This window comes from Opisthocomus hoazin, chromosome 1 (assembly GCF_030867145.1).
Source record: "Opisthocomus hoazin isolate bOpiHoa1 chromosome 1, bOpiHoa1.hap1, whole genome shotgun sequence".
Lineage (NCBI taxonomy): Eukaryota > Metazoa > Chordata > Aves > Opisthocomiformes > Opisthocomidae > Opisthocomus > Opisthocomus hoazin.
The window spans coordinates 116595874-116667153 of record NC_134414.1 but is presented as its reverse complement, the minus strand read 5'-3'; the positions used below and the strand labels follow the sequence as shown (position 1 = coordinate 116667153).

The window sequence follows — 71280 nt, the reverse complement described above, 5'->3', positions numbered from 1 at the left end:
CAGGTTCTCCAGTTCACCAACAAGGAGCAAAACACAAATAATTTTTTTATTAGGTGAGGCTTTCATATTCCATCACCCTGTGCATCTTCTCTTCTGTCTACTGAAAAGCAAGGGCATGCCACACTTTCTTGTTCAGCCTTAACAAGGCCTTCTTTTTTATCACTTGTGTTCTTGTTTTGGTTTAAAAAAACAAAGGTGGCTGGGCTAAATATCTCTGACACATTCACCTTCCCCATTAATTGAGTTTGAACTGACTGACAGGTTCAAACCTGCTTTTGGGGAGAACTGACACCTGGACACACACAAGTTAGGAAATCTTTCTGGTTTTATGAGTGAGCAGGAGTGATTTATCTCAGAGAGAAGAAGAAGGGCTTGAAAATTATACGTACCTTTTACCACTCCCACATTCACTCACCATCTGTGTGAATAATGGACCAGCCCTGCAGACAATTGTCAATGATATTCCCCAGACTCCCACTGTCTGCTGTTAACCCAGATCCGGGGAGACTGAGGTTCCTATTGTCTTTTATCCCTGCACCTGTGCCCTGGTTTTTACCTACTACTTTGTTATAAGAATAATTTAAATATTTTTAATGTCGTTTCTAGTTGACTATCCTGTATTCAAGTAATTGTTGTAATTATATGTAACTAAACAAGGTAAATATAGGTAGTTATAATTACAATGAGCAATTATGTAATTATACCAACCAATAGTGTTGTAACATCTGCATTTAAATTACCTTGACATGCTGATTCAATACACTATTTTCCATTGCTATCTAAAAGTATCCAATATGTCGATATGGCTGCCATCTGATGAGGTTCCATACAAAGGACTTCGGTGATTCTTATATTAAAGCAAATCAAATGCATTTTACTTTAAAACTAACAAGAGTCAGAATAACAGGAATGAAAACTGAAACCCAGTAAGGGCTGTTCACTGAAAATTTTTCTTATTTGCTAGATTATTATTTGAAAAATTCCTGAATGCTGATAGGCTTGCGTGAAATGTATCTTCTGATTTATTATCATTGGGTTGAGAAAAAAAATTGCATTATGGTTTAAAGCTTTGACTATCTCTCATCAACAAGTGCTTTTCAATAAAATCATGACAGTTCACCTGAGAGCTTGAGACTTATGGACTGCAACAAGTTAATAAAGTCTAATGTATGTACATTACACACAGTACATTCTGGGGTACTATTTTGATTACTGAGTGTTCTGTTTCTGCCTAAGTCTCTCCCACCCATCTCCTCCTCTTTCCCAATAAATACAAAATAGCAGATCAGGTTAACAAAATATACTCACTTAAGACTTACTCTTATTGTAATATTATTCCCACTCATTACTTATTTGATAACAATTATTAGGTTTTATTTTACATTCTGACTTTGTTGAATCTGCCATTCAAATCAAGCAAATAAACGTAACAACTCTAATAAAGTACTCTTGCTACTCCTGGATATTTCTTACCAATTCAATGTAATACATTATATTTCACAAGACGCAGATGTAAAATTTAATTGCTAGAGCTATCGTACAAGTAATCTGGAGATCTAAAAAATGAACATGTGGCAATACTGATGAAGTATTTTAAACCAGAAATAATTAATAAACATTAGCAATGACACTTAATTATCAAAAAATACAGATGATTCCCTTTTAAGTGTGGGCAAGCATAGACGGTGTTTTGGTCTTGGAAGGTCTTTACCTTAAGCAACAAGACCAAAAGCCTATTCCAGTCACCCAAGTCTGTGAATGCTCCATTTCACATCTGAGTGTGAAAAGCTGTGTATGGACACATGATTAAAATTAGAAAAGTGCTTAACAAAATTTATCTTCAGGAAAAGAACTTAACCATGCAGGTGTAAGTCAGGTTGGTCTACATAAGTGGTCCTTGAAAACCCACCTGTAACCAGGCAGCAGCAGCGGCCTGCCGTAACAAGCATCATGCGTGACAGCTACATGTACAAGGATGCTGTGCACTAAATGTTTATGTACAGAGCAGCTCTTCCACATGACAAATTTGATCCCAGGTAGGATGAGAAGGATATTCATGCATTTAGGAATATGTGATTGAAAAAAAAGACAGAGGGAAATACACATTTGTGAGGAAACATCCTGAGCAGTTTAGTTGATATACAACTTTGATACATGACACTTACCTTTCTGGGTTATTAAGAGATTTCAGCCTCATCTGGAGAATCCTAAGCTTGTGTTTTGGGCCTATTAAAGTCTTCGTGGAAAAGGTCATGGAAATTTTTGATATTTCATCAAGGTCTCGGTAAAATCCAGTTAGTATTTTGACTCTTTTATATTGCTGAAATGTTGAAGCTTCACTAAAGAAAAATATTATTTCTAGTCAGGGTTTTGTTAGCTGAGTAATATTCATCATTGCTAAGCATTATTATTAAGATCAGAAATCTTGTAAGACATATTGACTTTGTGTGTTCAGAACAAGGATACCTAGAACTGAATGCAAACCAGTACCATGCAAGGACCTGGGCTAGTCATAAATGGAGAGAGGATCACTTCAGTCTGAGGAGCGCTGTCTCTAACACTGAGCTGCACACAGGAAACAGAGCCGTGGCCAAGCCTGAACAACCTCACGATACTTTTTTGACTTACAAGTTAGAAGATTTAGGAAACTCAGACAATTAGTCCTATAAGGTGATAAAAAAAATTTAGAGACAAAGCACAACATACCCATTCATCTCTGATTCTACTGTGGTTCCAGTACTATCTGTTATTTTAACTTTAATGAAACCTCTCCTAATGCTTTTATTCCAGGTAGTAATATCCAGTACGTAGTTATACACTGCAAAAATAAATGGGAAATAATAAGATTCAAAGAATGACCTCAACAGGATACAGTTGTTATTATCTCCCTGTTAAAAGTATTCACTGGTTGATGATAGGAACAGTGACTCTTTGCTTCTAAGTTACCAGCTCAAAGCAGAATAAGAAGGCAATTGACAAAAAAAATAGCTTCTACCAAATGGCTACTTGGAGTTCTGTGTAACTAGCAAATCATTTCCTCCAGACCTTACATGGAAAGGATTTGGATCTGAAAGCCACCATCCGAATCGGCATGAAGAGTTTGACCTGCCCAAGGAAAAAGAAACTCAAAATCAAACCCTAAGCAGCACCTTCAGGTTTTGGCAAGCTCTGCAAAAAGGGATATTAGAGCTATTTGTGTAGCAACACTATCACATTACCCACAGAAGTGACATGTCCAGAAAACAGCTGAGGTATATTGGCAGGGAGAGGGGAGGAACAGCATTGGCACAAGCTTTATGTATAGGCAAAGTGGGCAATTAGTTAGGTGAGCTGATGATAAGGTGGTAAAAGCTGCAGAGAGACATTATTCCCATGCCTTGCTTGCCCAGCCTGAGCAGGTGCACCAGTGCAGGTCCTCCAAGCACCCTTCGCTCAGAGAAGTCAACCTGCCAAAACCTCTGTGTGGATGCTAGAAATACTGCATGGTGGAGACTGAGTAAGATGAGAGGGGTCTGATTGCTTTCCCATGCTCCAGCCCCTTCTCCCCCTCCCCTGGAGGGCCCACAGCCTCAGGAGAACAGGCTGGTTACCTAGGCTGGCACCCGACGTGCGCTAGCACCGAGCTGACCTGCTCTGCTGCGCCCTCAAAAACCCTGACCTGGCCTTCCACCGCACTTCTGTAGCCATCACCGATATTGTAACCCTGCTATGGCTACACAGCGGAAACACAACTTTACTACTCCCAAAGTCGGGAAGCCAATTCAAACTTTTTTTTTTTTTTTGAATGTTGCTTTTTAACATTCTCTTCTAAAAGACGAAGCCTCACCTCACATGAAAAACTTGTCCTGCGCAGTTTTACAGTTTCACTTAGTTCTAAGTCCTCTTGTTTATTTCCATTTCCTCATGTTTTCAAATATCTAAGAATTAAAATAAGGCTTTAGTTAAGAAGTAACCTATTTTTCAGACTGGTTTAGTACACTCATTTTGCTTCTTGACTTTGCGTGTTTTCCCTTAAATTTATGCTGTCATTACAATGTTTCTTACTGCTCTCCATACACCTCCTCCTCTGTTTGGAAATATTTCTCCCCCTCTTTTCTCTCTTCTACCACCTCTGTCCCAGAATACTATACAAAATCTTTTCCTTCTGCAATGTACTCTTTCCATCATCAGGATTCTGCCTGGTTGGATTTTCTATGAATGCCCAGATTTTAATATGTGTGAGAGTGAAAGAAAAGCCATATTTTACTAATGGAAGAGTGAATGAGGAGTCAGACCTAGTGGCCTATGCAGCCTTGAGAGCATGGGGGAGCAAAGCCAAAGCAGACAGGAGCAGGGGAGAACAGTGGAAGCAGGTTTGCATTGAGCTGAAAGACCACTGAGAATAGGAGTTATTGTATGTAAAATCCATCACATCTTTGCTAACCTCTCCTTGGCCTTTTGGAAGAAACAGTGATGTAAGTAAGCATGATTACCACTGTAAAAAGAGATATTCAGTCCCTGGTCATAAAATTTGCCAAGATGATGGAAAAAACTAGTGGGAAAACTCAGTTTCACTTGAATTGCCTGTAAGCTTATCCCCATACCCCAAATCAAAGAACCTTAAACATAAACAATTAGAAGAGTGTACCAACATTTGCTTATGGTGGTAAAGTCTGTCAATAAAAACAGATATTGGATAAGAATCTAAACTGGACCTCTGCATGGACAGGTAGATATCTAAACTCTTGCAGCTAAAGGTTATGCCAAGAGAATACATTTCCACAGAGTATAACCCTGAAACAGTCAGCTAAGTTTTCCCTCCACTGTTTTACTTCTAGGGAGACATGGACTTTTAAAAGCTGGAGTAGCTTTAGTTGACTGTGGGGTTCTCTCCTCCTGGGTTGGAACATAGAAGTGTCTCATTTTTGTCCTGCTCAGCAGGGGGGAAGCAATCGTGCTTCCCATTTTTGCTCTCTGAAAATGGCAGCAATGATCCCATCTAAGCAGGTTCTCTCATTCCAGCTTTTTCCCTGTCACTTGATTCTCATTTTCTGGCTTCCTTCTTCCTCTTGGCAGTCCAGCCCATTACGTTCAAAGTCACATTTCTTTCTCAGTTCCCATACTGCTTACTCTTCTGCCACAATCCTTCCTCCTCCAGCCTGTGAACTGACACTTAGATCACGGTTTAATTACACCATTTTAGACAGAGGCTAACAATAACTTTCTACTTTTAACATGCTTTCACTCCAGATCAGCTAACAAATAACAGCCACAATATTTCACAAAGAGTTTGATGTATATGTATTCAGTCACTCACTGCAGAATGGCTCTCGGTCCGAGGTATCAAAATAAGCTTTCGTTGATGAACTCTTTGGGATTAAAAGTTTTTTCCATCTATCAGCATAATAACCTGAAATCCAAAGTTTAAATATTTCATTTCAGACATTGACCAAAGGCATGATACACATATAATTACACAAAAGAAACTCATCCAAAGTGGCAGACTTGGCTTTGATTTCCTTAATTATTCTCTGAGAAAGTAAATGGACTTGGAAAATGCAGGAATCCCCTGAGTCTATCAGAATGTAGTATGCAAGTATTTCACTCTTCGAATTTATTAATATCACTAAAATTGTCATGATGTAGTAGTTGGAATCTATTTAGTCTAGAGTACTAACTCCAGAAAATTAGTGCTTATAAACTCCTGCAGAGGTAATAAAAACAAACCCATAAAAGTAGCCTGCATATTCACAGAGAACATTTGCAGAACAGCTTCACCTTCGATAACATTTCTTCCATTCTTTTTTGAACCATTATTTTTTAAACCCTTTAGTCTATAACTGTGGATATTATTTAATAGAATGTTAGATATTAAACCTCCTAAGCTTATGGATGTAATGTAGAAATAACTTCTAGTTTATACAATTCTATGCTCATTGTCTTTGGGCTAGATAACAGTCCTCGTTTCTACAACAGCTGATCATATTCCCTCTCTTGATTTCTTTACCTAGACTGGACAACGAGGGCTAGTTCCAGGCTGCAGAGCTGCCACTGCAAGGCAGCAAGCAGGAAAGCTCAAAGGAGAAGGACGCTGCTTCTCCTCAATTCCCAGATTCAGCTGCCTGCCATTTCCTCATAGGTTTTATGGTTATTAAAAAAAAAAAAAAAAAGGTGGCAGCTGAATGGTCAAATATTTCTCCATCTCTGTCTCAGGCATTCTGTGTAAGCACATCAGGCATGTCTAATAGCCATGCTGGGGAAGTCCTGGAGTCTTTCTGCCCTACTATAAGTCCCTCTATGGTTGGGTTTTATTATAAAAATAGCATACAGATTTGCTTATCTATGGTTTTTCTTCAAACTTGACCTATATGTACATCCTAATATAGCAATGTAAAAAAGACCAGGTACAAATTGAAAGTTAACTTCTCATTAAATATTTTTAAAGTTTCATTCTTAAGAAAACCCTGCCAACTAGGAAATGCTTACACTAGTGTAGGTCTTTTCAAACTGTCCCCAGATCCTCTCTGCAAGCAATAAACCCTCAAACAGCTAAAAACCCCTCCAAATAAAAGCTTGATTCCAAAAGAAGAGATAGAGAAACCATGAAGTTACTATAAACGTTATTATTCTTAAATAAAAACCACAGGTACTCTAGAGATGATAGCACACTGTGAAAGCCTAAAGTGACAAACTAAGTAGAAGCAGTTTCTCTGTAGAAAGGAAATACTCTGTGAATCCATTTCATAGAAAAAAATGCATTTTGGAAATGCATTATGCATTATGCATTATGGAAAGCATAATGATCAAAGATAAGGCACATTCAGCATCTGTGTCTGAGAGAGGTAACTATTACGCAGACAAAGCCACAAAATTTAAACTACTTTAAACTGTATGCAGCTCTGCACACAGTCAGTCTCTACAGATCCCTTAGCATGATGCTACAGATCTCTGGAGTAGCCCCAGAAAGAGCTAGTCTGGATTTCCCAGAAAATCTCACTCAGCTCAGAGCAGATTTTGTAATGCTTACCCAGTACTGGACAGGACATTGGCTGGAAAGCTTCACAATCAACACATTTTCCTCTCTTGAAATCCAAGTAAGAGTCACAAGGATATGTTATTATGTTGCACACTCTTTTCAAAGATGATAAGAAGAGGAAGACAGATCTTTGATGGTCACATTTAAAATACTGAAATCCTTCAGGAAAGAAAAAGTGAAATATACAAAGAATATGTAATCATTTTTCTTCATGAAAGAAAAGGTGTTATCAAAGTAATCCCATTTACCTGAGTCATTCTTAGTTAGCCATGCTTTTATCCTCTGGTTAGTCAACAACCAAAAGTAAAAAACAGATGCACACATACAAGAAGAAATTGAAGACTATTTTGAATATTTCAGGTACAGAGAAAAGGTTACAGGTTTTATATGTAAGATATAATCTAGTAAGTCTTATCAAATTTACAGAATTTTTTGCTATAAAGCATGAGTATGTGTTAAAAATTGCCTTGTTGCGTCCAGTGCAGAACGTTTCGGCAGAAAAATATACCGTGAGGAATGCTTCAGAGATTCTTCTCTCTAGTTTTTTGGGGTAACAAATTCCTTCCTCTCCTAGCAAAATAAACTATGAGAATTGTACAGATGAAGATGATCCTGAGTCTTAAGGGATTCTCCTGTACTCACAGACACACGAGTGGAAGCCCTATGCTTTTGCAGCAGCTCTAATTCGTAGCAGCAGTGTGCAGATAAGTAACAGAAACATAGACAGACATACACACATCCAAAAGAGTAAACAAAAACTACAGGAAACCACCTTGTCTAAGATTTGTAGAGGTTGAAATAAGGAAAATTTTGCAGCAAAACATCACGTTGTAAAACTGTTTTCATCCTAGAGTCTAAAAGACCTGACCAAAACCTAGTTCATCATTGCCAGACAGAAGGAACCTAAGACACGGTGAAGACTTGAAAGCCTTGCCTTCCATGTCATCTGTAAGTGATCCTGTCCAAACCACTTGGACACAAACAACTTTCCCCAGGCCCAGCCGTATATAATAATAATAATAATGATGACTGTATGCAGATAGTATATATAATAATTCCATCATACCAATAATAATGATATGGTGGAATGTGTATGCTCATAGGAAGATCTTTATTAAAAAAAAAAGACATCAAATGTGTTTTTTATTTCTCATTTGCTGAGTGGGGATGGAAAAGAAAGAATATAATGTGCTCAGCTCCCATGTTACTGAATATGTGCAGTGTCCACTGAATTCAGTTTAAACTTTTTTGATTTGATCTCTACCTGTTTTCTCATTAATTGGATACATTTTTATTTACCGCTGAATACTGTTTGTGGACAACCAGGCTGATCCATTCCTCCATTAGGATAGAAATCAATGGTTCCTAAAGGTTGCTTGAAACCTAGTGCTAAAGTAAAAAAATTAATCAAAAAAACATAAATAAAATTATGCGGTCATTCATTTATCATTACATTAATTACTAAATAACATGTAGGTCTTCAAGAAAATTTTTGCAATTACACTGTTCTTTTGTTCTATAAATGAAAGTCGTATTATGAGTTAAGATCCGTGGATGTTTTCAAGAAAATCATACACCTGTAAAATGCTGTACACAAACGTATACGTATTTGTGTAAGGCTCCTAAAGCCACAAAAGAAAAAGGAAAGAACAGAAGCAACTATTCAATGCTGTAGCTGAGACCTTCTTTGCGCAAAGAAATCTATGAAATTCATGTTCTCTCCAGCAACCCAAATTCTTTCCCACTGTAATTTTCATTAGAGAAGATTTTCCATTTCTCACATGACATTGGATTCTGAGCTACATAATTGGAACATTACAAAAACTGGTATTTTACAGCTTCACATATGAATTTGTATAGTAAAATGCTTAATTTTTAATATTATTAAAGAAACTGACATGAAACTACACAAATAATGGGACAAGTGTGGTAGGCTTCAAAGGTTTACTTACGGTTTTGAGACGAAAATGAAACCAGAATATAGCATGGATGAAGCAGACTTTACAATGTTCTTAATTTTAAGCTTACAGTAACATGATTTAGAATTTGAAGTGGTGGATCTGTAGTGTCCTAACACAAACCAGCTGAGACTGCCTGTCTCAGAAGGGACTAATTCCGTGATAATCACGTGCTTACAACCTCTTTAAACACTAGCACAGTAAAACAATGTTAATGCTAGACTATTTTGGAAATAGTAGTATCATAAATTAAGGCAATAGGCACGCTTTCTTCAACGTGCAGACCTGGGGTTTTTTTTTTATTCAGAAGGAATATACTATAACAAACAAGACATAAATGACTGTGGTGTAATCGCTACTTTTGCATGACATTAAATGGACTCATGACTATATGGTTAGCTACATATGCCTTCAGTTAGCTATTGGACATAAAAGTTATTTCAATATTTTCAGGTTTAGTCATGAAACTTCACTCTCTCAATAACATGGCTACTCATGTCAGAAGTGAACAAAGCAGCCCATCATTGCCTAAGTCATTAGCAAAGTGGAGTTTCAATTTCTTGATGAACAGTCATAATAACATACAGTATGATTTCAAAAGTATAGGCATTGTTAGAAAGCAACAGCACAGGAATCCACCTGATAACACAAAATACACTTCTGATGTTACTGAAACAGCTTATCCCTTCTCTTTTGCCTTTCCTGCCTTTCCTCAAGCTAAAATAGTAAAGTTAAGACTATGTAATTACCATCAGTATCTGAATGGATTACATCAACAAATTGTGCATCAGTACGATCCAGTCTCCCCTCTGGTGGTTCTCGAGTAAATGAAGGGCCTGCTGGATCAAGACCTAAATGAAAATAACACTAGCATTACAAATCCTGGGGTCTGTTTCTATAGATAAATACAAGACCAACATTTGAGTATTATTCATTAATGACACTTCATTTTCCTGGCATAATAATAAAAATGAAACCCAGTACGTTTCTTCTCAAGTTTCCGTTCTTCAACTTGCTAAGCAAAGTAAGGGTTCCTACCACAAGACTAATCAACCCTTATCTTTTAATTTCTCTCTCTCCCTAATTAGCTGTGCTCATCTCCTAGTTCTCCAGGTGAATTACAAGCCAACAGCATTAGGGATCAAATCAGGAGAATTAATTTTGTCATTTTCCCCAGAAAATACCATACCTATCATGTACTGCATAAAAATGAAATGTACCTTATAACCACTCTCACCACCAGAACACAAGATGAAGACACTTTACATAGAGACAATTTCAAACATGCCTCAATCATTTTGTCAGTTGATGTTGAAATTACTTATAGAAAAACAATTGTTATGTACAACTAAGAGAAATACTAGTTTTCAACCACATTTTCATCTGAAGGAGGTTTGGAAATCTTATACTCAAATCAAAACTCAGCTATGACAAAGAGATTCCAACTGAGATCCACAAAAAGCACTTTATATCAAGGAGGAGGTGATTTGGGTGGCAAAGTATGTGAAGTATAAACACTGCATATTCTCATTCATTTTAGGGATAGGGAATCACGTTGTGCAGCACTGAAGCCTGATAATTTTTCAGGATGGTATTTTCTGTCATTCACAGAAAAGTGAACTTGTTAGCTGAGGTTTGCTCTGCTCCTATTTTCTTGACAACAAAAGCACAGACAAAGAGGGGAATTGAAAAAGCAGCAAGGATGGAAAATACAACTGTCAAGGCAAAACGTGTTCCTACACTTAACTGACTTCTAATTGCATTGTCATTGATTGACAGAGATGTAGCATGATCTTAGCTTATTCAAATTTGTATTATGATTTAACTGGTAGATGTTGTTTAAGAACTAGTCTAGAAAGGTTCTCTCTCAAGATCAAGATAACCAAGACCCAAACTACCCCAGGGGATCATGGAATGCCAGCAATCCACAATTCATAGTACTTCAGGTAACAAAGATTACCATTTTAGTCCACTAATTAGTTTTATATTTCAGAAACCTCCAAACAGCGAAGAAAAAAATACTTTTTTTTTTTGTTTAATCTCATTTTTCCAACATCGGTTTGGGCCATCGGCTCAACTTGTTTGAAGGAAAGAGTATCAAAACAGTCACTTGAGAGGTTATGAGCCTTGTGTGTCTGGACCACTCAATCTTTGCCTTTATTCATCCATATCTTTAATTATAAGAAGGTGATTGAAAAATTATATAGTTTTGTTTACTTTCAAGCATCTGAGCTCAGAAATGACCTGGATCTCCTAGCTCTCAATTGTACAGAGAGGACACAGACCTGCTAGTCTAGCATTGCAATCAAGACTGTCCCCAACCAGTGACACCACCAGACTCTAAGGAATTGTGTAAAGTGGAAATGAGTATCTTTAACCAAAGGAATATAGCTGGAGCCTATCACACTCTCAGAAAATGTCCTGACTTTCAGATTACTGTACTAAAAAGTGAGGAGCATCTAATTCCCTTTCTCAAGGCTGGCTACTGTCTCCTCTTACATTTGGGGAAAAAAATTACCTCAGTACTCTGCAGAGAGTGTTTGGAGCTAAGAATCTCAAGGAGAGGTAACTGCCTCCTTTCAGCCTGAAATCAGCTGCTCTCTTAAGTCCAAAACACTATCAGGATCCAACAGACCCTTCTCCCCTTAGCACCTTAGCTTAGTGAGCTTCCTTCTCAACACACTAGCTGCGGCGAGTTTTGCTCTTTCACCACAAGAAGCATCCGGAGCCTGTGCACCCAAATTGGCACTGCGGATTCTGCCCTAGGAACCAGCATCTCGGAGTTAATCCTAAACTTTGTGCAACCCTGGTCCTGAAAGGCACACCCACATGAGGGCACGCCAGTTTTCACTGTATGCACCACTTCCTGCAGATGACAATGCTGACAATGTAACAGGCAAGAGGTAAGATTTGCAGTATCCATACCCAGGCTGGACACCTGATTTAAGCTCAGCGTAGCAGATAGCTCAACATACTAAAGCCTGCACCGTCTTCAAATACTTCAAACAGAAACTAAATCCTTGTGCCTGAACCCTGTGGTCTGATCAAGAGCTTTTGAACTTCCCTGCAGAGCGACCCGACTGTCTCCATCAACTAGACAGTCACTCAGGTAGTATGTCCTTTAACTTCAGTGGCGTTTGGATGTAGCACTGAATTTTCATTTGAGAGACTGGAGGTAAATAGGCTGGAAAATTTCAGCTGTAACTTACGTCCTGAAGGCAGAATTTCACAGTTTTCTGAACTTCTATCAGGGATACATTTTTCCTTGTGTATGTTACTAAAAAATCAGTTGTCATTTGGCGATGCTTCAGTGCTAGCATCTATGGGATTCGCAGCTGTGACAACAATACAAGGTACATTAGAACACGCGTATCACGATCAAAAGACTTACCTGTAATTCTGCCAATTTTCCCATGATACTTCTTGCCAACAAAACCAGCTATATGAGCCCCAAGACTAACACCAATCAGATACATAGTGTCAAGAGAAGCTCCATCTACCTATCGGGGAAAAAAAAAATAAACAATCCACAACTACACATGTGGTTAACTGAACAGACATCAGTAGACTGATTTAGTTTTCACTTTTTGTCAGTACTAGAAGTTATATTTTTAAGTCTCTAACTTTAAAAACATATGGGAATTACAAAGTTATTTTCAGTATGACATTCTGTACTAGTTAAACAGGGTAGTAATTATAAAATTCTTTGACTAGAAAAATGTAAAAAGGAAGCTTGAGTCACACTTCTCCCGAACTGCCACATTAGTTAGAAGGGGAGCACAGGGAGGGAAGAGGAAGACATTTACCAGATACAAGAAAAAAGAACCAAAACTATGAAATAGGAAAAAACCCACAATCTATCTCCTCCCACCTTATCCTTCCAATAAAATTAAAACATAATACCATTGACCCCTTAATACCTTATGCCACAGATGTGCTGAATAATGGTGCCAAATGCACACCCGCAGGAAAAACTTTAGATGTCCATTCTACAAAGCAGGCAGTATTTAAAAAAAAACCAAAACAACAACCTACTGAAGAACTCAGAAACAGCATCAGCAGACCAGTTAGAATCTCTGCAAAGTGATGGGATAATATGTGGGATCTGAAATACTAATACATCTCAAAATGAATTAACAAAGGCCTCATGACAGCTTGCAAGTATGAAACTGGTAGCTGTGGGACACAACACGCCCCACCACCATCACTCTGATGACTCACACAACAAGATCCGCCCAGCCATGCCCTGTGGTCATTGCTTTGCCAGGTAGATCTCTAACCAGCAATTAACCAAAAGTCTGCATCACAATATTTGCAAAATATACCTTTTAAACCCACTCTGGATTGGAGACCGTTCTTACAGTCCTATTTTATTTTTCAGTTCCATAACAATAAATTTACTGTCATAATTACGAATTGTTGTCATTATATCTAGTCCCAGAGGGCAGATTCTGATACAGTCTCTTTTCTTTCACCTCATCCTTTCTCAAAATGCCAGTTTTTTTTACTCAAATTCCACATGAACATTTTCTTACTGCAAAGCATTCAAAATTTCTTAGAATGGCTGGGAAAAATAAGAGGTGAGAATAGAAGGAAAATCAAGTGATAAATCTAACAATGCCATACATGAGATGATAACGTGTTTTGTTCATTTGACTAGGTAATAAATCTAAAGCCAAGCTAGACCACTGGCATCAACAATTGTTTCAGCAACTCTCTCTAGAACAAAGAAGTTTATATCATTTTGGAACAAATATTTGTATCTCTGTCAGTGATTTGTTTTCCATCTAAAATCTTTAATTACATTAGTTTAGTAGTGAAAAGAGTAGTGCAATGTTTTTGTAACATTTTAATGCTGCATACTATTTGAACACCTCTCATTTCACCTTCCCACTGGTGCATTCACTCTTTCCTGAAGACCTAAAACTTCCAGCTGGCTAAAGAAATCAGATGCACTCTCAGACACACTTCAGTGAAAGGGAAATAAGAACTCAGGTGGAGTTAAAGATATGCAGTAATAACCACATGCACAATTAGTAAATACTTTAGTAAAGAAATACCGTTTGATATTGTTCATTGGGCTTCACTTTAGACACATTTTAAATATCCATTTACACCCAAACTATGCTATTTAAACTTATTCAGAACAGATGCAACTCTCTGCCTTACCAGCATCTGGTCAACATAGTTCTTCAGTATTTCTGCAACTTTTCTGCAGTTTTCAACAGCAGTTATGTAATTCACAGTTGTAGCACCACGATTCCAATCAACTATAATGAGATTCATATCATCTGAAGACAGCAAAAGCTCCTTTATATCACCTAGCCATGCTGGTGGAGATCCCGTTGGTCTGAAGCCATGGATAACAAAGACAGTTTTCTTGGAGCTATTAAGGTACTCAGATGAAGTAACATTATGTTCAATGAGTCTCTCAGAACAATCTGGATTTTCCCTTGTGTATAGCAGTAGCTGGACTTGGAGTTCTGTTCCAGACAAAGCATTGCCTATATTAAGATCTGTAAATTCAGGACATTTTTCCTCCTTATCTGAAAAAGACAAAAATGTTAGATAGTCATTTGATCAGTTAGACCACCTGAAATACCACCTTTTCACTTTTCTTTCCATATTTTTCCAGAAAAAGTGAAAAACTTCCATTTTATTCACTCCAGATCTTTGGAATGAGGTGCCAGAATGTGCACTGAACAACAAGGAGACACAGTTTAACTAACGCCTCTGCAGGTACCACTATGCTCCTCTGAACACTGCAAATACAAATTCACCTTTCTAATTGTTCCTGAACAATATATTATCTCCATAACAAATATAAATTAGTAGCTGGTGTTGATAAGATCCTTTGCTTAACCATCAAATTTAGGTTCCCACATTTTTTTCACAACTAGTGTGTGTTGTATAAATAGGAAGACCACTGCGGTTGTTTCTTCCTCTTTTGGCCAGAGTGTCAAAGTTGCCAATCTTTAGGTCTTTTTCTTTGATCTAGCAATAAGAAACAGTCGCCTGACAGTATGGGACAGACTGTACAACAGTATGATGCAGAAGATGTTCCTAGTTTTGGATCACCACAAGGACACCATTACCAAGAAACAAAGAAAGAAGAAACAAAGGATCCTGTTCTGAGATTGAAAAAATAAGAATCTGTAAGGTCAATGTACATAATGGCACAAGAAAAACTGTAATATTTAGCATTTCTGTACTCTGTCATTTACGGTATAAATGCTTAAGCTGTAGGTCAGTCAGGATCAACAAGAGGATGGAGATATGCAAAAGAGTCTAAAAAGAGTTAATTTTTCCCCTGTGTGCTCATCAACGTCAAAAATTAATGCTTTAAGTAGTATCCTTTCGCTGCTGAGGTCACATTGTGCGGATAAGCCACTTCAGGATTCTGGGCACAACGCTGACGCCTGTCACAGTTCTTCTGTAAGGCCTCTTCACCTTTGCTATGGTGTTAGCTGGCTTACGGCCAAAGAAATCTGGGCCAATCTCTTGACTTCTAGTGGGCTATGCTACTTTACACAAGGCTTTTGTCTGATATTTGATGGCCCCTTTCTCAATTTTCCTGTCATTAAAAACTGTGTAAGACAAGAGCCAGTCAACCTCTAGAAACCAAAAGTAGGAAGAGGAATAGCACCTACTCAGTTCCTTAAAAAGTATTTTTAAAAGTAACCTGAATTTCTCATAATTTTTCAGTTACAGGAGAAGCAGTTCTAGCTCTTCTCCTTTTCCCAGCAAGCAGCTAGCAGGCAGAACCGAATCCAAAACATTTGCACATCTGAGACGGACAGAGAGCCCTCACCAGTTATAAAGCCATGAAGGGCAAGTGCCGGAGGGTTATAAGGTGTCTGAGAAATGTATTTGATACTATAGTGCAGATCTAAACAAAGCTAAACAATGTGGAGTACAGCACTTAATATGGTAGACACTAATTCACTTAGGGAACTAGACCAATCACCTCTAGGCTAAACCATGTATCTGCAATGACCAGACCAGTCATCTCTGGACTGGGCATCACAAAAAATAATGGATATTTCCAAAGTGGAGCAAGGTTGGAGTTGCACAGTGCTAGAAATGGCCTGGAAGTTCCTATCTCAAATCGTCCCGACAAAAGTTCCATGCCTATCATCACTTCATGACAATAGCTACAATTATTACATCTGGGAAAAGTTAGAATTACCTAGATTTCAAAATAAATATCACCATTCTCCTCATTTAGACACTGAATAATTTAACTAATTTTTGCTGAGATTGCTGGAAAGGTTATTAACTAACTACTATTACAGGAAGGCATCTCAGTTTCATTGTTGAGAGTTATCCTAGAAGAAGTTCTGAAATTAAGAGCTGTTCAGCTGCAGTTGCCTTGAATTTAATCAAAACGATATTCAAGAACCTGGTAAAATGTCATACATGTGACATGATACTGAGATGTTAAAAGAATGTGTCACATCTAATCTCTAGTTTTGACGTAATGATATGTGACAATAAAAATAGAACAGAAATTATATTACACAAAAGTCATATACACAGCTAAACGATAATAAACAGCCACTTGATTACATTTTTGCCATTCAGATTCAAAGCTACCACATGAAACCCTTTCATTTTTACCTCATGTTCTTAAATCCAAGTATAATCACTGATCCTTATAATTCAGTCCCATATGTCTAACATATAAAATATTCATGCTAAGGTATTGTTGAAGTGTTCCTCCATATCTATTTAAATGTTTTGATTTCTTATCATTTGATTGGTAGAAATAAGAATTAATTCTTCTAAAGCCAGAGGAGTGACAGTGATAGAAAACAGAGACACAGTCTCATCCATGGAAGTGAGAAATCTATCACACGGAAATTATTTTAACTGGTACAACCTATTTACTAGCTGGCAAATGTCAAAGAGATACAACTCATTTACCTATGTCTGTGAAATGACACCAGCTATTCTTCCAAAAGTAAATAAAGAAAAAAAGAAACAATGATGTCTTTACTGTGGAATTAGTTAAGTACTGTAGAGAGATTTATAGATTTAATACCTTGAATTGTTTAGCGAGGAGTCATTGAGGGGAAGTTTTTCAAACTGCTATTTCTGATTGATTACTGGTAGGAATGCCCAGCTGCCCTTTGTGCACACTTGTGGGAGTACTCACATACACACACTTCTCTGTACAGTCAGAACATACAGGTAAGTGTTGGGCAGTTACATATGCAGTTTACATCAGTTAGTATACATTTTTAACTTCCCTGTGTACGTTTGTAAGCATTGTAACTATCTTCTGCGGTTGAAAAGGGGAAAATCTTAAGTGCACACTGACTTTTCTGTAACTAAATTCTGCTATTTAAAGCATAGTCCAAATTTTGAAAACCTGTCAATCCATCAAATCAGCAATAAACAATAAATGTATGTTAATATGCTAAAACTATTTCACAATTACCTCTTTACTTTGTACAAAGTGCACATACCTGAGTGTGTCTCTGTGCAAAGTACAGCCAGAGATAAAGTATCAGGCTTTGTTCTATTTACTTTCAAATGAAAACCTATGCCTCAGTTTCATGTCATGTCCAAATTCTCTTTACTAATCGTCTGCTCCATTAGGCATAATTCACAAGGTTTAAACTTTTGGACAATTTAAATGAAGGAATATTCATTTTTTATGCTTGAATAAAGCCAAGAGACTACATCATAAAGAATAAGCTAATGGTTCTTACCTGATTTCACCCAGTATATCAAACAGATGAAGAAACACAATTTCAGCATGTGGAAATGGAGAAAAGCAATACGTAATATCCACAGACAAGTGGCTAGTGTTTCCTTAGAGTACGTTAGATTTCTAACCAAACTGAATGCCACTAATGAAGTAAGTGATATGTGGAGTAGGAAGCAGAAAGCAAAGCTGTATTCAAGCTTCTGCAGTTCATGACTCCTCCTATTGAATGACTTCAGTAGGTAGGGTGGTTTCTGGTCTTTAAGGGTTGGGACTGTTTTTTAATCTGTTTCCCTCTCTCCTTCATTATCAGCAGATTTACACATAAGCAACCAGTGTAATATATTACCAACAACTCTGTTACATGTGTGGAATTCAGGAAGCAGAGTAATTAGAGGTACATCACAGTAGAGATCCACCATATGTCTTTTTTAAAATGTGTCAGTCAACTGCAATAAGAGGGACTGTGATGGGCAAAATCATCTCAGAACAAAAAGTCATTCTGGTGACAGAGGATTTTTCCGTAAGAACTTGAAAATCATTCTGAGAACTGTATCTCCATGGATTATTTTTGCACAAAATTATCTTCTGAGCTTTTTCCGAGGAGTCATTCTCTAATCTAGATCCAGAGGAGGTCTGTGAAACCACTTATATGGGAGAGAGCTGGAACTTAGAGCCCCATAAATCTCACCCAGACACTGACCTGATGGGTGTTCTGGGTATGTAACTTAACTTCATTCCCTCTGTGTCCCCAGCTACAAAACAGATGAAGAAACATTTATTTTTGCGAAGCTCATGTACTTACAAAGCATTTCACTGGGTAAATACAGGAGGACAAACTTCAGTTTCTTGGAGTTCAGAGTGAGGCAAAGAGGCAGATAAACTCTGCATGATTCAAGTGAGACATCTGGATGCTCCGTTTGCTTATATCTGGCTCCCAATTATTTCCATCCTAGGAGAAAGAAAAACAAACCATAATCACTCAAATATGAGAGAGACACGGGCCAGAAATGTTTTTTTTGCACAGCATATCCTTCATGGTGCTTCTAAATGTAAGGTCTAGTTCTCCTTTTCCATCCACAACAGTTAAGGGGGGGTGTGTGTGTGTGTGTGTTTCATTATTTACTTTTAAGTGATCAGTCTCTTCAGCTGGCTTTATGATTCTGAGCAGCTCAACAAAGCCGTGCTACACAAGCTCCTGCAGCAGATAGCCTTTAGGAAATCACTCCAAAGTCTTATCCCCTTCGAATGCAGCCATGAGGAGAAGATGCAGCCTGTCCACTCGTATGCAAAATGACTCAGCTTAACCAGTGACCTTTTACTACTTTTTCGCTTCCATTTCTTAAATTTATCACTCTATTCTCAGTAAAGTTTACTAAGGCAACTCTTGTTATTCCTTTGCATTCCCTCTTCATCTCAAATCTTTGACTTTGTCCAACTGTGATTATAAAAGCACAGCCCTACTGACATTACAGATTACTTAGAACAAGTAATAGCACAGTGTCAGTTTGGCTCTTTCCCTTCTCTACTTTATAATACAGATTATTGTTACCACAAAAACTTGGTGCACCCAAGCAACCACCAGTTAGGCAGCCTCGGCACGCACTCAGTACACAGCACACACTCATAAACAAGTTCAAGCATAGAGAGCTCAACACCACTGAAAGTAAACTGGTAATAGTCCTAGTAAAATACCTGCTGCACTTAGCCAAGAGCTGGTAATAGCCCTAGTAAAGTATCTGCTGAGCTTACCCAAGAGCCCGTCATCTGATCTTAGAAGAAAATCTTACATATGTACCTTTACAGATACCTAATGCCACTAGCTGTGAATAAATAAACACTTGTTCTTTTACACATAAATGGGGAGAAGAAAGGAAAGTTTAAGCTCCCTCTTGGACTGAAAAGCAGTAAGACCAGCTCACGTGTAAGAAAGTGCTGTGCTACCCATGTCGATAAAACGACCCATGAAACAGTTTTAAAGCACTCTGAAATAAGTCTCGGGAAAGGACTCCTTCACTAAATCAACACCCAGAAACTTTCGTGGTATTAATCAGGATGTTGAACTAGTGCTTGTTGGACTCACCTCTCTGATGTATGACAAGGGGACTTTGTTCACCAACAGTGGTACTTTTGCCACTTGGAAATTCATAAATCTTAACTACTGTTTACACTGTAGTTTCTACTGACATCCCACTGTCAGGTAAACCCTTCAAGGTGACACTGAGTTGCAGGTACACAAGACCCTCGAAGTTCAGGCACTGCCCATCCCGCCTCGCTGCATATTGTAATGTCCACTGGCCTCAGCACAGGGAACACACGGACGTGTTGGAGCAGGTCCAGAGGAGGGCCACAGAAATGTTCAGAGGGCTGGAACACTTCTTCTGTGAGGAAAGGCTGAGAGAGTTGGGGCTGTTCAGCCTGGAGAAGAGAAGGCTGTGGGGAGACCTTATAGCAGCCTTCTAGTACCTGAAGGGGGCCTGCAAGAGAGTCGGAGAGGAGCTTTTCACAAAGGCCTGTAGTGACAGGACAAGGGGTAATGGCTTTAAACTGAAAGAGGGCAGATTTAGATTAGATATGAGGAAGAAATTCTTTTCTATGAGGGTGGTGAGGCACTGGAACAAGTTGCCCAGAGAAGCTGTGGCTGCCCCCTCCCTGGAACTGTTCAAGGTCAGGTCGGATGGGGCTTTGAGCAACCTGGTCTGGTGGAAGGTGTCCCTGCTCATGGCAGGGGGCTTGGAACTGGATATATAAGGTCCCTCCCAAGCCGAACCATTCTCTGCTTCTGTGATTCTCGCACCGAATTTCAGAGTTACCTGCTCCAAAAGTGCCTTTATGCAAACCAGTAGAGGATGCTGGCACTGTCTCTGCAGTGCTCTGACTGCGTCCCACAGTGGTCAGGACCGTGGGAGCTGGACCTCCTGAACAAACCCTGGTGACTTCAGGAGATCCCACAGTCTGTTAAGAAACCCCTCAAGACTGGCCAGGTATTCAAGTTGAACCAAACATAGAAAAACTTTATTTTATTACAGCGCAACATTACTATGATTTACAGGTAACAGAATGGCACTTTTACACTTTGGTTTACCCCAAAAGTTCCTGATAAAATAACAGCTAAAGACATTACAGCATGGTTTTCAAGACGCAGATCAAATTCTTACGCAAGCCTCGATATCCTGATCTGTGGTCACACATCAATATATTTCCTCTTCTAATCCTCTCTCTACCCCCAAGATTTCGTAACCTTGGGCAATTCCATTCTCACAACAATTCTCATTTCCCTGACGAATCCAGCCACTTCTCCAGCAAAATGCCTCCCTAACCGCCGGCTTAAGAGCGCCGCTCCCTTTCGGGAAAGATGGAATCACACCTGGCTTTTGCAACGCAATGTTCAACTACGGAAAAAAAAAAAAAAAAGCCGTCTAAAGATTACAAGGGGAAAAACCCTGACGGGCTGGAAGGAACTTAGGACTCGTGAGGTGCCCTGCACCGAGGCCTGTGTTCCCTGTGAACTGTTAACCCCTTCCTGAGCACGCCCGGCAAGCCAGGGACTAAGGCTCCGCTAGAAAGCAAGAGGCACTGAGGCAAAGCACACACCAACGCTTTGGGGGCAAATGTTTAATAAATATTTTTCAGATTGCAGTCATCAGGATGACTAACGAACGCGCGCCCCTCTGTAGAGTGACCCCTCAGCAGCACACAGCGAGCGGTGCAGGGCTGCGTGCGCGCCTCAGCGCTGCGCGGGCTACCGGCGGGCGTCACTCCGGCCCTGGGGACGCCGCGCCGCGCCCCGGCTCTTCTCCCTACACCGAGAAACGCCCGCGGCACGCCCGTTCCACCAGCAACCGCCGCAACGCCCCGCAGAACGCTAAAACACCTTGGAGCATTGCATCGCATCGCATCGCATCGCATCGCATCGCATCCCTTCCCTTCCCTTCCCGCCGCCCGCCACACCGAGGCGCCGGGCGCGCTCCCGCCGCCAGCCGCCGCCGCCGCCTTTCCCTGCGGTGGGCAGCCTCGCTCCCGCGTTGCTAGGAGACCGAGCGCGCTCCCCAGCAACGCGTCGCGTCGCGCTTTGTGGTAGCGGGGCCGCTCTTCCCCTCGGCGGGACCCGGCGGTGGCGGCGGCGGCGTCGCCATGTCCCGGCCGGGCCGGTGCGAGGAGGCGGACCGGACGCTCTTCGTGGGGAACCTGGAGAGCCGCGTGCGGGAGGAGATCCTCTACGAGCTCTTCCTGCAGGTGGCGGGCGGGCCCCCGGGGGCGGGACGGGGCGCAGCCGGGCGGAGGTCTCGGCGGGTCTCAGCCGGGGCGCGGCGGGCCGCAGGCGCCGGGCGGGCCGCGGGGGCGGGAGCCTTGCTCGCGTTTCGTCCGTTGGCGGCCGCCGCTGCGGCCCGGTGGGCCTCGGGGCCGGGGGAGCGGCCCCGCCGGCCCTGCCGCGGCTGTGTGCCCTCCCGGGTGGGCCCCGGCTTGGTGAGGGCGTTGAGTAGCTTAAAGACGTTTTTAAAATCCCCGAGGAAAAATCGGGTTTACACTTTTTTTTTTTCATCTTAGTATGTTCCGAGCGAGAAGATTTTGATCAACAATTTGATTAAGAAAAATTAGTGTAGAACCTGGGAATGTGTTGGGCGAGGCTGAAAGCATGAGCAGAGTGTGAGAGGCGATAGGGGTGATCTGCAGGTGGGGCTCTGGGATTCCAGCTGTAAATGACCTTTATATCAAAACATTTTAACGCTTGAGAAGATATTAGAAATTCCATCGGTGGGATTTTCAGGGAGGTGGTGGGAAAATACTGAGTAGCTGGACCTCTTTCACACCTGAGCTTAGTTCTTTGGAAATAAGTTATGCCAAGGAGGAACGAAAACAGCAAAGACAAAATGTCAAGACGCTGACTTGGCTTCAGTTTTGATCTCACATTGACAGCATCTCTGGGTAAGCCAGGCTTATTGACTGGAAAGCAGTAAGGAAAAGAGGGGGGCGGGTTATATCACTAATGGAAGCATCAGATTTCAAGGAGGATTGACAGTGGTTGCTGATTGGGGGCTTTTCCTGAATTTGTTTATGGTGTGTTTGCTTTGTGGTTTAGTTTTTTTCCTTCCTGGTGGGATCCAGTCAGGCTCTGTCAAGGTAAAAGATGCCAAACTCTGACTGGACAGTTCAGGTGACAGCACGGTGATAAACTTGCTTCTACCAGTCCACTAATTGCCCCCGGTCTCAGAATGAACCTTGCTCCCTTCTGGTGAGTTTGCAAAATAAGGAGTGCAAAAAAAAAAAAAAAAAAAAAAGTGGCCAGAATCATCTGTTCTGTTGCTGTTTCCTTTGCTAATCAGAACTATTTCTGCTCACCAGTTTTATTCCACTGACTAATCTGGTATTTGTCTCGTTAACTAGGCAAGACCTCAGCGTGCTGCCCCATTGGCATTGAGAGGCCTTTTTGTTTGGTATATTCTAGCCCTCTGGGTTTTTAGCTGTTCTCATCTTTTCCTAGCTTTCAGTTTTTAACTTTTCCCTAAAATTAGCTAAGAAACAGTTGCTGCTTCTCCCTTCCCCCCCCCCATTTTCTGTGCAGTATTCCTACTGTTTTCCAATACTAAACAATAGTCTGCTGTTTGACTGTAAATGTTAGGTTAAGAAAGCTAACCTTACCAGAGGATGTAAGTAATACCATACAAATTCTGGTACAAAAGTGATAAAAATAAGTGGATGCTCTCAGAATGCAGTTTTGCATGACTCTCTTGCATAATCTGCAGCAGTCATCCAACTGCTGACTTTTATCTGGGTCTTTAGGTCATTCCAATAACACCTACATATCTTTTTCCTTCTGTTCGTCTTGTTCTTACTCAGGTTTCTCTGTCTTTTGCTGCAACAGCATATGCTTCTCATTTGCAGTATTGTCCTTTCTTGGAAAATATACAGTTCAGTATTCCTGCTATGGCATAATCCTAAGGATGTACTCCTGATCTGTACCTTTTCCCCCATCAAATTATGAGCAAGTATCTATTATTACTTCTAAACTATATTAATATTTTTATTTATGAACAGGAAGACTACATATTTAAAAGACTGATCTGCAAAGGACTTGAGTTTGTTGCTTCTAGTTCTTAAAGAACCAGATCATCCTCGTTAGGCAAATAATAATCAGAAGACTGGATATATGTAATTTTTTTTAAAGCTGCAGTGTAGTGTAGAACAACAACAAAAATGCCTTAAGGAGCCAACTCAAGCAAAAATAAACATGTTCATAATCTTACTGAAATCACTCCTTTAAAAACAGAACAAACAAAAACCCACAATGAAACAAAAAGAAAAAAACAAAACAAAACAACAAAAAACCCCAGCAAACTTCAGGATCCTTGGAAAGATGAGATCAACATTTTGAAGATTCCCTGCTTTTCCCCCATCAAATTATGAGCAAGTATCTATTATTACTTCTAAACTATATTAATATTTTTATTTATGAACAGGAAGACTACGTATTTAAAAGACTGATCTGCAAAGGACTTGAGTTTGTTGCTTCTAGTTCTTAAAGAACCAGATCATCCTCGTTAGGCAAATAATAATCAGAAGACTGGATATATGTAATTTTTTTTAAAGCTGCAGTGTAGTGCAGAACAACAACAAAAATGCCTTAAGGAGCCAACTCAAGCAAAAATAAACATGTTCATAATCTTACTGAAATCACTCCTTTAAAAACAAAACAAACAAAAACCCACAATGAAACAAAAAGAAAAAAAAAACAAACAAAACAACAAAAAACCCCAGCAAACTTCAGGATCCTTGGAAAGATGAGATCAACATTTTGAAGACAGGACAACCTAGGTGGTATCCAATGCTGTGTAGCCTGATCACCCTCTGCATCAATAGTAAAAAATGGTACATTGTTTTTAATCCTTTGTGTTTGGCTGTATGACTTCCCTACTTTCACCAGGGTTGGGGGGGGTGGGGTTATTTCATTTTTCAGCAAAAACATCTTGCTTAGTTGAGGATTAGTTTCTACTCAGCTGGCAAAAGCATACAGCAATCAGACATTGTTATCACAGATGACAGTCCTTAATATCTTCAGTCTGACAGCATGGAGGGTATAATAAGGGAGATGACTCCACATCATCACTGTAAATGCAGCAGACAAAATGCAGATTTTTTGTTTTGACAGTAATCGTTGAAAATGCAGAATAATGAAGTAGATTACTTTCTGTGGCATATTTTCTTCATCTGAGCATATGCTGTGTGTCTATTTTGAACGTGTAACTGTTACGCAGTTTAATTGCTGTAAAGCTGTTATGAGTGAAATTGTTTTCTGAAGCTATAGATAACTTCTGAGCGACTTTTACTGAAAAGTACATATTGTATCAGTAGTAGTAGTGGAAGCCACTTCCACTGATGAGTGCTATTTTTTTGATTCAGAACACTGAATTATCCATCTACTACAGTAATTTAGACATTCAGTAACTTTTTTTTTTACGGATGGATTTTTTTGTGACTTACGTTCACTTCGTTGCTCATGCGGATATTATATCCTTGTAAAGTTAAGTTGTTGCATCCTTAACACTCCTGAGCTGTGGCAGGGGACTGCTATGGGCCACTTTGTTTCACTATGCTAAGTCAGCTCTACAGATGCAAAGTTTGTTTTGAGAAACTGTTAATTTGGTGACTAATACACTGATTCCATCAGAAAATAAATCATCTGTGATATCTATTATGAAAATGACAGTTTCTTTGAAAATGGAGCCAGTATTTATGGAATATCACTGCTTTAATTTGGTTCTAGAAGTACTATGCAGTGATTAAAGCGGTACATGTAGGCAGAGGTGGAACTTGTTTTCAGTGAAGATAGTTTAGCCAAAGGGTGTGGTTTGGGGTTTTGTTTTGTTGGTGTGGACTAAGGTGGTTGTTTTTTTTTTTCAGGTGGGGCACAAAGAGTATGTTTTCTCTGATGAGATGATAGGGTCTCTTGATTCCGTGCCATGCAGTTGTGATGAGGGTTAGGCAGTAAACGGTTTTGTGGTGGTTCCACAAGCACTACTCTCTGTTCAGGTTTGCTTTCCCACAGTGTTGATGCTGCCCGTTTTAGGAATTTAAGCAAGAGTAAAATAGAAGCATATTAATGGAGTAGGTCGATTTTACATAGCTGATATTATCAATTTGCTTAGTTACATTAGCTGTGCAAAGACCTTCTGTAATAATTGTACTAGCAGCTGTACACGCATAGTATAACTTTGCTGTGAGTTAGTAAATTAGTCTTCCCTCTTGCAGCAGCTATCATCATTGTACTTTAAAAATAAACAAAAAATCTGATTATTAAAGACTAAACATCACCCATGGACTGATGCTTGGTGCCCTTTTAACGTTTGTGGAGCTGATTTTTGTTTGTGGAAGGCTCAGAATCTGAGCTTCGGGAATGTGGAGAGACATTTTCAAAATTAAGTAGAGATTGTTATACTGAGAAACTTAAAATGTTTCTGACTATAGCAAAACATACATCGTTATGAAATATTCAAAACAAAATGAAGTGTAAATCTCTGTTATATTCTGTGAGAAAATAATACAGATTTCTTTCAGGCTGGACCATTAACCAAAGTGACGATTTGTAAGGACAAAGAAGGAAAACCTAAGTCTTTTGGATTTGTCTGCTTTAAGCACAAAGAATCCGTGCCTTATGCAATAGCTTTGCTGAATGGAATCCGTTTGTATGGCAGACCAATTAAAGTGCAGTATCGGTTTGGTACGTTTAGTAGCCTCAATGAATAAGTTTTTGTAAATTTTTTTTTTAATGATTGTTTTTGAATCCTACAGTCTTTTATAGTTGGAACAAATTACAGTCCTTTTTTTTTTTTTTAAGAAACAGAAACTTCTTGTGGCTTTTGCATAGGGAAGGATTCAGTCTTCATATTTTTCGTTTACTGAAAGAATATAGTAGGTTGGTTCAGAACAGCATAACTTGCAAGCCAGCTCAGACCACACTGTATGGAAAACATAGCAATGCAAGTTTTCATGCCAAATTACATTTAGAAATCAGGATGTGACTTGAACTTGCAGTCTGGCTTGAAAAGTTGATTCAGTAAGTGCAGCAACTATCAAGCTGTATGCTAGTTCTTATACTAAAGCCACAGATTCATCAGAGCTGCTGCTTTAAGTGGAAGGGATTGTAGTTCGAAGAATGTAGTCAAATCAGCATTGCATTCTTCATTTTATGTTTATAAAAATAAATATTCTAGAAAGCTAATGATTAGGCACTGTTTGCAACCCAAACATTAAGGACTCATGTTCCCACTATGCGCTGAGCCACTCCTTACCTCAAAGGCTGTACAGAGCAGTTGCTGGGTTTAAGTAGAATGGCTGAGGTTCCTAAAATCATAAGCATCTCCCGTGTCTGTAACTGACTGTGAATCATTCTGTGCTTCATTACTTCAGCAGCCCTGATCTGTAAGTGAATACATGATAAGTGAATGTTTTCAAGCAGTAAAATAAAGCTATAGATTATCTGCCATAAATTGGCACCTTACCTGTATATACTACCTTAGATCTACTAGCATGCTACAGATGACACAGAACACTTTCTGTGATTTTAACTTAATTGAATAGACGTAACTGAATAGTCATTATGCTCTTGTCTTGTTTACAGGGAGTTCTCACTCATCAGAACTAAACAGCCCTACACATGGTTTTGAGAACTATGTTGACTTACATTCACCTTCATATAGGTAACAAAGATCACCTGTGAATGAACTGTATCGTTATAATGCTAAAAAACATTATTAATAAAATCTGTTGATGTGGTAGAGCAATCTTCAGGCTTTTTGTTAAAATAGCTGTTGCACGCTTCAATTGCATCCTTACTGATGACTGGAAACGGGCTGTAGTTAATGTTTGGTTGTTTAGCTTGCCAGAGGTTCAGCTTGCCAGAGGTTCAGTTAGCTTGAATTTTCTGCTCTTTATTTGTTTGTGCAAGATGCAGGACCATGAGAAAATACTGAAATTGGTCTTTGTACGAATAATGTTTGCAGTTGTTAGGGGGGGGGGGGAAATGGAGATAATCTTCTTAAACTCCACTGAGTTTAGAACTATTTTTTGTGTGTATATGTACAAGCAGCTGTCACGCATATATGAATGCACAGGTATAAACCTGTTATAATGGAAGACTGAACACCCCAGATTCAGTATTTTTCAATGTTTCAACATATTTATTTACAAATGTGACAGAACACTCTCTGGAAGCTAAACTCCTGTGGTGAAATCCAGAACTCTTCTGCGTCTGTACTGAAGTACATGTGAGGATTACTCATTAATTGAGCCTTTGGGTGTCTCTTCCTTGTTTTATCATTTTTTTTCATGGAAGTCTCGTTATTAATGTCTCAGTTCTCCTCATGGATATTCTCATTATACCCCAGGAGTTAAGTCTCAGCACTCTGGTAAGCAGTATGTGGTGGATGTCTAGTCTTTGGATGCTTACTTGTTTTTCCTAGGTATCAAAAGCCTTATGGAAATCCTCCATTTCCTGTTACTCCTTTTCCAATGAACAATAGTTTACCTCATAAATACTCAGGCTTTCAAAAGATGGTGAGTTTGTGTTAAAAATTAAAAATTTGGGAGCTTTTTAATGAAGTTGAATATTTTCTGCATTTCTGCAAACAATGGTGCTTATTTAGTATCTTGAAATCTCTGCTAACTTTGATGGTACAAATGTTTATAAAATACATAGATGAAGAAATTAAAGGAATGCCGTGTTTGATTACCTTATGCAAGGACTAACTGGCAGTTTAACCTTAAATCAGATTATGTCTGTGTTCTAACTTTGCCATGGAAAAATTGTCTACTTTTTCCAATGATACTAGTTGATATAATAAAATATATAAGCTTTATTTTCAAATGTTTCGTGTTACGTATTTTATAATTTATTAGTATTTTCATTGTGTAAGCTGTAATGAATACAAAATTAAACTCTTCAGAACTTCCTATTTATATTGTTAACAACTCAAGTTTCTGTTTCTTTAGATGAACCATTTTTTAGCACCGCAGTGCGCAGTACAGAGTCCAGTGGGTCAACAGTTTCCTAACTATCAGATGACTCTGCCACCGTCTTCAGATTTATCCTTTTCTCCATATCAGGATCAAGCTGCAAATTTTAAGTCTGCACAGAGTTCTTCTGAATTGGCCCTGCCACATTCAAGTGACTGTGAAGTGCATCGGGTGGATGAAAGCACCTCTAAAAGAAAGAGAAAACAGCAAAGTTGTGACAGTGACACTAGTATTGAGGATGACAAAATGAGACGAAGAAAGCATGTCCAAAAATACAAGAAGCGCAAAGCCAAGAAGAAGGTGCATTAGTACTGTGTTAACTGGATTCATCTTTTTATTTTTTATTATATTTGCTATTTTTATTTGAGAGAAATTTAATCTTTCATCTTTGCGCTGTATTAATAAAGGAATGTACAGGATTCATACTATTTTTGAAATGTGTTATGCATAAAGTATACAGATACTTTATTTAATCTCAACCTATTTAAAGATGAAAGTACTATTTAAAGCATAGGAAACCTTTAAAAAGATAAAGTTTTCCTAATAAAGGAAAAAAACCTAGTTGGTTCCTCCACACTCCCAAGAATCATGGAAGGCTATTGTTTCACCAATACAGAAACTTTATGAAAATGCATCATTTCAGCCACTCATGAATCATATGTATCACTGCCCTCACTTATGGAATGTATTTTTGTGAACGGTATAAGAATTTTCTGGGGCCACTGAAGGAGTGAGTGGACTAGAAATTCTAAGTGTCACATCAGAGATGTGCTCGTCGCTGAAGTATCAACACCTATAACTTTTTCTCTTTTCTGATTTAGCTCTGTTGTTACTTTCGGTTTGCACCACCTTGTATGGTTAATTGGAACTTTTTTTCCCAAGTAGTAAATATAAGGTAAAATATCTGCATTTGCACTAACAACAAGACTTACATATGTATCAATACTCGAATGAATGTGTGTACTTTATGGCAGCAGTTATGTACTGACTGGAACTAGATGCATATATATGCATCTTTCTATAAAGTTACTCTCTAGTGTTTTATGGGCTTCTTCGAGAATCTAAATGTTCATTGTAACAAATGCATGAAAGATTTAAGGATTTAAGGAGTATCTCATCTAATTGATAACACAAAAGCATGAGTCAGTGGAGTTAGTACTGCCTCTTAGGAAGAAGAGTTTTCCCCTTTTTTAGTGGAGGAAGAAATAAACTCATAATCTCATATCGTGATGAATCAGAGTAGTCAAATGACCTATTTTCTGTCTTTCACAACTGCCAGCAACAACCTATAGACAGATACAGAGGTATTGCCTTATACAATACCAAGTACAGGTGAAACACTTTCAAGATCCTATTATACGAGAAAGCAAAACACTTCATTTTCAGCTATTTAGTATTGCTTAAAGTTAAGTCTTCTGTTCAGACTAGATGCAGGCTTCAAATTGAACCTGACAGTAAAAAAGGAATTTGGTTTTATTAAACTCAGTTTTCTTGGTTATAATTTTGGGTTGCTTCGAAAGAATATTTTTTCATCCTTACACTGGTATTGAGAAAGAATATCCATGTTTACTGGTTTAAAGGTGATGTGTTTTACAAGCCCAAAAGAGTTTCAGAAATGGAAGTACATTTAGCTTCCAACTACCCTCTTTTGGCTGATAAGATAAATCACAACTGATAACATCACCTTCTCAAGGCACTGCTTTTCACCTCCCAAAGGGATTACTTCTTTAGCCTAAGAGACAGTCCTCTAACGCCACTGTATGGCACCCTGCAAATGGTATTAGCAATGGAATTCAACTTTCTCTAGAGAGAACTTGTGTAACAAAGGTTTGTGCCTTAAGTAAGATTTATGCCTTATGTTTTAAGAAACTTGCAAGTCTGCCCGGTCCCTTTCCCTTTATCCCGCTACCCTTCCACACAAACACCCTTTTATATTTTATTTTTTTTTTTCCCTCGCCAGTAACTTTAGGACTAAGCTGTGTAGATGTAATCTGACTTCTTTTGGAAGGTACTGCTGATGTGACACCGGTAAGTCACTGATCAAAAAAGCTGCCACAATGATGGAGAAAGTTAACAAGTAAAATATACTGGATTTCTTTAAACCTGTTCCCTATGTTAAAGAAATTTAAATATAATAAAGTAGAGGAAGAATATGTTAACATTAGCTTAATTTAGAAGTGAAGTTCATCAGAGAAAAGAGAAAATGGATGGAAGCCCAAGCCAGAGCTGGCCTACAGAAAGGTGAGCTTAGTCAGGTGTGTGCTCGTGTGTCCTTATTGGACTTCCCCAGTGGATATGTAAGTTCTGTGCAATTATACTCTACAAAAGGAGCGTCAAGGAGGATCATATTGCATATGGCTGATAAAATATCAATACAGGTCTTCCAAAGAAATTTTTTTTCTTACCCTCTTTCTTCCCAGTCTTCTTTTTGTCCTGAGGGAGGTACGGATTTTAACCTCTCAATATCCACTTACCTAAAACTCGTCAGTGTGTTAAAAGAAGAAAAGCTGGCCATTTGGGAATGTCCAACAATGACTTTAGCCACAACTATGTTTCTTTTGTACATCTGTTATCTTAAGACATCACTTCAGTCAGGGCCCAGTTGATATTTTAATTACATTGTCATCATGTTTAGGAAATAAAATACTGGAAACAAAAAAAAAACACTGAAGTTTGACCTTGACCAAATATTTCTTCAACCCCTTATCTGTTTCAGCCACTGTTTAAAATTCTGTATGAATATGAATGTTTTCTATGTTAGTTCTGATTCTAAATTGTTGTTATTTTGTCCTGGTCTTTCACTTCACATGCTACTGGCTGGCCACAAGACTTTGTTTTCCCTGCTGTTACGTATGACTTTCATTTAGACTTGTTTCTCTGTATTTTATTACATGGAATGCAGTTGTGCATAGTTATTTCACAGAATGGTAGGGGTTGGAAGGGACCTCTGGGGTTCATCTAGTCCAACCCCCCTGCCGAAACAGGGTCACCTACAGCAGGTTTCCATTACAGTCTCCCAAACTTTGGACAAACAGGTATCACTGCAGCCAGGGATGCATTGTCATTTAAGGTGGCAATGTGCCAGGTCAACAAAAGGCAAAGGGGAGGTGCCATATTAACCATAGACGAAAATCAAGATACTCATTTATATTAACTTTTGGAAAAAATTCGTGTTCAGGAAAAAAACACAGCAATGGAAATTGGTATTACATCTTCCTTCCTACCTGCCTACCTTTGTATTCAAATACTAGTGAGCAGGCTGTATGAAGCCTCCAGAAAGCAAAACTAGAAGGCGTTGACAAGTAACAGCGGTGGAAACCCACTGATGGGGTGTGCGCGCTGCCGGGCGTTCTCTCGACAGGGAGCACGTGCTTTCTGATTTTTATCCAAGAGCGGTTTAACCTGGGTCCGCTCAGCAGCGCCGGCCCTGCAGGGCTCCGAGGGGGGGACACAGCAGGCCCTGCGGGCCCGACGCCAAGACAAAAGCACGGCTGTCGTCTGTCGTCGTCTGACGCACTCGTAAACTGCTGGTAGCGCACATCCAGCTAAGAGCTAGCAAAATAAAATTAAAAAAAAAAGGGGGCTTTTATGCATTTTTTTTATACACGCGGGCGTCGCCGCATGCCAGGCGCGAGGAAGGCTGAGGCGGGGGCAGCACCGCCCTCCCCCGCCTGCTCCTCCGGCGGCCGCCGCGCCGCCTCGCCTCTTCCTGCGGCCTCCCGGCGGCCCTGCGGAGCGTCCGCCTCGGGCGGGGAGCCGCGGCCGCCTTCCGCGGGAGGCACAGCGGCTGCTGCCGGCGAGAAGGTGACACCGCGATGGGGCCCTGCCGGCGGGGCTGAGGGCGGGGGGGTCTCCCCGTCAGGGCCTCCCTCCCGGGGCAGCCGCGGTCTGTCTGCCTGCCTTCAGCCGGAGGGGGTTTCATGGCGGGTTCGCGCTAGGCCTGTGCCAGACGCCACGCGGCGAGTGACAGCCGGCGCGTCCTGGGGCGCGTCCTTTGGATCGCTGAGGAGGGAGGGATGTCTCAGCCGGGGCTTCGGCCGATATGTCACCTCGCGGAGAGGAGTAGGAGCAGGGCTTGAGCAGGGAGCGTTCGTGCCTGAGGCTTCTGCCGTGCTCCGCAGTGGCAGGAGGACCGTGGAGGGCGAGTGGACGCACAAGGAGATGTGTTTGCGGCAGGAGTTGGTTGCGTCCCTGTTTGTTGCGCGTTTGTTTCTCGGGTTCTCATTTAATCGTTTGGCTTTTCGCCGGAAGTGCAAGAAACATTCCTTTTTGGAAAATGCACTGGGTCTCAGAGCACCTGCCGGGGATGTGTGCGGTCGGTGGGTTTTTTACTCCACCTGCCGAAAGGAGCTGTAGCTGCATCTGTTGTTAGAAATGGTTGTAAGCCGGTGATTGCTGAGGGACAGAACGCGCTCCCTCGGTGTGCAGAAGTCGTTCCTGGGCACGGATACGCCTTTCTCAGGCGGTGGGGAGGGCTGGCATTGGTTTGCCTCTAGTATGCTCATCTCCAGGGACTTACGGAATTGGCAGCAGCGCACAGGCCTCGCGTTCTTCTCTTTTGTGTGTACGGCAGAAGTGAGTAGTACTTCATCTCTTCAAGTCTGAAAGGAGCGTGCTGTTCTTTAAGCATTAGCAGTTGGTAACTTACAATGGCTAGGTTTTCAAATTTGGGGAAAAAAAAACCCACAGGATTTTAGTTGTTAAAGATTTAAGGAAGGTTTGCTTGTGTTTGGCATAGATTCGTAGAGTATCTCAGATTGGAAGGAACCCATAAGGATCATTGATTCCAACTCCTATGCTTTGCTGTTGGTGTGGTCACACTCTAGGGTATGTGTAAATAGTGTAAAATCAAGCTAAGGTGGTGGTTAATACTGTCTTAACAGCACGGTGACTTGTTCTAGCAAGTCACGAGACTCTAGATTTCTCTCACTCTTCGTGCCTGGTGTTAGTGTATTGGTGGGAGGAGGTAACAGGCAAAGAAGTGTAACCTTATTATAGCTCAGAATTAAATAGCTCCTAAGAACTCCAGGTTTGGTAAAAGAAAAAATCCCAACTTTTTCTTTGGTCTTTCAAGTAACATTGCTACTTTTCCTTTTTTCTTTTTTTTTAAACAGAAACTCAGCCCCGAATAACATGTGTTTTTCTTCAGTAAATTTAACGTATTCCTGGTTTAGCAGGTGAGAATTTGATGACCTGCTTGTTGATGTTCATTAATGCTCAAAGAATTACAGAGCATACACTTACATTCCACACCATCATTCTAGCTTGACCCAAAGTTTGAGCCTGAGATTGCTGTTAGCTTCTCGTACAAAAGTCAAAGTTTACAACTTCTGGAGATTACATTCAGATATTTTGTGGAGTATTGTTTATGTATAGTGACAATATTTTACATGTTGTCTAATGGCATTATTGAAAACATGAATGTTTTGATAACTGAGCACAAAGTTCTTGTCACAATAGACAATATTTTTAGACAGCAGGATATAAAAAGCCAAATTAGGCTATCCTTTCTTATTTATTATCTGTCTGTGTAAAGTTTGGTAATAGGCAAAAATTAAAATAAGATCTCCTTTGTACTCCATATAGTGATACAACAATTCACTAGATTTCCAAGAACAAATATAAAGTACATTTGAGATATTTTTCAAGTAGCCAATTTCATGCTTGTTTTCTTCCCTCTTTTGGGGCAGGCCATGTGTTATTACTGTAGATCACCTCATAAAAACCAATAAAGTCCCTCTGCTTCTTGGGAAATTTTCCTCTCAAAAATAGGAACTGAAAGCTCAACTATGTCAAGTCATGCAACTTCCTGTCACTTAATATTTTGAATGGTATTTAAAATATTTTCATGTGTTATGTCTTGTGACCATTACTCATTTTTAACATTTTTCTTTTTTCTTCTTTAGAAGTCAGACATGCACACCTCAAAAATCTAAAAGTGAGAAAAAACATTTTAAGAGTATTATAACTATTTCTTGCTTTTTTCAATATTATTAATTTTAAGGAAGAACTGAAAATGGTATTTGCTGTTAATAACCTGAGACAAAACAATCAGATTGTTTCAAGGATTCAGAGTGTTTGATTAAACTCTGGCCCTGCTGAAGTTAGGAGCTCATCATCAGTTTTAGAATAGCTGTGGTTTTTATCGGTGCTTACATTCGACACCAGAAATACAAATTCTCAGTTTTTCTAGAAAGTTAGGCAGTATATTGAGTACAGTGCTTCTGTATGACATTTATTTGTTCATGATATCACAGTGTTCACCCAAATGTTCAGGCTAGGCTATCCTTTGTATTTTCTAACCAATTCCACAATGTTTAACAAAAGAATAGGGGGGAAAAAAAGGGGGATTTCAGTTCTACTCAGTGAGAGCTTTTTTAGCTGTCTTGGAATAACTAACTGGATGCGATTAAACTAATATGCTGAACATGAGGTATGTTCCCTCTTTCCAGTCACAAGCAAGCACAGTAAATTATGGCTAATACATACTTGCTTTAAGTGCTTGCTATCTGAATGAGGAAGTCTCGAATTAATTGTTATATGATAAACCCATAATGCAATATTATGTTTCTTTGGAATTCAGGCCATCTGGAGATTACACTGTGAAGGGCATTTGGTAAATTTATTTATCCTTGGGCAGCAGTGAGTTTTAGCACTGAGATGAGTTATGCAGATTTCTTAAACAACAGTTCCTGCTCAGGTGCCAGTTGGTCTGCTTTCCTCCCCTATGTCAGACTGGCGCTCTGAGTGAGAAGCTGTGTTATTTTTGCCTTAACTTATCAAGCATAAGGCAAATTCACTTTATATTAATGTTACCACTTCAGCAGATGTTTGTGTGATGCCTGCGGATAGTGAGGTCCACCGCCACCAGCATTTTATAGCCTCCAAAAAAGTGTTTCTGAGTCTTCTGTTCCATCCTGCGATGAGCAGAGCGGCACACACGTTAGCCCCGAGCCCAGCGCTGGCACTGACGGGCACAGGAGTGGTGTGCTGGAGAAGACAGACGCTGCGCTTGCGTTGCAGCTCTCAGGGAGGGACTTCCCCACCAGCCTGAAAGCATCGGAGATGCTGCTGACAGGACACACGCACCAATGGCTACCCATGTGTCTCTGGTTCGTTCCTAGATGTTTGGGGTAAGTTAGAGAATATTGTCACATTGTCACCATTAATCCTTTTGTGTTTCCCCTGCCTCAGAAATGGTATGGCACGGTTTGCTTTGAGTTGTCATAAATCTGAGATGCTCATCCAAAATTCCAAATCATCTATTGCTTTTTTCAAACAGAGTTCCTGTAGGTTCGGTGTATTCATCAGCCCTGTTTCACCATTTTAAGACCAATTTCAGTTTTGTTGATGCTTAAGAGGATAAAATCACTTTGTTAAAACAGAATTTTAACAGCTCAAGGTCTACTGTAAGGAAACTTCTGTTGTACTTCTGCTGAAACCCAATAGTTTAAGGTTGTTACCTTGGTTAAAGATGAATTGCAACGTAATGCAGTCCTGTGATAAAAGAGGTTTTGCATTCCAGATCACAAGAGTAAGTGGATAATAATGCCACATGCATTTGTTTATGAAATAGTGCATTTTCCTATAAAGAAGTATGGAATCAGAAACAGAGAGAGATTCTGAGGTACAAAAGTTCCTCAGAATTTGCTGTTCAGATATGACAGTCTGCTGGGGCTCTTCTTACTTCAGGTGAATTTCAGTGTATTCAAGGTGACTGTAAGTAATGTTCCACTATTTAGTCTGTAGCCTTTATAGGATTACATACATTATTTTAATTATAGAGCTTATTTATGTACACTAAATTATATCATTAACTTTTCGAGTTAGTAGTGGTGCTTGTTTTGGCAGCTGTATTTCATGCTGTCTAAATTCATTGCTTGCTTTTAGATTAATATCTGTAGGCTATAAGGAGCCACCGGAGAGGGATGACCTGTTTGAACTGAATGAAAGTGATTCACCATACTGTGTGTGTCCTAACTTTGAACAGCAGTGGAGAAAAGAAGTCCAGAAGACTACCACAGGATTAGCAGTAGTTAAAATTCTGACAGTAGGCAATATCCTGTTCTAAATTTGAGGAATCTAGAAGCTGGAGATGATTTCTAAAATCTTGTTGTTTATTGAACAGCCTACATTTTATAGATCGCAGAGGGCCGCTCAGTGTTGTGATCAGTGGTCTCTAGTGTGACTGCGGGATTTTTCTAAATCATTTAGGTTCAAACTTACTGCTTAGAAAGATATCCAGTTACATTTTAACACTACAAGTGATATGGAATCTACCGTGCCTTTTACTTCTGTGACCAATTACTGTCTTTGTCAGAACTGTCCAACTAATTTCTCTCTGAACTTGTCTGTTTCCCAGTGTCTTGTCTTTGCATCTGTATTGCAGGTGGCTAGAGAAGTCTATTATCAGCTTGCTTATCAGTAGACGCTCAGGTTCACAGAACACAGAAAACAGTCTTCAGTTTTCTTTGATTTTAACGGTAATGAGTTTTACAAATATTTGTGGGTTTTTTTCCTGTGTGATTTTCATGTAAATACTTACCAGTTTCAACCACAGTTATTATTTAGTGGTAGTTAAAAGTGCACTAGGAGCTCTGTAATGTTAGGAAGTTCACAGGACAGAGGACCTAACCTGTAAGTCCAGTAAGAGCATAGCTTTTTTTTTTAATGACTTACTGAGAAGAGGGCTACTCCGGAGTCTGACCTTACTGCATCTCTTCAGTATTTTTCTTATCTATTTGTAGATTTGCCCTTTCTTCCGCTAATAATATACATACCAAAGCCCTTTCTACCAAAACATTAAAAAATATTTTTCAAGAAGGATAATTTTTAATTCAGATACTGTTTTTATTTTTCAAGTAGTCTGTAAAAAATATCCTGTCATTCATCACTGTGACAATTAAGAAAGGCTCTTTTTTTTGAGCCTGTGTAAGAATATTTGAAATCGTTTGGGCTAAACTCAAACTGAAAAAATAGTTACTTAACAACAGAAAATATTCTGAAAAAAATAAAAGGGTTATTCAATCTTAAATATAAAGTTGCTGTAAGCCTGCTATAAATAATATTGCATTTATGTTGAAGCTTACATCTGTTTTTCTGATTTCTCTCTGGTTTTTGACCTGCAAGAGTCATTTAAGGATTACATTACTTTCCAATTATATTTGCGGATGATTGGGGCAACCCTAGAAATTGTATTTATCCTTTCCTGAAAGATTGCTAGCCAGACTAAATAAAACCAGACTTCATTTCTTACCCCAAAGCTTTTCTTCTAACTGTAGGAAATGCGCTTTTTCAGATCATAAGTACAGTGATGGCTTTAGATGGACACTCCAATATTACATATTTTATATTTGTAAATGTGGGCGAAGTTCAAAAATATTTTTTAGTCTTAATTATGTACATACTTTTGTAATCTTTCAGGCTTCTTACGTCAGAAGAGTGCTGTTTAAGAAAACAAGTTTCCATAAACCAGCTTTGATTTTGTCATTATGGGAAACATTTAAACTTTTATTGATTAAAGTTGCATTTCTGAAAGTTGCAGCTGACATTCTGGCTTTCATGAGTCCACAAATAATGAATTAAGTTATTAATGTTCTTATCTTCAGAGAGTAACAGTGATAGTAAAACTAAAGCAACAGCTTAGATGTGTAAAGATTTGATTCCCCTGCCCCTTGGCCCAATGATTATCTGAAAATGATGTAATAAGGGAAAGCTCAAAGAGATCAGGAATTTCTTAGCCAGAAGACTGAGACAAAACCAGCAGAAGTTCAATTCCACAATATGGTATTTAAGTATTTAATGTACTTAAATATAAAATCAAATGTTAAGAAGAATGGAGTACCAAGATATTTAACTTCCCTGCTTTTCTGTCTATATTTTTCGATCTCTATTTTTAAAAAAACCACTTAAAGCTAAAGCTGTAGATATTGTTACATATTTTAGTGGAAAACTGCAATGACTGTTGTTACCATGTTGTTGGTACCATCAGGTTAATGGAAGTGGTTTTTAGAAATTGTGCTTACCACAGAGGTGTTACAAATTGGTCTAATACCTGTGTATTTATAAAGGAAAGAGTTAATGAACAGAATTATTGTTAACGTCCAAACTATACCCTAAAAAAGTGTAATCCTAAAAGAAATTATTAACCATAAAATCTGTTTGAAGACATCACAGTTACTGCCATTTAAGATAACCTTTCCCTGACACAAAAATAATAATTTTCCTCTAGATTTTTTTCTAGATAAAACATGGTTGGTAGTTGCAACCTTTTTAAGTATAAATATCTAATTCTTATTTTTTCTTTTTTTTTCTTTTATGTCATTCTTTACTTGTACTCCATTGTCAGTGAAATCAGCAATAGCACATTCATGTGTAGAATAGTATTTGAGAATTCTTTCTAAGCTAACAAATTGGAAAACACAGATAAGATGTGCCTTTTTTTAACATCATATATCTTTGTGAACTTCCACTATATCTGGATCCAAAATGGACTTAATTAAACAAGTATGTCGGTTTATTGAACTTCTTACTGTTGGTTGTTGACTTAATGCACAGAATTTTAAATTTACTTTCCTTCATTTTTCAGGGCAATGGTAATGGTCAGTGAAACTCATCCTAGTTCATACAAGACTGGATATGGCTATGCTATTGCCTTGTTTTTTGTAGTTCTCTCACAGACTCTTCTCCGTCAGTTATATCAGCGTAACAACATGCTTACTGCAGTCAGAATCAAGACTGCGGTTGTTGGCCTGATGTACAAAAAGGTGAAAATATTTTCTTCTACTTTTCTTTCAAAACAAAAACTAAAATAAACACTCAGTGTTAAAAGATAATATGCTTACCAGCATGATCAAAACCCAGGATGTTGTACACTAGTGACAGGCTAACAGATTGACTTTATGTTTTGATGGTTGTTTATTTATAATAATTTGAAATTTCAGCAGCATTTCCATTATAAGGCTCTAATCCTGAAATTACATACTCTTGTCAACCACCTGTACAGGCATAGTATTGAATATTTATGTATAAACTGAACTCTTTCTATTCTGATTGTGGGTTGATTTACCAAATTTACCGAATGAACTGGGAAAACTTCTTTTAGGTTAGATGTCTGGGAAAAAGTAAGGCTACATGTAATTGCTGTTTTTACTGGATAGTAGTAGTGGATATGAAAAGCTGAAGTTTGCCACGTTGTCTCCTTTGGAGGTTGAAATTTCCCCACTGATTTTAGTGAAATTGATTTTCTGTGGAGTTGAATACCCAGTAGGTTTGTTGTTTTTCAGATGTTTAGAAGACAGCTAACTGCTGTGGAAATCTATCTATGACTTATCCCAGCTTTAGTAAGATATGCTGAGGTGGCAGCATTATTAGCTACAGGAGATGCAGGTGCTTATAATGTGAAAGTAAAAGTAGCTGTCTGGCCTGCAAAACGTAAAAGTGTTTACTATACTGTTAATATGTAGCATATGAGATGAAGCTAGTTTCTCAGTGCTTCACCTGTAGTTTACTTTTTTATGAACATGCCACATTGGTATTTTTACTGCAGTATTTAAGCACAAGTTAAGGAAGGCAAAAAAATAATCCAAATCTGAAATAAATTACTGTCTTTGTTAATTTGAAATACAGTCTCTTTTCTCAGCAGAGACAAACCGATGTTTTGACGTAGACTTCTCAGGTGTTTTCTGAACCAGTACGCAAAAATTTACTTATAAACTGCAAGTCAGTTAAATAAAGGGATTTATTCGTTCCCGTCACGTATCCAAGTGTGTCAGTACATCAGGTCATGAACAGGGGAACAGAGGCTCCAGCCGGGGTGGGCATGTCTTCTGGTACGTCTCCACAGCTCCAAGGTGGAGATACAGCTTCTTCCTCTCTCTGAGTAGAGCCGGTTGGTGAATGCCAGCTCAGGTTGTGCTTTGCACGGGGGACGGGCTGTGGAATGAGCTGCTGCAGCGCTGTCTTCTTACGTGCAGGAGCTGCAGGTGACACAGTGGAATGATGTGAGTGTGTGGGTGTGTGTCTGGGTGTCAGTCCCAGTTGTACGTGTGCTGGCTGTGAAGACTCCTGTTGCTGGTTCTAGCACTGGGAGGTTCTAAGCCTGCCCAGAGCTGAGGCCTTTGGAGCCCTCTTTGTGCCATGTTATCCTGTTTATTTACGATAAAGAGTTGCTAGTCTCTGTCACTGAGTTCAGCTTTGCTCTAATGATTGTCCTTTTAGCTTCTCCTCAAAATTGTTGATTTTTGTGACCTCTGTGTTTTCTGGTTGCAGGCCTTAACTTTAGCAAATTCTTCGTGACGAAACTATACAACTGGGGAAATCATTAACCTGATGTCAGCAGATGCTCAGCAACTCATAGAGCTAACTGTAAACATCAACCTGTTGTGGTCAGCACCTTTTCAGATCATCATGGCTGTTGTCTTTCTCTGGAAAGAACTTGGCCCCTCAGTCCTCGCAGGTGTTGCAGTGCTTCTTTTTGTTATACATGTAAATGCACTCATTGCAGCCAAAGTAAAAAGGCTTAAGGTGAGATATTTAAATAATCATAGTAAGGAGAGGTTAAGTTGTCATAATATAGGAGCGAAGGTGGAGGGTATAAATTATACATGTATGAAGAATACTATTGGTACATCTAAATTAAACGCAAAACAAATAAGTAACACCAAGCCACAGCTGTTTTTCATTGAGGAGGGAAGCATAACTGCAGTAAGACAGCGATATGTTTGATGGCTACACTAGTACTTGGGTTGGATACCTATATTTTCGTTACACTGAAAGAATACTTTCGTATTAGTAAAAATTACCGTATGACTCAATTTAGGAAATAGCTCTGGTTTTGCATATTACATGAGTTAATGCCATTAAATAAGGGGTTTTGTAGGATTATGGCCCTCTTCCACGTTTATTATTCAGGCTAAGCTGCTCACTCAAATTTAGCACATTCTCCTGAGATTATGGGAATTCCCATAGAGGTAGTGCATGTGTTCTGACTTCTTTTCTGCTTCTCTAATGTTACGGTTCTCTTGGCACTGTATTGCCTGTTACTATGACAATTTCTGTGACCTCTACTGAAAAAAAAACAAACTATGACCCTAAGTTTTGCATTGCTGTCAAGACAATTATTTGTCTCTGTCTTACTCTGCCTTGGATGGTACAACATGCAGTGCAGACTCTGGGTCTCCACTGGTTCTTTTGTAAGGCTGTGATGGATTAGAGACATTAAAAAAAAACCCCAAAACCCTCTCACCTCTTTTGCAGGTGAGGTGCAGCAGCTACATACGTGCTTAGACCCCAACTGTGATATGAGAGATAGAGAAGAAATACAAAGGACAATAAAATAATTCTGTCTAAAAGTTTGCAACTTGTTGTATTTGAATAAGACTTAAAACATTAAAGAGGCTATTGAGTAGTATTTTAGAAATGTGAGATGCAGAAGAGCCTGAGTATACTGTAGGAGTGAGAAGGATTTTTGGGTTTCTTTGATTCTTTCAATAACAATGTGTTGATCAGTAGCAGAGGAAACTTTCATCCTAACTCCTGTATATATATATATATATATATGTAGACACATACATATGTACAAAGTGGTTTATATCTGTATAGTGTTATGTATATATTCATGTATATGTGTATATAGTGTTATACCATATTGTTACTGAGTCTGTGTGCTTAGTGATTTTGAAGATTAAAACCATATTATCATTCCTGAACACTCTGGGAACTGCAAACTTGTTAAGATTTTAATTCAATGTGAAGAAAAATGAAAGTGACAAAAATTGAAATGCAGTCTTTAAGGCATTTTAGGGAAAAAATGTTTTTTTAATTTATTTAATCCTGTATCCTGTCTAATGAATTTATTTTACTACATATATATCTGAAAATGGTGTAACTGCAGTGCTAGTATGTTCTTCACCAAGATAAAAATAGCATGAAAGGTATTATTGCCTACAGTACACTGCATATTTTACCTTCCAAATTTTTTGCTCATTGAAAAATGAAAACAGTGCTGTCTTTTAACCAGAAAAGCCAAATGAGGTATTCAGATCCACGAGTCAAGCTACTGAGTGAAATGTTGCATGGAATAAAGGTAATGCCACAACTAATAAGGGTTTTGAGTTTTTTGTTAGGTTGTAAAGATAGAAAGTAAGTTTTTGAAAAAACTAAGGGTTTATGAGTAATATGTCAGCAGAAATGATAGAAGTTTAAAGAGAAGGCATTTTAACATAATGGGCTTAAAGTGGTTTTGGAAAATATTTACTAGTTTGATTTGAAAAGCTTACTATGCATGATGCATGAATTTTACTACCACATTTTTAATGAGGTTATAGAATATGTTAGTAGTTGTCTGAAAACCTTTAGCAGAGTGCAATTTTAGCATAGAAGAAAAGCGCTTTTAGAAGTTGTCTCATTTTTGTTATTTGTCCTGTTTTGAAATAAAGGAGCTCGTCATTTATCTGAAGAATTAGGAGTGACTAGAGTAAATCTTCCATATGAACAACCTAATTTTGAGTTATCTGAGGCCTTGCTTTGATTTGTAGAACATTCAAATTTTTGTAGTTTGGCATTGCTGAATATCTGAAAATGACGTTTTGAGCTTAAGCTTATTGTCTGAAGCATGGTCACTGCTTTTTTGTTTTATTAAAATCTTTTTTGTTTTATTAAAATATGTTTGTTTGATTATCTAGATCCTGAAACTTTACTCATGGGAGCCTGCATATCAAAGAAAGGTCATGAGCATTAGAGAATGTGAAGTGGATGCTTTGAAGTCATCTGGGTATCTGGCGACTTACTCCATGCTGACATTGACATGTATTCCTTTTATGGTTTGTTTTATAAAAATATTAATTCATGCAGGACTGTTTCTTATGTTCCCTATTGCTTTAGTAGCTCAATGGCTCACGAATGCTGCCCTGCAGTATCTCAAAACATGAAATGTATCAACACAATGCATTTGAATTCTCAGGTTCTGATAGTATGTGTATGACTGGAGAAGAACGAGAAATTATGAATTGACCAAGCTTTTGAAGACCTGTGTTAGAAGGTCAGAAACCAAATCCAAAGCTCCTGAATCTCATTTCACTGTTTTAATCATAGTGCTTCTATTGCCTAGAAATCAACTACCTTCTTTATACTACTCCTTTTTTAAGTTTGAAGGCAAGGCATTTTCAATCTGTAATTTTTAGCTATGCCTTCTCAAACACTAAACCTCTAAATACATGATGAGGAAAAAAAAAAAAAAATGAACCAAATTCATCCTAGCCTTGTTTCAGTGGAATTCTGTCAGGAATGCATTCAGATCTTTGGATCTTTAAATCCCTCCTGTCAAACTGCATTGGAAACTACATGGAGACTTCACAGCCTTGGGATGACTGCTTAAGGGATCAGGAGCACAAGTAGTTTTCTCCTGTATCCTTCATGTTGCAGGGAATGATGAAGGGAGAAACAGGAAGAGCCAGCAGATCAATACCTGGCCCGAGCCTGGTATCACTGGCAGAGTTTTGTGGGTTTTGGTCATGGGTCGGTCTACAAGACACCAGGCCTGCTGCCAACAGACGGGGTACACCTGTCTCAAAGGCAGAAAAGGGTCTTTGCACGGGAGTTAGCAGGGCTCATTGAAACAGCTTTAAACTAGATTTGAAGGGGGAAAGGGATAAAACCAGGCTCACTAGAGATAAGCCTGGGGGTGGCATGCAGATGTTTGAGGGATGGTGTGCTAGCGAGGTCCTTCGGTCTGCCATCTCATTGGAGATAAGGGATGGAGATCCATGCAGCAGCAGAGATGCAAGGGTTATTGATGTGTTGGAAAGCACGGAAGCGCCTGAGGACAGTCACATTGGAATTAGGTGTTCTCCCTGGGTGGTGGGATCAGTAGCCCAAGTGGAGTGCGTCTGCACCAATGCACGCAGCACAGGGGACAGAGAGGAAGAGTTGGAAGCCATTGTGCAGCTGGAAAAGTATGATACAGTTGCAATCACAGAAACATGAGGAGATGACTTGCACAACTGGAGTGCTGCAATGGATGGCTATAAACTCTTCTGAAGGGATAGGCAAGGAAGGAGAGGTGGTGGGGTAGCCCTGTAAGTTAGGGAGCATTTTGACTGTCTAGAGCTTGATGATCGCGATGAAAGGGTTGAGTGTTTATGGCTAAGAATCAGGGAAAGGCCAACAAGGCAGATATTGTGGTGGGAGTCTGTTATAGACCACCCAACCAGGATGAAGAGACACATGAAATATTCTATAAGCAGCTGCAAGAATTCTCACGATCGCTAGCCCTTGTTCTCATGGTCTCACCAGATGTCTGCTGGAAATACAATACAGCGGAGAGGAAACAGTCTAGGAGGTTTCTGGAGTGTGTGGAAGATAACTTCCTGACAGTAAGTGAGCCATCTAGGGAAGGCACCCCACTGGACCTGTTGTTTGTGAACAGAAAAGGACTTGGTGATGTGTTAGTTGGGGGCCGTTGTGGGCACAGCCGTCATGAAATGATAGAGCTTGCAATTGTCGGAGAAGTAAGGAGGGGGGTCAGCAGAACTGCTACCTTGGACTTCCGCGGGGCAGGCTTTGGTCTCTGTGGGGGCATGGTGGACAGAGTCCCTTGGGAGACAGTCCTGAAGGGCATAGCAGTCCAGGAAGGCTGCACATTCTTCAAGGAGGAAATGTTAAAGGCATGGGAGTGGGCTGTCCCTAGATGCCGAAAGACATGTTGGTAGGAAAGAAGACCAGCCTGGCTGAACAGAGAGCTTTGGCTGGAAGTCCCGAAAAAAAAAAAAAGAGAGTTTGTGGCCATTGCAAGAAGTGGCAGGCAACTCAGGAGGATTACAACGATGTCATGAGGTTATTCAAGGAGAAAATTAGAAGGACCAAAGCCCAACTACAATTTAATCTGGCTGCTTCCATAAAAGACAGTAAAAAATGTTTCTATAAATACATTAGCAACAAAAGAACGGCTAAGGAGAATCTCAGTCCTTTATTGGGTGGGGGGAAATGTGATGACAAGGGATGAGGAAAAGGCTGAGGTACTTAATGCCTTATTTGCCTCAATCTTTAATAGTAAGACCAGTTGTTCTTGGGGTACCCAGCTCCTTGAGCTGGAAGACAGGGAAGATGGGCTGAACGAAGCCCCCATAATCTAAGGGGAGGTGGTTAGCGACCTGCTACACCACTTAGACACACACGAGTCTGCGGGGCTGGATGGAATCCACCCAATGGTATTGAGTGAGCTGGTGGAAGAGCTCACCAAGCCACTTTCAATCAGCAGTCCTGGCTAACTAGGGAGATTCCAGATGACTGGAGGTTAGCAGTGTGAGACCCGTCTACAAGAAGGGCCGGAAGAAGGATCCTGGGAACTACAGGCCTGTCAGTGTGACTTCAGTGCTGGGAAGGTGATGGAGCAGATCATCTTGAGTGCCATCACATGGCATGTACAGGACAAGCAGGTGATCAAGCCCAGTCAGCATGAGTTTATGAAAGGCAGGTCCTGCTTGACCAACCTGATCTGCTTCTATGACAAGGTGACTCACTTAATGGATGAGGGAAAGGCTGTGGATGTAGTTTTTCTGGACTTTAGTAAAGCCTTTGACACTGTTTCCCACAGCATCCTCCTGGAGAAAATGGCTGCTTGTGGCTTGGATGGGCATAAGCTTTGCTGGGTAAAAACTGGCTGGATGGCTGAGCCCAGAGAGTGGTGGTGAATGGAGTTAAATCCAGCTGGCAGCCGCTCACATGTGGTGTCCCCCAGGGCTCAGTATTGGGGCCAGTTCTGTTTAACATCTTTATCAATGATCTGGGTGAGGGGATCAAGTGCACCCTCAGTAAGTTTGCAGATTACACCAGGTTCAGCAGGAGTGTGGATCTGCTTGAGGGTAGGAAGGCTCTGCAGAGGGATCTGGACAGACTGGATCGGTGGGCCGAGGCCAACTGTATGAGGTTCAACAAGGCCAAGTGCCGGGTCCTGCACTTTGGTCACAGCAACCCCATGCCACGCTACAGGCTTGGGGAAGTGTGATTGGAAAGCTGCCCGGTGGAACAGGACCTTGGGGTGTTGGTTGACAGCCAGCTGAACGTGAGCCAGCAGTGTGCCCAGGTGGCCAAGAAGGCCAGCGGCATCCTGGCTTGTATCAGGAATAGTGTGGCCAGCAGGAGCTGGGAGGTGATCGTGCCCCTGTACTTGGCACTGGTGAGGCCGCAGCTGGAGTGCTGTGTTCAGTTTTGAACCCCTCACTGCAAGAAGGACATTGAGGTGCTGGAGTGTGTCCAGAGAAGGGCAACAAAGCTGGTGAAGTGTCTGCAGAACAAGTCTTATGAGGAGTGACTGAGGGAACTGGAGCTGTTTAGTGTGTAGAAGAGGAGGCTGAGAGGGGATCTTACCGCTCTCTACAACTGGCTGAAAGGAGGTTGCAGTGAGGTGACTGTCGGTCTCTTTTCCCAAGTAACTAGCGATAGGACAAGGGGAAATGGACTCAAGTTGCGCCAGGGGAGGTTTAGATTGGATATTAGGAAAAATTTCTTCACATAAATTTATACTTAAAGTCATTGCAAGTTTCTGAATGGTCCGTAGTCAAAAGATGTGCAAAGTAATAATTTCTCATCGTTCTGAGGTACGTTCTGAGAAAGAATATTTCTTTCTTTCTTACAGTGACCACAGCCCATACGTGATGGAGTATTTACAAAGAGGATAACTAATTTGTCTTCTTCAATATTTCCAGCTTGACTGTCAGCATTCCTGAAGGCTCATTAGTTGCTGATGTGGGACAGGTTGGATGTGGAAAGTCATCTTTTCTTTGTGCTGTTCTTGGAGAAATGGAGAAACTTGAAGGAACAGTTCAGAAAGAGTAAGATTGTCTGTCTGTGTCGCCCTTCCTTGCCCCACTCTTCAATACCTAAATTAAGCAGAACTGCTTTTGAAAGTGCAGTTTTTCCTCCTCAGCTGTTTATGGTTGTAGAAATGATGGCAAGGGTACCTCCAGCTTCTTAAATCTTAAAAAAAAACAACACAGTGACGCTTTGTTGACACTATAACAATTTTTCTTTGTTTTCAACTTAAGTGATTGCAAACCTATTTTCATTTGTTTTATTTTCTGTATAATTCAGTGCGAAAATCATGAGTGTTTAAGTCATATATTGAGCCTAAACATCTGATGATTGCTGATTTTGAACAGCTGTACAAACATGACCCACTCAGAAAAGTTATAAACTGTTGTAGAAGATGATCATCTTTCTTGCAGTGGTTTATGTTTAGAGAAGATAAAGGGTATGGAAATAGATGGAAAAGCTGAACATTAGGCAGAGATGGAATTAAGGTGCTGGCTCTAGTGACAGGAAACCCTATAGCTTAACTTGTCTTGTAGTTACCAAGAGCAATGAAAGTTCCCATCACAGAACAGAGTTTCGGGAAGTTTTTTACAGGGTATAGATCTGGAGGAGGTTAACCTCTGATGACAGACTACAGTGCTTGAGCCAATAAATATCAATGGATCAGCATGATATCAGTTAATCTGGTTGAAAGTGGATGTGACAACATTAAAAAAGTGTCTCAGCCTTGAAAATAAGTGTTGAACAAGAATCTGCTCCTGTGGAAATCTAGTACAGTGTCCTGTCACTGTTAGGGGATGGGGGAAGAATATGGAGTTGAGGTGTTCCAAATCTGAGAGTAGTAATTAATGGGAAAAAGATCACCTGTGTAGAATCTAATAAGGAAGGCATATACCCAACTAGTGTATCTATACTATCAATTTGTTATAAAATTAATAGTTTTTCACAGGGCATGTAGTTTAGAATCGTAGAATCATAGAATGGTTTGGGTTGGAAGGGACCTTACAGATCATCTTAACGTAAGAAAAGATCTAGGAACATTTCCAATTGTCATTCCTGTCCTGTAACCGTAACTTCTAATGGCTGACACATTCCACAGCATGTACCTAATGCAGACCCATTTTGCTGCATGTAGATCCTTTAATAGATGCCTTTTTGTCACTGAGACCTTTCCCTGAAAGACTTTGCTCAATATATGTCCCAACTCTGTCACTTTTATTCAAAAAGTATGTGCTCTTATTATAATTATAGCCAAACTGCTATACAGGAATATTCAACAGATTGTTTTTATTACCTGACAGTCACCATTTTAACAGTTTCATAATGCTCAAGTTTTGGATGTAATTAGTGGTTACTTTGGAGTAAAGCTGGAATTTCAAGTGTATTTTTAAAATGCTATTTTTTATGTTCAGAAAGCCCAAGTAAAAAAAAATCTTTCAAATTCTTTTTAGGGTTCAGTGGCATGTGTTTCTCGGCAGGCTTAGATTCAAAATGACAGTTTACAGGAAAATATTCTCTTTGGCGCAATTCTAAATAGGCCATACTACGAACTTGTTTTAGAGCATTGTGCTTTACTGCCGGATTTGGAACAGTTACCAAATAGAGACCAAACAGAGATTGGAGAAAGGGTGAGAATTTGAGGTGTCATATAAGTGGTGCAAGAAGTTAAGTTATGGCTTTTATGTCTTTATATATTATCTGTTTGATAATGTACGCTGATGACTAATTAGTGTGCTCAACCAAGTACATCTAGCCCATCTCCTTACTTAGCTTCCTTGCTTTGAACTTAACTTCTGTTCAAGCTGTGAACTCTTTAAAATGGCTCTTTCCTATACAAAAGTTTGAGTCAGCCCTGTCCTGTCCTCCAAGGGTTTCCTCTATACTGTAAAAATTCCTGTATGACTGTAAATAATAGTTATTTTTTAATTTTCCAAAGTACCTTGCGTTTGCCCATTTTGGAGTGGCAATTTAATCAACAGAGCCCAAACTTTGCTCTAATTACTTGAAAATCCAAATTTCTATTTTCGTATCTCCTATAAAATTTACTTTGATCACCTGAAAGAAATATTGATGAGACTGAGTGTGGTGCACTGGTCTTCTTTAGTATTTAGTGGATTATTTTGACTTTCTTTTCTTAGGGTGTCAATATAAGTGGAGGACAGAAGCAGAGACTGAGTCTCGCTAGAGCCATGTACAGCAATGCTGACTTGTATCTTCTGGATGACCCTCTGTCTGCTGTAGATGTACACGTTGGGAAACACCTTTTTGAGAAGCTAATTGGGCCTTCAGTATTCCTAAGGTAAAGTAGGGTGGCTTCCTTTCAATTTGGGGAGGAACTGCTTTGTACAATACAACAGACACAATAAAAGTCCCAGTCATTCTGCAAAAGCTCATCTCTTACCTAGGGCATGGATAAAAAATATTCTGAATAAAGAGGCTAAATAAAAAGCACAGCTGGTTATGCCAATTTGAAGCCTATTGGGCAGACATAGCACAGACCGAAAAAAAAGATTGAGAGCTGGCCTGACCTGGGAGTCTGAAAGATTCATATAATGTTTGCTCATTTCTTCTTTACTGGCAGTTTTTGAGGAGTGCCGTGACCTGCATATAGAAGGCAGGGTGGAGCCCTTTGTGGCCACTCCTGATGCCTCACTGCAGTAAACAGGTTATAGCCAGTATAGGTTACAGAACGAAAAGCTTCTTGTTGAACAAAGAAATTCCTAGGGGAAAGTGGAATCAGAAGGAATAGATTCTCCCATTTAAAAACTGTTCATTTGGGAAGGTACGATAGCTTGTAAAAAATCTCTCTTCAACAGTATGAATTAGTACAGATTATTCCTACTGGCTGATGCCTGCAAAACACATGTATTACTATGAAATACTTTTGAATACATTACTTACTTGGAAGTAAATGTCTTTCCTTCACTTCCTTCTCCTTTTTCTTACTTATAACCCATGGAGCAGATAAATTATCTGTCAGAAGCAAGAACCCTAGTAATGTTAGACTCATAAGCAGATTTTAATATTGAGACTACCAAGATGCATGTAGTATATTAAAAGCTGTAGTATCTACCTCTTCTCTTTACAACCTAATCTGAACCATTCCTGAGCAGACGATGCACATTAATAAACACGTAAGTACAAGTAATAGCAAGTAGCTGTAAGCATAAAGTTTGACATTACAATCAGCGATTAAAAGAGTAATGTAGTAAAGTAGGCAATAAATGACAATCATAATGATAAAGTAGACAAATAAATGAGCAAAATTCCAGAAGAAAATTCCATTGTGTCATTCCAGCTATCGTAATATAATGTCTACTTTTAATATATGCTTTGTATTTATATGCTAAAATGGAAAACATTGTGTTTCAGACTCGTATACTGGTGACCCGTAACCTAACATTTCTGCCTCATGCTGATCTTATAATAGTAATGGAAGAGGGCAGAATAAGTCAAATGGGGTCCTACCAAGAACTCATTTCAAAGAGAGCTAATTTTGCTGACCTTATTCAGGTCTTCAGTGCAGAGCATACAAGTGAAGAGACAACACCAATGGAAGGTCAGAAAATTCGTGTACTATATTTGCTTAGTATTTTTTTTCTTCATTCAAGCTTCTCAAAATATTCCTCCTCCCCTTCCTGGAAATTAACAGAATAATTGCTGGAAAATATAGAGCATTCCTATCTATGGTTTGGTACAGATTATAGGTTACAAACTGAAAAATAATCAGGCTTTAATGTCTTCAGATCAAACGGTTTACTCTTTCAGCTAATGAATGTAAGAGAAAGCTGCTTTATGCAGTTGTTTTGTACTTTTACATACTGTACTAATTACTTGGTAAAGTTACCTGATTCTGCTAAGGATTTATCACCCGTTAAATGACTTATGCACATTTCAAATTAATCTTACGATGTCAGTGATTATGTCCTGTTTTATGATACTTCCCATTTCCATCACCTTAGACTGCTGTAATCATGGAGCACAGCAGAAGAAGAGGGAGAATATGGTCCATTTGTGGGAGAAAACAATAAATGAAGCTTTCAGTACTCTTGTGAAATACTTCCAGCCAACAAGTAGGCAGCATCAACAAATACTGCATAGTACCTTAAAAAAGCATGTTTACGAATCATTCACATGGATTGGTACTCAAATTACTTCTGTACCTGAGTTATTCAATGTGTGCTTTTCTTAGAGTTGTGGGAATGAAATAGATACATTAACAATGCAGTCTGTTTGACATGTTTTTATCATTATCGTGGTTTAACCTGACAGATGACAACGAAGCACCAGACAGCCGCTCACTCACCCCTCCTCTTCTCCCGCAGTGGGATGGGGAGGAGAAATGGACAAAAGGGAAAACTCGTGGGTTGAGATAAAGACAGTTTAATAAGGCAACAAAGGAAATACTACTGCTACTACTACTAGTGAAAATAATATGCAAAACATACAATACACAATACAATTTTTCTCACCGCCCAACAACCAATTGCATAGCCTGTCCCTGAACAGTGACTGTGGAATGAGTGGATTTTGCAAAAACGTTTGAACTCCTGGAAAAGTTTGAACTCTCAGAAAAAACAGAGGATTCGTGCCCTGTATCTAACCCCTATTATATAAACTGAGCATGAGGTCTATGGTATGGAATATTTTAATGGGCCAACTGGGGCTGGCTGCCTGTCTGTGCTCCCTCCCAGCTCCTGCACACCTGCTCATCACCTGAGTATGGGAAACTGGAAAAAGTTCTTAATTTCATAGCAACAACTGAAAAATATCAGTGTTATCAACATTCTTCTGGTGCTAAATTCAAAACACAGCAGCTACTGAGAGGAAAAAATAACTCTATCCCAGCTGAAACCAGGACCACCGTGTACTTCACGAGGAGATTATTTGTGGTTATTTAATTTTGAGAGAAGAAATCTCTCCATATGACACACAAGAGTCCTATAACAGATAAATGACTGTCGATGTTTATAATACTGGTTTTCAGTTAGCTTAGCAACTCTAAATTGAGCCTGTAGTAAGTACAATACACAATCTGGTGGGCTTATTAATTCAGGCCCTATACTGGGGCCAGCCCTCTCAAATATTTGGTGGAGTTGATGGGGAGGAGTGGAAAGGCAGAACAGCAAATTTGCAAAAGGCAGCAATGAGCCATCTTGAGTTAGCTGTGTTGGAATGAAAGTGCAAGGTAGCCGTGTAAGGAGACCTGTGTTATTCATGAAGGGTAGTAAAGAGAGGGAAGGGGAACCAAAGTAATGAGGAGAAGAAACAGCATGAAATGTGTTGTGATACAAAATTATACAGCAGAGGTACATTCAGCAGGATGGATGGATGGGGAAAACATACCTTTGTCTTAACAGATCTGTTGACAAAAATAATATCAAATACGAAAAAGAAGAAAAAAATCCATTCCTGGAACAAAAAACTGTTGACTCCTTTCATTAACACACAAAGAGCAAGTTTGGTTTTGCAGCCATGATGCAAAATACTTTGAGATAAACACTAATGTTAGTATTTGCAGGGATACTAATACTTTCACTAAGCAAGAATGGAACTCCAAAGAGACTCTAGGCTCATGGGGGAGATGTACCTGCTGTCACAGTTCTAGCATTTGGTCATAAATGTGTCTGTCTTGTGTAGTAGCTGTCCCAAGAGTAGGTCGACTTAAGGAGTTCATAATTTAAAGTATCCCCATTCATCATTTTGTCCCGTTTTTTTATTTCTAGCTTCTTGTACTGTACCTGTCTACATGGTATAATAGTGAAAAGATTTTTCTGTTTTCTTTCCATTACAGTGAGTTCTGAAAAAGAAGGGGGCCATCTGGGCAGAAGTCTGCAAAAAAGAGAACTACTAAAACATAAAGAGTCAGTATTAAAAAAAAATAAAATAGACATTGCTTAACTGATGCAAGTCCTAAGTGCTGAAGACTGTGCTACTGTCCTTCACCGTGTAAACACAGGTTAAGCCTGAATGTTCATTGGCATTTGGCGGGAGAGCATATGTCTGGAGATCGTCTTCTGGTTTCACTTTATACAAAAGAAATCCAGCTAATATGCTGCATGAGTTCAAGAGATCCAGTTCATGGGCTCCTTCACTGTGTAAACGAAAGTATGTTAAGCAGGAATGAAGGGGACTTTCAGGAGACCAACTGAAGTCACTGATGTGGATGCACCCACAATTTTGTGGCAGCAGTTTCGCTGCTTGGTGTATTAACAAGTTGTTTATGCGCTTTGTTTTTCCCCTACAACATTGATTTGTCTTTTTCCATCTTTATGAAAACTTCTGGGCTGTCAGATAGTTGAATGACCTCCTAGATCAATTTGTAAAGCACTGTAGTGGTATATTTGGTAGAAGATAGATAGTGCAAAGATGAAGAGACTCAGCCTAGCATGGTCAGACAATGCAGACACTTAAAATTAATCACTCTGGTCCAGAAGTAGTAGAATTGTGTCAAATACTAAGCCCTAATCCTGGGGCCAGACAAGGGCTGAGACCCAAATTGCACCACACTTACATGCCACAGAAAAGGGCAGTTGTACATCTCTAGCTGATGCCTACGCAGGGCAAGCTCAGTTTTACCTACACATAACTATACAAGAAATGAAAAGGCCCTACATGTCTTCTGACCATAACATTATTCTAACAACAGAAGTAGAACTAGAACAGCTGAGGACAGTTCATGTCTCCATATGAAAATTTTACAAGATTTTATAGTATCCATTTTTGCTTAGGAATAAATGGATATATTCTTTGTGTGATGATTCACAAGAAGATTTGACACTTTCTTGTTTGCAGTTCTTCCTTTGATCAATGGAAAATGCTCACTAACAGTAAAGAAAAAGTTGCCACTGGTGGCATAAGTATCACTAATAGAAAAAGCTTTGACATTTGTTTTTATGAAAATGTATTATTTTGCAGTTCCAGTTCTCTGTTTCTTGTTAAGGTTGCCTGACATCTCATTACTGAATTTAAAATAAATGTTACAGGTTTTTACCAAATTTAAAGTACATTTTCTGAGATTTTCTATTTTGATGATCTGCTGCTGGCTATGTTTTCATATTACATCCAAGTCCAGTCTGTTTTGCATATTTCAGAAAGAAGAAGATTAAAAAAGCTTGTATGTCTGTTAGAAAGGAACTCTGTCTGTCTTACCTTTAGGAAGTTTAAATACCTGTGTGCTTGACCAAAGACTAGAAGTTTTGCATGGTAATACTGCTGGAGTATTGTTTTTTGTTAGAAACACGCTTTCTGCAGGCTCCATTAAAAAAATCTGCCAATTGCTAAGGAGAGGGAAAAGAACAAGTGAAGCAGAGTGTGGAGAAGGTCAAAACTTCCTGGGAAGCTACAGCTGAAGTATGAACGGGGCAGGAGGTGGAGAGGGGAAGAAGGTATGAGTTTCTAGCAAGTTGGTAGAAATAGGTGCTTGAAAAAAAAATGAGTTTGCAGATGTGACAGAAGAGTTTATCCAAACTAGAGCTCATTTCACTCCAGACGCCGTAATGAAATCCAATAATCTGTCATTGTTCTGCTCCTACCAGTTCTACCTTTCAAGTGGCCTAGCTGAATTTGGCCCCATTAGTCCTCACCTACACCAAGGATGAGAACTTTCTCCAGCCAGCAATAATTTCCTTGGTTCCAGTAGCCCAGAGTGGCAGTTCTAAAGTTTCTAGTTCCACTGATGAATAGACTACTTCATGCAGACTGCCCAGGAATGGCACTTCTGGTTGGTTGGTTGGTTTGGTTTGGTTTTGGTTTTTTGTTTGTTTTGTATAATCCACATTTGTAAGATTTTAAGTCTGACACTGAAAAGTGTCACAAGCAAAGTTGTCTATGATAAGTATCATTAAAGATCAGAGTGTAGTGGGAGAGGAAACCTTTTTACAGTGATTTTTATATGCCCAAGTTATCAGATTCAATTAAGAAATTCTTCAGATTTTTTCTGAATTTAGTGTATCCAATTCCCATTATATGTATATTTGCCTTCAACAATGATAATGATTTTAAAAGTAGCTCCTCTTGTTATATATATTTTTTTTATATATATTTAGATGAAAATGTCAGTTGTTTTGAAGTACCTCCAAGCCTTTGACTGGCGATAGATGTGGCTAACCATAGCTGCGTATTTAGGACAAAACGCACTAGCCATTGGACAAAATCAGTCAAATATATCTCATGCAAACAGTTGTTAACAATCATGTTCAAGTACAGATTTGCAAATTACTTTAATGGTGTTCTAATGCAAGTAACATGAAGTTTAAATGAAGACCATGCATGAGATCTCGTACCATTCTGACAGTCCTTTTCGGTCATGTAGCTCCCTCAAAATTATCACTGCTCTGCTTGCATGTAACCTGCTAGTGCATGTTGTTGGCCTTGTACAGTCTACCTGTCGGGTCACAACCACTGTGACTGGACTTAGTCAAGGTGTCTCCTCACTGCCTCTGAAAACATCAGTTCTGTTTATAAATCTGTGCAGGTATTCATATGTTGTCAAGTACTGACTTCTTAAAATTGTCTTTTTAAGAAAACGGTTTTTGTGTGCATCCAGAAATGAACTACTGAATGCTTGTTTCTACAGTGATGTGACCCATATGCATCCTGGCATGTGCCAGTCTACGTGTACTTTTCCAGACATTCCCTGGTGTATTCAGTGCACAGAAGCTAGTGATGCTCATTGATGCAATAATTGCTTTTGTTCTTACTGCTGAATATGTCACCTTTCCTGTAGGAACTTGAGAATATTTGACTTACAGTCTTCTAATTTTTCTTAACAGTGCTCATGAATGTAGTATCCAGTGCTTCACGAACTTGACAATAGTCATAATTCATATGTTGTTGCAATTTCCAGGTGCTGGGCAGGTCTTTAGTCAGCCATAGAACCCGTAGCACAGAGAATGCACAAGAAATCTTTTGCTCTTTACATTCACCTTAGTGAAGAGCTAAGCACACTGAGACTCCACGTGATTTTTGTCCTTTCATCCAACAGCTTCAGAAAGTTACAATTTCTCTTGCAAAGCTTCATTTGCAAAATTATTTGTCCCAGTTCCCTATGTTAATGTAAGGATTTATGGCAGACTTTCAGGTTTGTGTTGGAAGTGCGCACTCACATTCTGCAGTTATTTAGGACCCCGTCTTGTTTTCTGGGACACTGCAATCAAATTTGGATCCACTTGGAAGACAGTCTGATCTTGAACTATGGGAGGTACTGGAACTGTGCAACCTAAAGGATTTTGTCCAGTCACTCCCAAAGAAGCTCCTTCATGAGATTTCAGAAGGTGGTGAAAATTTCAGGTACATAAACAAGAAAGTGCTACTGCAGTCATTTTCTGGTACTATAAAACTGTGTGTTACTTCCAGAGAATTTACTTCAGAAAGTATTGGTATAACAGTGCGACTCCTCCCATCATTCCAAGTAGAATTATTCTGGTAGTACGAGTTTTTTTGAGGTGGCCAGCTGGTCACAACTATGTGAAGTTCTATGGCCTGTGCTATATGGGAAGCCAAGGAAGTAGACTATTTTCAGCTCAAGTGCACAAGTAGGCGTGAAGGGTGGTGGAGGCAATTCATGCACCACCAAATTAGATTGGATAGAAAAGTGTTCATTTATTTAAATTTAAAAAAGAGGAACAAAACAGAACAAAACAAAAAATTGCAGAAAACGGCAAACCTGGAAAGAAGGCAGAACTGCAGAGAGCTTATTCCTTTGCTTTATTTGCTTAGGCATACCAACTCATTTTTTCCTAGTAAAACATTAGCCCATAGTTATGTAAGGAGGGTGGCACTTGAAATAATAAAAGGACTCTAAGCTCTAGGGGACTAACGCTGAAGCTTTCCGCAGCAAAGGGGTAGGTCTTAATGGAGTGCACTGAATATCAGCTTGATTTTTTTGACAGGTCATTTTCAGGAGAAAGTTTCTTGAAGGCATACACCACAGCAAACATATAGGGGTATCCACACTTTTACACTGAACATTATTAAAAAGTGGTTTAGCACTCAGTCTGGCTTATTCAGGCTCCCCATTATAATGTGAATATAGAAATTGAAGGCAAGACTCGGTTTCTGCTGCAGCAAAGTTCAGCCACAGGTGTTTAAGAGTCACACCTCAACTGTTATTGGTATGCGGAGCAAGAAGAAATCAAACCTTCCAAAATAAGGTGAACATGTGTCACTAGTCTTTTCAGAAGTATCAAGTGTTGTTCAGAAAGATAGGAGAGATAGGCTCCGCAGTAACTGCAGCTTTATATTGTTCTCCGCTTCCTCAGTGTGCCTAACCTGACGTTCTCAAATCTATTTTTTTTAACAGTCTTGGGCAGAGACAGCTGCTCTGTCTGGCCTGTGTATTGCTACGAAAGATAAAAATCCTGGTCCTAGATGAGGCGACAGCTTCTATTGACATGGCAACAGATAACTTCGTGCAATCCACCATCAAAAGAGAGTTCTACATCTGCACAGTATTAACTATAGCCCACAGGTTACATACGGTCATGGATTCAGAGAGGTGAGTGAGTTGTGGTAAGCCATTTTAAAACTAAATGGCTTCCTTTAAATGCGTCAGTTTTCAGACTTCATAAATTTTACACTCCAACGCTTTTTACCGTAGTATCTTTGTATCTGTACAATCCAAGATATCACAAAAGACTTGAGCATTAATATTAATACCTGCATTCTGTTTCCTCCTTCTAATTACAGAATAAATTTAACATTTTTGCTGCTAAGGTACAGGTATAAGCTACTTATTAAGACCCCTTAATTCTCTACAGTAAATCGACTATACTGTAGCATTTTTACCAATTGAGCAAAAATGCCATTTTCAAAAGGCTTTCTTTAATATAGGAGTTCCTAGCTTTAGAAACCAATGAATTACCTAGTGCAATGATATTTCTTCTACATAAGAGTTCCCATTATCCAGAGATATCTGTATTAGGACGGGAAAATATGTTTGAAGAGCTGATTTTTCTTCTGTAATCTTTCTGCTTTCGCGTTGTAGAGTGCTTGTTCTGGATGCAGGAAGGATTCTAGAATATGATACACCACAGAATTTGTTACAACGAAAAGGTGCCTTTTCTGAAATGGTTGCGGAGGCTGCGATAAGAAGGTAGAGAAGACTAATGAATGATTTCTTAATGAAGATGAGAATTCTTTACTCCAGTAAACGTTCGAGGGATATCTGGCATTCCACATATATATGGAGTATTTTATATTCCGGACAAAATAACTAGCTTACTCAAAAGCTTCTCAAAGCATTGCTTTTTACTACAACTACAATCTGTATATATTGATTGGGTTTCTTAGAATAATTTTCTGATTTTGTACAAATGACTGACTTTGATCATGTTGTCACTGGAACAGCATAATGAAGCAGTAATTTTCATGGCATTATGTGCATTTAGTTAATACATTCTTATTATGATTGCAAATTCATGAAAAAAACAATACTGCTGGACATACAGGCAGATCTCATTTGGTGCTCATTTTTAGGATGTGTGTATTTGCATGTATACTTACGTAATTCTGGAGGCAATAAACTTGCCACATTAAGTTAATTTTCCTTTTGACCTTGTGATTTCTGAAGAACTGAAAAGTTATTTAAAAACCATGTCTTATGCATCAGATTGAACATTACAAAATCATGTTGTGGAAGAATCCCAGACTAATGGAGTCAGGTGCAGCTATCTCTTTGCTAGTAGATTTTAATACAAACCTCAACACTAATTAAAGCAGCAGGACAGGCTATGTACATTTACTGAAAGTGTCAGTTAAACATGCCTATGCTTCTGTAGACTGCATCGATATTAATTTTCATTTTTATTACAGTTCCTAAAACTCTTCAAATTTAATACCAACTCAGTCAATGCAATCTTATCTTCAAAAACTAAGAGAAGATCCCCATCAACTTGTTTTAAAAAAATAAAAAAAATCCAGAGCACATGAATAAAGTTTCAGGCTACAGCCCTGCTGTATTACTTTGTTATTGCCACCTGGTTAAGGTCAAGTAGGATTTTAATTTCTTGCCTGATATCAAGCAAACCATATTTGCTGTTTTAGAAGGGTGGTGAGAAGTGATGGAGGCTCTCTGAAGAGAGCTCCTCAAAGATGTGGTTCTACTATAATGAGTGTGAATGACTTCTCTGTCCTTTCCTGAGGGTAAAAAACAAAGCCTGACTTCCTACATTACAAAGAGTACAGTCTAGATTAATTGGCCACAAAACACAGCTAAATATACTATCACTTGCACAAAACTATTAGAAGCATGTAATGATTTTAGATGAGGAACAGCCCTGCCCAAGTAACTATTATCTTCTGAAGGTCCTGGAGAGACTGGCATGACAGAACATTTCTCAGGAGAGAGAAGAGCTTTCTGCTTTTCATCTCTTTTCCTCTTCTTTCCCCCAAGTGAGACCAACAGTATCTTCCCAACAGAGCAGAACCTTCTCATACCAACATTTAACTTTCCCACAACAGAGTGCCGCAGGCAGGCTCTTCTGGGGCTCTGCTTCCCCCAACCTTGTCCCCATCCCTCACCCATCTTCATGCTCTCCTCCGAACCCACCCTTACCTGGAAGTATCACAGGAGGAACTGGAAAGGACTGAAGTGAGTGCCATTCCTAAACGCATTAATAAGTTTTAGGTGTAAGGCCAGGGGAGGTAGACTTCATTACCTCAGAGACCAACTCCTTTTGCAAGGTCCAGAGAAAAGAAACTGAGGACTGGCATCAATGCATGGTAATGGTTACTTGGTGTCTGTCTGTGAAGAAGGGTTTTCTGTGCTTACTGGTGGGCTGACATAAGCCTTACAGCTGCAGACGACCTTCCGACCACAGCTGGGAAAAGCTGCAGACTGAATAATTGCGAAGTACGCTCCTGCTATGTTTTGATACAGCAATAGCTTACCAAACTAAACCATCTAACAGGTTTCAGGGTAGCCATGAAGAGGCAGTTTCGCAGCAAGCGTATCACCCAGGGTCTGCAACCTCTCGTGTCCTGCCTGATGTCAAACAAAGAGACTTGCTCCAAGAAGCAAAAAGGGGCCATCGGGCTGCCTCGGGTTCAGCGTTAGTTCAGGCTTTGCGGTACCCAGACATGATGCCACCAGCTCGCTCCCTCGGCAGCGCAGCTCAGCACGTGCCTCACCCCTCGCACACATTCTCCTCCAAAGAGCAATTCTCCTATGCTGCTACGGCACGTGGGGGTCAGCCCCCAGCCTCATCCTGTGGGGCCACCCGCAGGCACCCACCCCCACCCTCTGCCCCACATGGGCCTCTAACTGCTGAGGCTCCTGAGAAGGTGCTGGGCTGAGGAAAGGCAAGAGTGGAAGAACCCAGCTTGGGGCTGTCTCAGGGGGCCTTCTGACTGCGCAGGTTACCGTCACTTGGTTGGAGAGAAGATGAGGGACCCAACAGCTCATCCCTTTGAGGAGCTACTGCGCGGCCTCCTTTTCCAGCCAGGTCGCCTGGGTTACGCAAAGGAAGGGTGGGACAGCCCAGGTATCATGGGCAGAGCCTAAAGAGAGGACGAGACACGGAAGGGCACCACAACTCTGTTTTTCCTTTTCACAGGGAAGAGCATGGAGCAGAATGTACTCGTGCTCTGCTTCGTCTTCCTTCCCCACATTCAAAAATCCCGCAGGCAGTATCTTCTCAGGAGCCAGTTGCCTCAGCCCTGCTTCTCACCGTTGCTTTACACTTTCCTAGCAGCATCACAGGAGGAACTGGAAAGAAGCTGAGGGGAAACCCCACCTTTCCCTCAAAGGAACATACACACTGCTGCCATTTGCCAGCCATAGTTGATTGCTCTCTGTTGGCAGAGGGTGGAACTAGGCTTAGGGCGGTCAGGGTGGCTTTTGCACCCGGGAGGCAAGAGGTCTGCAAATGCTCTGGAGCACTTTCTCTGGCAGTTTCTGGGCGGAAGCAGCCCATGGCAACTCTGGATTGGGGTTAAACTGCAGGCTACGAGACTCATTTATGAAACACCATCATTGTTCCAGCTCTCTAGACCTCACATTTCCCAGCCTGAATCCCAAGATGACGTACACGTAGAAACCCTCTCACAGCTGGAAATACTGAAGGAACCTACTGGGGCAAGTTTCCCTGCCTGCAACTTTTCAACCATCACATTTGCTCGTATTCTGCATGAACGCGTCCCCAGCCTGCACTCTGCGTGCTGGGAGCCATCCCGTCTGGCAGCTGTTGACCAGCACGAGGAAGGGTCTGGTCCTGCCCCAGATGCTGTGATCCAGCAGGCCGGGCACAAGGAGCACAGGCAGGGTGGGAACGGCCCCTGCTTCCAACTGGAGCAAGGAGCTGCCACCTGCTGCAACCAGGGTTCCCCACCCCTGTCAGCGCTTCCTCCCTCCTCCCACTCATTCCTCGCTTTTCCTTGTACCAACCTGCGCTTTTCGTCTCAGTTCGCTTCTTCCACCCCAAACTGCAGCTTGAGGAGAAAGGGGTTTTTTCCCCCTCCCACCCCCGTTCCCAACACTCTCCTCTCTGCCCCTTCCCAGAGAAGAGCTGTCATTCCAGGGTATCCCAACACCTGGGCAAGCGGAGGGGTTAGAACCTCACCCTCTAACCTCCAAAGGAATTCGAGGAAGGCACATACAGTGGTTCCCTGAGAAACTGAAAGAAGAAGTGTCCAAGGGACAGAAACTGCTTTTATTAAAAACATTCTAAAACGTTATTTATAAAATGCATTTCATTATCTGCACTTGGAAACAATTCAGGAACATACAGTTGGTGAGGCATCTTACACATTCGGAATTTCAACCCACCAAACAAGCTTTAGCTGTGTAAATTTGTTATACATTTGACACCACAGGGAACCCTCCTCAGACTTCACTTCAAGGATTGTTTGTAGAAACATTTCAGCCTTCAAATATCAACTTGTTTCAAGAGAGACTTCTGGTAAGCAGTACATGTGCACACCTGGAAACATCCACTTAGTACAGTGGACTCATCTTTAAAATTCAATGTTTGTGCCAAAATACAGGACTAAAATCAAAAGACAAAATAAATAACTCAACTGCAGAATTCACAAAACAGTTATTTAATAAATAAGGATGCATTGTGAGATATCCCATGTACAGTAACTTCTCTGCTAAAAAAAAAAAATCTGTATAGAAATCTGAATAAATACCCTTTTGTGATTTTTTTTGTTTCTTCAAACAAGTAAACAACTCACCTTTCCTTTGCAATTCCCAGATTAGCACTTACGGAAATTTAACCCCTCCAGAGTGAAGGAGTATGCAAAGGAAAAAGAAAAACATACTTCATTTATTTGCACTGAGAGTCTGACAGTTTAAAGTTACCCCTACACTCCTACCTAACTCATCCCAAAATTACAAAAAGCTTTTAATAGTTTGTCTTCACCGTGACTGGGCTTGTTCAGCCTGAAGGAGAACGCTGCGAGGGGACCTAATAAATGCTTATAAATATCTGAAGGGTGGGTGTCAGGAGGATGGTGCCAGACTCTCTTCAGCGGTGTCCAGCGACAGAACAAGGGGCAATGGGCACAAACTGAGGCACAGGAAGTTCCACCTGAACATGAGGAAGAACTTCCCTCTGAGGGTGACGGAGCACTGGAACAGGCTGCCCAGGGAGGTTGTGGAGTCTCCTCTTCCAGAGATACTCTGTGCAGCCTGCTGTAGGTGACCCTGCTTCAGCAGGAGGGTTGGACTAGATGACCCACAGAGGTCCCTTCCAACCCCGAACATTCTGTGATTCTGTGACGTGGTTCTATTTTTGTACAAGTCTGCTCATTTCACACAGTGCATTAAAAAAACAAAAAGAGTAGAGACCTACTGTAACTCCAGTAGACTTTGAGATGAATTTACAGCAGGGCAGAAGGAAAGGCCACAAGGACTCCACAGACATTGGAATCTACGTTGAATTAAATACATACATTTATACCTGCAAAGCAAAGGCCCCAAATAGCAACCGCGTACGAGAACTGTACTGTATATTGGCATTCATCTGTGATTTCACTGAAGAGGCACTTCTTTCAGCGCAGGAGTTTCAGTTGTATTCACCTTAGTCCCTCACCACTCGCTCTTTATAACTGTGCAACATTTTCTTTTGAACACATTATCACGTGTTACTGGAAGTTCCATACAGACTTCGAGATGGGGTCACGTTCAAAGAGGTACAAAGGAAAATATCTTCAAATAAAAAAAAAAAAACACTTTGGTTTTCGACTCAGTGCAATTAAGCAGATGTTAGCAACACTTTGGGAATCCTCTGTGAAGTTAAACAATGCTGATGGAATGGTTGTGTGCAACTACAATTCAATTTCAGAGGTTTTTAATTGTATTACTTCAAAGATATGTTTAGACAATAGCTACACAAACAGCTGAATCAGCACTACTGCCAGGAGAATAAGAAGCCTATTTTAATACAGTCATCAGGTTAAACAATAAAGCTAAGCCCCACACTTTTTCTTGGCAAGCCTAGGACAACCAAAATTATTCTGGAACACAGAAGAAAATGCTGAGAACCACCTGTTACTAGAGCTTACCTGGGGTAAGACTCGGCTGATGGATGTGGAAGCCAGTCCTAGCTGAATGAAGTGCTTTCATTGTATAAAGTTCTACACAGATAAAAGAATTCAACTGGCCTTCAAGTATTGATTTAACCCTCCAAAAAGAGCAGAACTGTCACCAATTTTTTTTTCCAGATTTTTAATTTTTTTCCTCCTCATGCATTCGCTAGACAGCTGGGTAGCAAACTATTTGCCTAAAATAAAGTCCTAAGAAGCGGGACCTCAAATCTAGAGTTACACACACTGCTTCCTTCCCAAAAGAACAGTTACCATCTCTGACCTATGTTCAGAGTGGGGATACGGCAAAACTGTAACCAGAGACACGATCTAAAACGTACGGAAAAGTTGGGTGATTTTTCATTTACTAGGACTACGGGAACTAGACTTCATCCAGGCAGTCCCTTCTGTCCCACGCTTTCTCCCTGAAAGCAGCACGGCTCGGGGTACTCCAGGGGAAAGACACCACACGCTTGCAGATGTGCAACAGTGAAATTTGTGTTGGTCAAATTCATTGGAAGATTTACAGGTGTGGCTTTAAGATACATAAAATTACTGCAGTTTTCAAGTAAGGCGAGGGGAGGTGTAAACAGCTGGCGACACGCCCTTGTTCTCTGTGGAGAACACCAGTGGTACCACGGCAGCACCTGCCTGGTAGCCATCAAAACCAGACCAGGCAGCACGCCCTTGGAGGCACGCGACGCAACTCTGCACCGGCAAGAGCTAAGTTTGGCTGACGCACGAGGCGGTTTGCCGCACAGCCTCCGGAATACCATTATGCTGTTACAAACAGCAGAAGCATCAAGTGAACGCGCAAGTCTCATTCAAGCTGCAACATGGCTTTTAGAAAGGTGCTTAAATGCTCAAATGACTCAATTTAATAAATAAATTTAAGCTCGACACTGTTAGTGCTATGTGCATTAACACCGCTTCACATTCTAAGTAAACACACTGGACCTGGGAACGCCTACAGTACCATACCACGTTATCCCTCACCTTTGGTCACACTCCATTTATATCTGAAACACACACCTCTTCAGAATTTGCTAATAAAATTTAGCAAGAAAATGTAAGGGTGTCGTCACTAGCATTTTCCTCCAATATCCAATCTACAGGCAAATACAGGACATCTCAGAACATCAAAAACGACTCATACTTTTGAAGTAACAATGGCTAAGACTGGGCTCCGCTGCCAGTCAGATGAGTATGCACCATCGGAGTACACTTTTGGAGGAATGGAATGCAATGGGGAAGAGTTTCTCTTCAGTTAAAATTAGTCTTCCGTAAATGCTTATTAGGAATTTCTATGGCACTGACTTGGAGAGGCCAGGACCCACCAACAATTCCTGCTTGGATAGCTACGCCCATTACAACTGCTAGATCAGGATCGACGGCGGTGTTAGGTTCCTTCCCAAAGAAATCCTGGATAACTCTGCGTATCTGAGGAATCCGGGTGGAGCCTCCCACTAACACAATCTCATCCACTTCTGCTTTGTGCAGGTGGCCTTCCTTCAACACCTGCGCAACGGGCACAAGAATCTTCTCAAAAAGGTCCTCGTTTAACATCTCAAATAGCTTCCTAGAGATCTCCATCTCAAACACAACTTTGTCAAAGTCATTCTCTACTTTTGAAGCATCTCCAAGATTTTTCAGATCTTCTGGGTTTTGTGACGGCTTGACTTTTAGCACAGTGTTTGTTTCCTCCTCAGTTTCTGGAAGTTCTTTTGTAAGCTTCCTTTCTGGCATAGTCAATGACACCCTTAGTGTAGCTGCCTCACGAACAGTCAAATTTAATTTAACTGCTTCCACAGCCTGTCTGAGGCGATGTATTTCTTCTTTTCTCGTTGGCAGAGAACCATACGTCTGGCGAAGCTGATCATATAAATACAGCATCAACCTCTGATTAAAATCCTGTCCTCCAAGTTTGTTGTTACCTGAAACATCAGAAAAGAAGGCATCAGACATGTCACCTTCAAAACTTCGGAAAGCAGCACGCGTCTCCCTTTTATTGGGAGATGGTTCTCAAGGGCTGGAACAATGACACCAGGACTGTAAGCACAGAGCAAGAGATCACAGAGATGGGAGAAAAGACATAATTGTTGTCCACTGCAGAATGCACGATGAATAGTAATTTCCTGACTTTTATTTAGCAACTATTTTAGAATTTGTCCCCCTCAATGTTTTTCCCCTGGAACTGCTCTGTTACAGCACAACAGAAAAAAAAGTGGTTGTCAACTCACAGAGGTATTCTCTACAGAAGAAAATAAGTAATGATAGATTTCTGGCTGGAACCCTGTAACTGAAGCGCAATCTCTCACAGCAAATACTTTTTCCAGCTAAAATTCCCCGTTTCAAATTTCTCCCTCTGCCCAGAAAGGCTTTTTCTCTTAGCACTTCCACAGTACAGTTTTATACTGATTATTGTTCTAACAGTTTCAAGTCATTCAATGTCTCCATGCACCCCCACAAAAAATTACATGCTACTCAAGTATCTGTACACACCCTGCCGAAAGTGGAAGAAAGTGATAAAATGCAAGCAGTGACCTTCAAGCTCTATTAACAGGTACAGCTTATATTAGCCTTCAGAGATTGAGGGGAAAAAAGTATTATATATAACCAATTTCTTTGGAAAGGTTATCTTTGCACCGTGTTTCCAAAACCTTTCAAACAATTGTTCGTGCTTTACATTCAGCAGAGTTAAAAAACGGCCGCAGATTTTCATCTGTGTTGAACAACACTCTCCAAGCTTCCACCATTTTGTTTTGACCAAAAAGGGAAATTAACTTAGCAGACCCCCATCCAAACAAATCAGAACAAAGCTGCTGAATATGTCTTGCTGTTCCACTCTTGCTGGACTGAGCAGCAGCTCACATCAGAACTTGTTCATTCCAGGCAACGCAGTCAGCCAGCGCTGCGCCTCAGACCTGTCTGGATCCAGGTCACCTGAAAAGCAGTTGCGTATTCACAACAGTTTTACTAAACGTTGCTGCCAGAACTCTTTGCCAAGTGATGAATCACTTTGGCATAAACGTATCACAAAACCTACTTCTGGGTTAGCAGCATGGGAGTTCCCAAACCCTGCCCAACTGAGCTGGAGCCAAAGACAAGGCAAGGATGTTCTAAAGCACTGGTCACTGATTTGGCAAGTATTTCCAGCTTGGACGGAGGTAACAAAGATTTGTAACACCCTCAGCCCCCAAAAGTCCACTCAAAGTCACTGTAATACACACCAGCACGTTGACTAGCGGGCACGAAAGTTAACAGCTATGGATAAAACAAAGCCACAGCTTATTCCTTTGAGTCACCAAAACCTGTGAATTCACCTTAATAGTTGAAACCAGCCACAAACCTAATTCTGCATGAAAGGCAGCTTAGAAGTCTTTCAGAGAACACTCTGTGACAAGGCTGGTATGTCTTAAAAAACCCTCTAACGGTGACTTTAGGTGCACCTTTCCTTTCCCCCCAACTCCCTGAGAAAGTAAAGCATTTTTCTCACCTGCCATGGCTCGTGTGAGGAACATCCCTCCCTGCTTGTTCAACAGAGACACATCCAAAGTTCCTCCACCCAAATCCACCACCAGAACATTAAACACATCAGCTTTGTGGAGTCCGTAAGCCATAGCTGCAGCTGTGGGTTCATTGATTACTCGCAAAATTTCAAGCCCTACAAAGAGCAAGGACACCGAGCAACAGTCAGGTATTTCAGAAAACTGCAGTGTTCACATCATAATGACATTTACCATTAGTTTGGGGCTTTGTGTTTTTTTTTTTTTTTTTTTTTCAAACGAAATTTACCTTAAGTAAAATGTGAGATCTAAAGGAAATAGTTTTCTAAGCAATAATACTCAATGAACTCTTTTCCTTATTTAAGCCTGAAGCAATACTACTTCAGTATCTGGGTGAAGTCATGTACCATGAATTGCCCAAACACCTTTCTTCCAGAGTAAGTCTTGCTAAGGAGATATATTTCACATATTCTATTTCTGTTTAAATTATTGTCCAAGGGTACTCTGTATAGTCTCTCTCTTTGGAGATTACCAAAAGGAGTATTTTCCCCAAAGTAAAAATTACTTTTTCTAGCTATCTATGCCTGCATTAGTCAGCTGCACTTGTTGGTACCCAAGAGTCTGCTGCTGTCCCTCACAACTGTTAATGGTCGGGTTGGGTTTGGGGGGGAAGGAATGTATTCTAAGGTTCTCTATCACTGATTCACTGTCTCTATATCCTCCCCAAAGCCTTCACTTTTAGTGAAATAGACCTAAACATAATTTTAAGGCTTCACAGGAAAACGCTGGAATAGAGAGACGTCACCTGCAAGGCTGGCGGCCTTAATGGTAGCATTCCGCTGCCTTTCATCAAACTCTGCCGGCACAGAGATTACTGCCTTTGAAACGGGCATGCCGAGGTAGTCTTCTGCCATTCTCTTCAATTTCAGTAGCAGCTGAGAGCCAATCTGCTCTGGAGTGACGTGAAAGGTTTCATTAGTTGTCACGGAGAATTCAGCTGATCCATTGTTGTTGAAAATCTAGGAGGAAAAAGCAACACAACCCACGGGTCAGAAGTCTTTTTCTTACGCTCTCCGACCTTGCTCCCATCAAATTTCATCTGCGTACAGTCTTGTTTATTCTGGAAAAAGATCAGTGTGCTTTTGCCACTTCCCGAGTCGCTTTTCTTCCTGCACCCACCATGCCCAGGTAAGGCACATTCAAACGAGTTAAGACCTAGCAACTGCATAATCAACTTCAACACCACACTGGAAGACAAAAGTAACACTTTTTAACCATCAAACCTTCCCACAGGTTCTTCTTTGTGAAACGAAGCAAACAGGTTGATACTGGAACAGCTTCTCTTAACAAGTAAAGAATTCAAAGACTGTCTGCAGTACCTGCAAATTTGTCTCTTTTCAGCAAATATTGCACCACGCTAAATTAATGCGGTACCTTTTTCAGAAAAAAAGGAGCTTTCAAGATCTGCTGCTGGTCAAGTACTAGAAAAGTGCTAGGGGAAAAAAGAGCGCCGGGACAGAGAAGCTGTGACTTTTACACTTTTTTTTTTTTTTTTTTTTTAATAATATCAAGGGAGAAATGAAGTTTCAGCAAAGCAAGTTAGAATTTCAAGCTGAAATTCACGCTTTAAGAGAAGGGGCTGGAAGATTACCCTGAAACGCATTTCACACTAGAGGACAGGGTCCTCTGGAAAATCGCTATCGGCTCCCACGCAGAGGTGCACCACTTCCACAACCGCTTCCTCCTCCCCTCTCTGGGTACATCTTGAGGTTTTCAGGCATATCAGATTTAGCCAGATGACTCAAGGTCAGAAAAGCCGGTCACTTACTACATGTTCCAAGCTTCCTACAGCTTACTGCTTGGAGAGAACTGAAGAAGATGGCTACTTACCTTAAACGGATACCTGCTACTTTCACTTTTTAGTTCTTCTGAAGTGAAGATTTTCCCAATGAATCTTTTTGCATCGTATATGGTGTTCTGAGGATTTGAATCGGCCAGTTCTAGGCCATCATATCCTACATACACATCTCTGTCTGTGAAAGAGACTATACTTGGTATGCTGTTGTGCCCATTTTCATCTGCAATCACCTTCACCTGCCCTGTTCCAGGAAGAAAGACACCAACAGAGCAGTAAGTCGTGCCAAGGTCAATCCCAATTACTTTTGGTGTAGGCATTGGTAAATACTGCTGCGCTAGATAGCCAGCTAACAAGAGAGCCAGGATAGCCGAACCTGAAACACAGATTTTTAAAGAGCAGGGTTAGAAGATCTACTGCTGCAAACTTAGAAGTCAATGCAAATTACATGGCATTATACATTACACCTGGTGCAGTTTCATTTCATGCTCTGAAGCCTGTTCAGCTACCTAAATAGTTTTCAATTTCTTCAAAGGTCACCAGCAAGTTCCAGTCTCTTAATTCAACAAAAAGCAGATAGAAGAGTAAAAAATCTCAGGCAATAAATATTAAATTAATTAAAAATAAGCCCAAGAGGTACAGCAAAGCAAAAAATATCACCACCCTATAATAATTCTTTTTCTCTCCGCAACGTACTTCAAAAATACGGGCTAATTCATATTTGAGGTGGAGCTGCCTACGAATAACCCCTAAGGGACATCTGGCTAACGAGGCTGCACAAAATCGCAGCCAAACGACAAGCTCCTGACTCAAACATCTCCTCCAACGCCACCGGGAGGCTAAAAATGAGGAGACGCAAACCCACGCTGACTCCTCCCGTTTCAGTCACAGCACCTTCCCGCACAGCGCAGTCTATTCCACGCCTCGAAGCCAAGGAGCAGTCCCGGTGCCAGCTTTTCACTTCCCCGCACACCCAACAAAGCACGAACCCCCACGACCTAAACAGCTCGGATCGGGCGGGGAGAACGCGCTGGCTCCCCCCGCCCGGCGGGGCGGCCGCGGCTGCCTTTACAACCCCAGCGGGCTCCCAGGAACCCCGGGGGGCTCCTCAGCACCGCCCCATCGGGCGCCTCGGCTGCGCAAACGGAGGAGCAGGCCGCGCCCGCCCGAAGAGCCCGGCCGGGGCCACACCGCCAGGGCCCCGGCACACCCGGCGCCCGCGCCTCGGGCCGGGCGAAGGCCGCCGCAGGCCGTGGCAGCCCGAGACCCCGCTCACCCAGCGCCGCCATCTGCCCGGCCATCGCTGCCGCCGACCGCTGACGCCTCCTTCCGGACCGCGCGCGGCACGCCGGGACCGGTGGTGCGCGCGCCCCGCCCACCCCGCCGACGCTGGCCCGCTGCGGGGTTGCCGGAAACCACAGCTCCCAGGGGGCGCCGGGGCGCGGCCGGGTCCGGCGGGCGCCGGCCAATGGGCTGCGGGAGGGTCGCGCGGAGGCGGCGGGGGAAGGTGGTGTCCCGCCCCGCCCGGCGCATGCGCGGAAGGCGGCCGAGGGGTCGCGGCGCCTGCTGGGAGCGGTAGTTCGAGGGGCGGCGGGGTGGCCTCCGCCGTCCGTGGCATGGCGGGGGCGGGGAAGGCGGCGGTTGCCGCGGCCGCGGGTCGGTGTGCCTGGGGCGGTCGCGACGCCCCGCTCCTCCAGCGCCCCCCTCCCCGGGGGCACGGCGGGCGGCACGCCGCCGGGCCGGGCCGGGCCGGGCCGGGCAGGGCAGGGACGCGGCGCGCAGGCCCGGGTCGGGTAGCCGCCGCCCTCCCGGTGCCGGCGTGAGGCGTTGGAGACCGTAGATCCGGCGCCGCCGCGTGGGCGCACGTTAGAACTGTTAGGCCT

The 71280-nt window shown here is 40.6% G+C and overlaps 3 protein-coding genes and 1 pseudogene across 8 annotated transcripts in view; 2 read left to right on the top strand and 2 right to left on the bottom strand.

Moving 5' to 3' along the window:
• LIPI (lipase I) overlaps positions 1–18542 on the bottom strand; it is a 21663-nt gene extending 3121 nt beyond the window's left edge. Inside the window, exons 1-9 of one of the 2 annotated variants that reach the window (XM_075447260.1) lie at positions 18492–18542; positions 14143–14519; positions 12365–12473; positions 9723–9824; positions 8315–8404; positions 7007–7174; positions 5297–5389; positions 2707–2818; positions 2166–2339 (exon numbers count right to left, since the gene is read on the bottom strand). In XM_075447260.1, the coding sequence (XP_075303375.1) occupies positions 2166–2339; positions 2707–2818; positions 5297–5389; positions 7007–7174; positions 8315–8404; positions 9723–9824; positions 12365–12473; positions 14143–14519; positions 18492–18498 (1232 nt within the window). In that variant the 5' untranslated portion in view covers positions 18499–18542. Of the gene's footprint in view, positions 1–2165; positions 2340–2706; positions 2819–5296; positions 5390–7006; positions 7175–8314; positions 8405–9722; positions 9825–12364; positions 12474–14142; positions 14520–17690; positions 17889–18491 lie in introns of those variants that run through there. The other variant, XM_009937135.2, reaches the window with a different exon arrangement.
• A 3191-nt stretch (positions 18543–21733) lies between these two features.
• On the top strand, positions 21734–29115 carry RBM11 (RNA binding motif protein 11). 4 transcript variants are annotated; one of them, XM_075433830.1, is made up of 6 exons: positions 21843–21922; positions 23723–24553; positions 26240–26402; positions 27303–27381; positions 28144–28237; positions 28673–29115. In XM_075433830.1, the coding sequence occupies exons 2-6, from the start codon at positions 24551–24553 to the stop codon at positions 29003–29005; spliced, it is 672 nt and encodes a 223-aa protein (XP_075289945.1). In that variant the 5' UTR covers positions 21843–21922; positions 23723–24550; the 3' UTR covers positions 29006–29115. The 4 variants fall into 4 exon arrangements, with proteins under 4 accessions (XP_075289935.1, XP_075289945.1, XP_075289964.1 ...); XM_075433849.1 differs by having other exon boundaries at positions 21865–21922; positions 24145–24553; XM_075433838.1 differs by lacking the exon at positions 21843–21922 and adding an exon at positions 22081–22919.
• Positions 29116–32317: 3202 nt separating this feature from the next.
• Positions 32318–59416, top strand: LOC104331791 (multidrug resistance-associated protein 1-like; annotated as a pseudogene).
• Positions 59417–62209: 2793 nt separating this feature from the next.
• HSPA13 (heat shock protein family A (Hsp70) member 13) lies at positions 62210–70752 on the bottom strand. 2 transcript variants are annotated; one of them, XM_075433802.1, is made up of 5 exons: positions 70674–70752; positions 69433–69773; positions 68348–68561; positions 67533–67700; positions 62210–65970 (listed from the first exon to the last, which is right to left on the bottom strand). In XM_075433802.1, exons 1-5 carry the CDS (start codon positions 70696–70698, stop codon positions 65300–65302), a joined length of 1419 nt encoding a protein of 472 aa, XP_075289917.1. In that variant the 5' UTR covers positions 70699–70752; the 3' UTR covers positions 62210–65299. The 2 variants fall into 2 exon arrangements, with proteins under 2 accessions (XP_075289917.1, XP_075289926.1); XM_075433811.1 differs by having other exon boundaries at positions 69637–69773.
• Between the last annotated feature and the right edge of the window lie 528 nt (positions 70753–71280).

What these genes read in the sequence shown, in the direction of transcription:
- RBM11 (XM_075433820.1), top strand. Translation starts at nt 21,821, where the DNA reads ATGTCCCGGCCGGGCCGGTGCGAGGAGGCGGACCGGACGCTCTTCGTG. An exon ending in TCTACGAGCTCTTCCTGCAG is followed by an intron (nt 21,923 to 26,239) that starts GTGGCGGGCGGG and finishes GATTTCTTTCAG; the next exon opens with GCTGGACCATTAACCAAAGT. An exon ending in TAAAGTGCAGTATCGGTTTG is followed by an intron (nt 26,403 to 27,302) that starts GTACGTTTAGTA and finishes TCTTGTTTACAG; the next exon opens with GGAGTTCTCACTCATCAGAA.
- HSPA13 (XM_075433802.1), bottom strand. Translation starts at nt 70,698, where the DNA reads ATGGCCGGGCAGATGGCGGCGCTGG. An exon ending in TAAGGCCGCCAGCCTTGCAG is followed by an intron (nt 67,701 to 68,347) that starts GTGACGTCTCTC and finishes TGCTCTTTGTAG; the next exon opens with GGCTTGAAATTTTGCGAGTA. An exon ending in CCTCACACGAGCCATGGCAG is followed by an intron (nt 65,971 to 67,532) that starts GTGAGAAAAATG and finishes CTGATGTTTCAG; the next exon opens with GTAACAACAAACTTGGAGGA.